The sequence below is a fragment of the Xenopus laevis genome, chromosome 3L (assembly GCF_017654675.1).
Source record: "Xenopus laevis strain J_2021 chromosome 3L, Xenopus_laevis_v10.1, whole genome shotgun sequence".
Taxonomy (NCBI): domain Eukaryota; kingdom Metazoa; phylum Chordata; class Amphibia; order Anura; family Pipidae; genus Xenopus; species Xenopus laevis.
The window spans coordinates 61,227,631-61,299,719 of NC_054375.1; positions in this window are offsets into that span (position 1 = coordinate 61,227,631).

A 72,089-nucleotide genomic window follows, 5' to 3' on the forward strand; every position below is an offset into this window, starting at 1 on the left:
TATTTTTTGCAAGATTGGGTTTGAGATAAGAGAGGCTGAAAGCAGTAGTACTCGGCCCCTACAGGAAGTAGAATCCTTCTTCATATGAGGAAGTGGAGTGTTTTTCTCAGGTCATTCATCTACTTATATATACTCATGTGTGGTACTACTTACCATTCAGTTACAATTACAATAGATAAAGAACTCACGACTGAGCTTTTGAATTCTCATTTTCTGAAACACTCTATTTTTTGTTGTTAAGGTGGTTTGAAGGTTTTTTATTTCAACTGGGAGGAACTTGAAATAGCTTAAGAAACACATTTGATATTTAACATGTTATGAAGCAAGCTAAGAACCATGACTTTAGTACTTATTTCAAGGTAACACTCTCTTACCCCACTAGAAAATAGGGCTCCACAATTCCAGAACTATGGACTCTAGTGCATAAGTGATCATCATTATCATCATGAAATCAATGTCTTGGTTTCTATTTCCATGACAACATAAATTCCATAACAGCATAAATTTATATAAGCAAAAATACAGGAAGATATGTTCAGATCAAAAATTTTAAGCACCAAAATAATTGCACACTATTAAAGTACAGTATTTATTTCTCATATGATTTGGAATTGCTTGAGAGAGTTACAATCTCATGGATTTTAGACACACGGTGCACACTGCTTGCATTTCATTCTTTCCCAAAACAATGTAAATACAGTGAATTTAAATTCACAAACACATTTCTTAAAAAAGATATTTACAAAAAAGGAGAGCTACATATTGCAAATAGAACGGCTCAAGTAGAGAATACCAACATAAAACTAATTATATGTTTAGCAGAAAACTTTACCAAATTGCATCCCAGGAGCAAAAGATCTAATAAGATTCCACTAACCAGCCCTTCAGAGATGTAATGTATTATTCTGCCCAAGGTGCAACTATAATTAAATTGTGTCTGTGCAGAAAAGCTTAAATAAACTCTCCACGGATTGGAAAGAACATCACGTTTCCCTCACAGTGCTATATCCATAAATTATACTTATCAATGTACTTTCCTATTATAACAGCCTACTTTATACCAACAGTATATCTTCAATATCATGTTATAATTCAAAATTGCAGTATTTCAAAAATGGAAAACTTTGAACAATTCTAAAAAAAATGCACATGAATGACAGAATTGCATTTGACTGGTTTGGGTTAAAAAAAACAGCAGAAGTAGCAATTAAGTTCCCAAATGAAAGGGAATGCCCTTAAGAAATTCAATAACTTAAATAAAAGCTATGGCATTAATAAAGTTCTTTTAACAAGGAAAATGTTTCAGTACTGTATGTGTGTACTTACTGTGTCAACTACATATATTTATTTTAACATTTTATTTACAGTATGTTGCACCAAGATATTACGCATTACTTTAAAGAAAATATTAATCACTCACAGCAGTCCCTGCCTCGGTGGATTTTATAAAGTAATTTTCCAGTAGAAAAGTACTAAAGTCAGTTTTTATCATTACAGTTGTTTTTAACTGGAAGTAAGTAAAAAAAAACTGTACAAAATCCACCCAAAAACTGTGTTAAGTAAAGCCAAGAGCTGTGTATCAGAAAAGCTAACCATTATGGCACCACACATTATAGAAAATAAAGAAGAAAAAAAAGATCTCCGATTGAAACAATCACCCATTGTATGATTTCAAATAACTAGACAAACTAGGAAAAAATCTAAGAATCCTAAATTAAATGCAGTTAGACTATAAATGCAACATCAGAAGACTTTTTTTCTAGTAGAAATTCAATTAGCATTGATATGGCCAGTCAGCATAACGATGAGTCTCTTTTCATGAGTTTCCTGTACATAATGGTGAATGTTCATCTTCTGAAAGTTCTGCAGTACTACTACTACAATAGAAAATAAGCTTTCAGAATTTTACTGCTGAAAGGTCAGTGAAATAGATTAGTTTCATACTTCTGCTACTTTATAGGGTGCAGATTGATTTTCTTAAAGGTATTTCAAATATGGGGGCTACTTAGAAAAATATAAAGCAGCCATATACAGCTATTCATCAATACACATCTTGTTAGTACTTTGACCAGAACCTTATTATTAAACAAGACTCTAAAGCAAGGTTTTTCAGAATAATTGAGTTATTTATTAGACAGTGTAAAAAGACCAGAGTATAGGGAAACTATCATAATATCACACTAGCAAGTATGACTTGGAGAGCTTCAAATACCACACCTATTGGTCTGAGCTTATAATTCGCAGAGACACTTGTATGAGCAGAAAATAGGTAACAATTTGCAGTACTATTTATGACAGCACTCTTCATCTGCTACCAGTATGAAAATACATGGAATAACCAAATATCTAAATATATTTTAAAATATACAATATGTACGAAATAGCATCTATCCAAATGTACCTAAATTAGTACCTGCACCAACACTCAACGCTCCAAGGTGTTATAATATAATCGTGTATGAATATACAGCATTTACCTTTGGTATGAAATTAAGTCTAGTCAAAAAAGAAAGGTCCAGGGCAGCTATGAAAAATATGCATTGGCAGCAAACGTTCTAAATATTGAGGGATCTACATCAAGGAAATTGAGAACTCTCAATATGAACTTGTGCTGATTGGACATTTGCGTTACACCTTCAATTTATGCACTAGTCACTGCCAGATCTTCGAGTCCCTAATACAGATTGAAGATTCTATAAATTGTGCATCTCTTTTTCCTTTTAAATGAGTGGTGTTCCATCTGTGCCAGATGCTGACACCATGTTGTGCTGCAGAACAAAAATGGTGAAAAGTTTTTTTCTTTTTACAATATAATTTACCTTTAGTTAGTGCTAAGACATTACAAATTAGCAAAGAAAAAATTAAAAATCTATTTTTTTTTTAATTTGGCCTATTCGACCATCGAATAGGCCAAATTCAACTTCGATTCGAATTGAGAATAGTTTGAATATTCGACCATTCGATAATCTAAGTACTGTCTCTTTAAAAAACTTCGACACTTCGCCACCTTAAACCTGTTGAATTGCTATGTTAGCCTATGGGGACCTCCTAGAACATATAGCCAACATTTGGCTAAGGTTTTAGAAGTCAAAGTAAAATCGTTCGATTCGAAGTACAGTACATGTTAAAAAACCTTCGGCTTCGACTTCGAATGTCGAACTAACCTATCCGATGGTTGAATTTCGAAAGTTTTTTGAACTTTGAAAATTTGACCCTTGATAAATCTTCCCCAGAATGTGTAGTAGGAAAAAAGAAGAGAATAGAATGAAATAAAAAGCCCCAAACCTAACAGAATATTCAACCAAGATGCTTTAATACCTTTACTTATCACATTCCATTTTTCTACTCAGGTAGTGTCGGAGAAACAGGCCTCAATCAATTATGTATATATTTAATGTGCTTTATGCGTTTTCACTTGCTTTGAGCTGACTTCTCCATAATTACCTCCCAGACTCTAAGGGATTGAATTTAAAGATAATTTTGACATGTACAGTAATTGCTTACATTTAATTTGGCTTAAGGGAATTTACACAGAAAATGTATAATGGTTTCTTTGTCTTATCTTAAATTGAACATTCTCATATGGGAATTAAGACAACATATAATTGTACTGATTTAAATTCATCTTAAGGGTGGTGGCAGACGGGGAGACTAGTCAGCCAGCAACAAATGTTTGCTTCTGCGGGCGACTAATCTCCCCAAAATGCCTTCCCAACCGACAAGAATACAAATCACTTTGGATTTTCGAAGTCATGCGAAGTTTCCTTATGAGGCAACTTCGGGCGACTTCAGAAATCCAAAGCTATTCGTATGCCATCCAGCCGGGGACTTGTAGTCTTGCCGGAGGGGAAAGAATTTCAGGGGGATTAGTCGCCGCAGAAGCAAAGATTTGCTTCCTGATGACCAATCTCCCTTTCTGCCGCCACCCTTATAAGAGAAGAGATGAGATTGGGGGCCACCTAAACATGTCTATGTTTGTCCATCTAGAAAGTATTTTTCTTGTAGTTACTGAGAATACTTTAATAAACCATTATTTTAAATTGACTGTAAATATATTACAGTCTTGTTGTCTGCAACTTCACTTGAAATGAAGATTATAATATTATCTGCTGCTATTTTATCAGTGCAATAAACATTATGCTGTGTGTTTCATTCTTGAATATTTCTGTACATCACATATCAGTGTAAGAAATGAAGATTATAATATTATCTGCTGCTATTTTATCAGTGCAATAAACATTATGCTGTGTGTTTCATTCTTGAATATTTCTGTACATCACATATCAGTGTAAGAAATAGCACAATCTTTAGGAGGGTTGGCATGTTTAATGTTGCAGCTTCATCCAACATTTGCAATTAAAATAAGTGGACATATGCTCAACCTCAACACAGCAAAACCACCTTTAAACTTTAAGAGATAGTCGCAAGCTTGACTTTGGGCACCGTTTAATAGCTTGTTGGCATAGCTGTTCAAGTCAAGTATATTGCCCAATCACTATATCACTATATCCCTACACAACAATATACAAGGTACACATGTCTGAAAATTGAAAATGTTTGGAAACATTCATGGAGCAGCTTTGATTTTATTTGGACCCCTAGTATTTTATGTAGTGGCACTATAATTTGGTTGAGCTATCATGCATATTTTCTGCCAGTTTGAGCAGTATGTATTTATATATATGAATATATCTATTCAAGGTTTTACAGCAAGGGCACTTTGTACTTCTTTTGGCTTTTAGTCAATATTGTTTTTGCACAGAGTATACTTACAAATGCGGGGTCAACAATATAATAAAGCAATATAACAAATACTTGACTTTAACACAACTCACTCCACATTTTTTGTCCCTAATAAAGATTTTTGTTAGAGCACTGAGTAGAGGGCTGAGAATAACACTCGAAAGCAGAATACTGTAGTTCAAAAAAGGTGAATAAGAATAGCTATATATATATAGCTCACAGCAGCTTATTTCTTTAAACTATAGTAACATTTCTGAAGCACGCACACCAGTTTTACCAGTGCAGTGCAGCAGTATATTTTATTTACTTTGAAATACTTTGGTGTTACTGTTCCTTCTATGTGGGTCCCCAAAAAAATACTACTGGAATTAGAAAATTAGGAAAGGTTTTTAGTAGATTTAAATGGATTTTACAATTCTGCAAAGTGCTCCTGCTACAAATATGTGAAATAATAGCCCTATTCTGACCCTCTGACCATTGCAATTTGCTGTCATTCAAAAATAAGGCAAGCATGCAATATTCTAGGAAAAGAGCTTAGCATTTTGTGACAATAAATACCGGTATCTTTGTGCAGTTACTAGATTCTTGCTTGCTTTATAAAAAGTCCCTTCACAATCCAGACAGTATTTAGTTCATTATACCTTACCTTCAAATCTACAGAATGGAATTCAGAGTCAGTGTCTTACAGTACAGCAAGAAACTTCTTTTTGATCTTATATAACATACACATTTTCCAGATTTTGTTTCACAAATACAATCATTGGATTACTTTAAAAGGCATGGGGTTATAATTATGTATACATACCATTGGGTTTTATAAGCAAAAAGGGAAAGTTTCAAATGTTTTTTTTCTTTGTTCAAAATGATCTTTTTCAAACCCATATCCTTGTTGAGTTGGAACAATCTGACATATCTGAACAATCACGGTATTCCAAAACTATTTTCTGCAGTGATTTATATTTTTCTTTTTTCCTAGTGGGGTTTCCTCTATTTAAAGATAAAAGCTTCTTGTTTTGCTGAATGCATCCAGATTTAGAAAAAATCACATCTAATTTGAGCAGCTATTCTCTTGAGTGGCAAGAGTTTAGAAAGTAGCTCTTAGCTTGTTTATTCATTATACTAGTCAGATAAAACCTTTCAGAATACAGAAGCACACTTTACAATTGTTCTGGGAGTTGAGTAGATGGGAAAATGGCAAATGGATTGCCATGCATCTAACAAATCAAGCAAACATTTCTAAGTTATGTTTTAGTCAATTATAGAACAATACAGGCACCAAGAAAGCAAGAAGATTATGTTCTGCATTGATTTTTCCCCAGAAACTACAACACATGCAAAGTCCAAAACAAAAAAAAAGAATATTTATTGCTGCCAAAGTACTGTATGTAAACATTTACACAGTTGTGTTAGCTATCCACAGTTTTGTCTGCATGCATAAATGGGTGTTAGATATCTGTTTTTATTTTTATACTTATTAGTGATGCAAATGTTTCACATTGTGCAGTCCATCTGGTAAATCATTAGCAATTAAAAGAATAATCAATATCTGTCACAAATGAAAATGTAAACTGTTTTCTTTTTGTTTTCTTTGTTAGTTTTATACAAGCAATTTCCCATGTCTTTTATTAAGATAAATATCATAAACATGTATTTATAAAGTGCTGTAAATGTAACTTTTTTTTTTACTTAAAAATACATATAACATACAAATATGTATTGGCAGAGGGAAAGAGGGTCGCGCTCATCAATAATTACAACCGGAATCTAAAAACAATCAGGGGTGCAAGACAGAAGGGGTGGGGTGGACAATATAAGACGTCAGCAAAGTGGGAGGGGGTTATTTGTTAAAGGTTGAGTTGTGTTTTCTCAAACAATCGAGTTTTTCAAGGTTAGTTTCACAAAAAAAAGTTCCTCAAAGCTGCTAAAAATCGGAATCCAAAAATACTCCAGCTAAAACCTATCGAATTCATGTAAAAGACAATGGCAGAGGTCCCTTTTTACCATTTGAAGATGCCTTTTTTTGCCTTCATCATTTTCAGGTGGTTTGCACTCAAAAACTTGATAAATTCAAGGTATTCAAAGTTTTTTATTCTATAATCTCGATAAATTCAAGGTATTCGAGTTTTTTCCCCAATTGCATTCAATCAAGTTTTTTACATTCGGATTTTTCATAAATAAGCAAACATTTGAGTTTGTTTAAATTGCGAGTTTATTCGAGGTAGAAAAAAACTCACAAACCTCACAAACTTGACCTATAATAAATAACCCCTGAGTATTGCACTTGCAAGTGGCAGAGGCTTAGATTGTTTAACAAAGAAATGCCAAGTTACAAGGCAGAAGGCTTGTCTAAAGCAATGTGTTTTAGAGATAGCTTTAAGTCTGAAAAAGTGACAGAAAGCCTGATAAAACATGGAAGGGAATTCCAGAGAAGGTGTTGTGTAATGAGTGTTAAGTGTAATGAGCAGTTTTTAGGTTCAGAGATTGGTAAGGCAATCAATAGAAAGTTGAAGTACACAACACGTGACGTGTTAACAGAATGAATTACAGTTTTTGTGGAATCTTGTCTGATAAAAGGTAATGTTTAAAACATATCCTGTAGGTGAAAGTGGAACAATTTAGTTATTGATTGTATATGAGGAGTGAAGGACAAGGCAAAGTCAAAGATAGCCTCAAGGCACCAGCCTGGGTTGAAGGTGCAATAGCTGAGATTTCTTAGAGAGAAAAGGCTGTGATTCTAGGTCTTGTGCATCGCGACCTGGGAGAAGTAAGCTCACTGAGGTCAGTAGTGATTGTGGTGTAATATTTACTGTTAGCTAAATGAGTTAAGATATGATGAAGATGTTACAATAGAGTCAAAAGAAGAAGCAGAGATATATGAACTATTTAAGTTTTGTGGGTCACAGAATGTACATGCATGGGGAGGAGTGGAGCATTAGAGTGTTAGAGTGGAAATTAGAGTGGAAATTAAGTGGAAATTAAGCAGAATCTAGGAAATATAACACCAAGTGAGTTGTCACTGGAGTGAGTGGGAAAACCAGAGTTCAGCGATAAACCAAACATGATAAAGAGAGTGTAGCTTAAGAACAGAAGAGGCATTTTAATAGGTATGTTAAAGTCACCATGATTCATTAATGGGACATCAAAGAAAAGTAAACATTAAAGCAAAGTCTGAAGTCAGTCCAAAAGGTAAATATTTGACTATACGGGACAAAAAATTAGTCGAAAGAAGAAAACAATACAAATAAAATAGGTCAAAAAGGTTTAAATGTACCGCTAAGAGAAATAAGGTCCACCACACCTTCTACCCTGCCTGCTGCTCTAGGACCCTAACTATCCCTGTCAATAACATAAGGCAGCAGTTGAGGCAGCATTTGACTAAAAATTGCAGATTTCCATTACCCAGGTTAAAGGAATTTGAAACAGCATTTGTAGAAAGAGGGGCTTTCCGGAGGGCATAAGAGTGAGGAGCAGGGGCTTTGGGAATATAAACAAGGTTTAAGTAATTTAGTTACATGGTTGGGATGGTGAACATGGTCATGACAGAAGCACAAGTGTTTGCATTTATAGTTTAGTTTCTCTGTAAACTGTTCCTGAGCTCATGTGTTGTAATGGCATGGATGTGCCTGTCTGGTGCTCTACAACAATGTCACTGAGTCGGTTGGTGAGGCCAGCAATTACATACTGCATGCCTTGTAGATGAGAATGCCCATTGGAGTGAAATTTAAATCTTTAAAGCTCATTAAGACTGATATTGATTGACAGTTTGTTCTACCATAATCACTCTGCCCATGGTAGGTGCTTGCTTGAGCTATCTGGTATTGACCTTTGCTTGCCTGGCTGACTGACCTTGCCTGACCAATGGATATTGGACTGTATTAACCCGTGTCTGTTTTGCAGCCAGCCTTTTCCTTTGTCCCTACTCCGCACACCAAGACCACTGGCTCCTGGTGGTTTTGTGAGTACAATTAGGCCACTGTTCTTGACATTTTCACTCTTCTTCCTGATTATACTCTTATTTATTTATGATACAGTTATACAGTTGGCCTTGGTTGTTATAGATTACAGGTTCTATAAAAGTGGATTTGCCAAACATAGATAATTCAGGATTGTGGAAATTACAGTCTAAGTAATTAATGAATTGTGGGGAGATGCTGAAAACATAACTACAACAAATACAGGATATGGCATTGTAATTAATGGTGTTTCTCTGCAACATGTTGCCTGTCCATACACAAAAAAAACTCTCTATGCCTTAATTCTACTAAATAACACTTACAGGATGTTTGAAAAAATAATATTGTTTAGCTCAACATTTAGTTATAAGGTAAAAGGTACTCTCTTATTAGGGAAACTACAAGTCAGTCAAAAATGAAGAATTGCTTGATTAGAGGATACACGGTGGAAAATGGCACTGCCAGTTCTAAGAGCTTTTTAAATAATGAATTTCTGCATAATAGATTCCATACCGAAAAAAAATCCCCCCCCCCAAAGTGTTATGCAGAAAAACAGAGCATTTTGATAGAAATAATAAATAAATAATTAAAATGTGTTTAGACTTGAAAGCCTCAAAGTGTAAAATATTGACTTACTTTTAAAGTATCTCCATATAAACTAACAAGCTAAAGTGATTTATTGCAACATATTTATCCTTGCAAGCGCACAGACAAATAAATATGAAAGAAAAGTAAACAAGCACTCTCGTTTTATGGCATCTGTTTAAAAATATATAGCCTGCATTTCATTAGCTTTAAAGCATATTAATGTGGAAATATTTATTTATCAAATACATTTAGTACCATATAAAATTGCTAGCTGCAGTCAAAGTAAACGTTATTTTATATAATAAAAGTTCTATGAAGATTTCTTGCTGATATCTGAAGTGGTACATTAGCAGTTTACTCTTGCTTTATAGCCAAAAAACACAATTAAAATTGATTCCGGAGGAAAAAAAGCCTAACCTAACTAAGTTCACTGCGAGAAGGTTGATGGATCACACACTTCAGGTCAGGTTTAAAATAAGGCTTCTCTGAAATCGTATTCCATTATTGACTTTTAGTACACCCTGAAGAGATGCATCAAAACATATAGCTAGTCATTTATCAAAGCTAATAAATGAAAAATCTGTATTATGTTTTAAATGATTTAACTGTTATATGGCATCACCACAAGCCTGGAACAAACATGCATGTGAATAGCATATAGAAATATTTCATTTTGACAAGGCTATAAAATCAAGTAGCTCCCATTTTGCAAGGAGCCATGAATGATTTAGGTTTGAGCTGATGTTACAGATATATTTTTAGCAGTGGCTCATATTTGTGTATTAACTGTAGATGTGCATGCAATATCATGCAAAGACAGACCAATGTGTATTAAATAGTATTAAACAGGGAGGCTGTTAACTTAAATAAGCCTGTAAAACATGCCGGAATGCCTGGTTACATCCATAAGAACATCTTGACAGGTTTTAGATGGCTAGGAGGAATGAGCAAATTATTTCACCTGAAACAGATTTGCAACAAAATTTGCATTTTTGCTGGTGGTGGAAAAGTATCATATCATAAATAAATGCCTACTGACTTTAATGCATTTGGTACAGAAAAAGTAAATAAAAACATTGGTGAAAACCCACCTATTGACTCAAATGTGGTGAGATTTTGAAGACATTTTATTTATCATCACCATTTGGCAAATTTGTGCTTCTTAAATTTGATATATTGAGAAAATTCTAAAATCTAACCCGAACACATTTAATGTTTTTGCTGCAATTTTTATGAAAGCAAAATTTTTATAAACTTTGAATACTGATACATTTGCTCATGAGGGTGTATGGCATAACGTGGAACTTGGCTTGCAGGGAGCATGTTTTCTTACGCATGATGCAGCATTTTCCCCAGAATGCCAACCTGATCATACCACTTAAGAAAGTTAATCTCAAAGGGATTTTGTCATACATTTATGATGCAGATTGTAGTACTCAATTACACTGTACATTAAAAATAATAAATTCTACCATTTAAAATATTATTCTTGAACCAATAAATGTATTTTTTTAGCTGTAATATTGGGGTATAGGCTGCTATATCAGGTCATTGGGCCTGATCCTGTGCTTTCAGAAAGATCCAACACTGCACAGTGGAACTGCTTTCTGGTAAGCTATTGTTCCTCCTACTCAATGTAACTGGAATAGTCATGGACTTGGTGTTTTGCTTTTAAGTGCTATTCTCCTATCTGGGAGCATTTTTAGTAGGGATGCACAGAATCCACTATTTTGGATTCGGCCGAACCCCCGAATCCTTCACGAAGGATTCGGCCGAATACCAAACCGAATCCAAATTCTAATTTGCATATGCAAATTAGGGGTGGGAAGGGATACATTTTTTACTTCTTTGTTTTGTGACAAAAAGTCATGTGATTGCATATGCAAATTAGGATTCGGATTCGGTTTGGTATTTGGCCTATCCGAATCCTGCTGAAAAAGGCCGAATCCTGGCCGAATCCCAAACCGAATCCTGGATTCGGTGCATCCCTAATTTTTAGCAATACAGGTGTCATTCGCCACTTTTGGTTTATGCTTGTCTGCTAACTGCTCTTGACTTTCAGCTTGTCTCAAGGACTATTTTTTTTTTTGTCTGCCCCCATTTTCAATTGCCTGCAGAGGTACATTTTTTCTTTATTAAACATAATAGTTACTCAGTACATTGGCTCCTGTCAGTTTCATTACCAACTGAAGCCATGCAGAGTCAGTTAACCGAGGTCAAAACCAAGAGATCAGATAATGAGAAACAAGGACAGGAGTAGAACACAATTGCAGGAAAAGTGTCAGAAACAGATTAGAGGAACCAGAGAAAATCAAGATCAGGAACAGAATCAACACAACACAAGACTATGAAAAGACAGAATGGCCAATGATCCAGTCTGGGAAGTGGGCTTACATAGTCCTTTAATGAGCAATAGCCTTGATAGAGTTTGTGTGAGGGAAGATTGACACAAGGCGACATTACAGAAGTCATACCAACAGTACACTGCCTCCTGTGGTTTAAGCAGGATGAGCAGTGACAAAAATACCACATGTCCCTGGTTTGAACCCAGGGAGTTCCTGACAGATGAATTTTGAAAAAAAAAATTTCCTGTGACAGAATCCATTTAATCATAATCTTAATTTATTTCTTTGTTATGATGAACTGTAAGCAATAGATGATAGTGTAGCAAGGTATAGGGAATACCATTTCCTATTTTAACATTCCACAAAAGGAGATCTGCACATAGCACATTCATTTTGATAAGATGACAGTGGAAGCACTTGACTGGCGTGCACAGAGCCTTGGCTTTATCATAAATGAACACCTGTGTAATTATCAGGCATGTCATCTTAGATCGAATAAAGCAGCATCAGTGCGCAACTTCAATAATGCTCTTGGGGCTGAATGGAATCAAATTGCAACAATAATGCTCCAACATCTAGTGAAAATCCATGCCACCAAAGTAAAGACACAACTGTAAAGCAGCTACTTTATATCAAAACCCTGGTTTTCAGAATAGTTTTGAGCATTCAAAAATAAATATATATTTAATATAAACAAATTCAAATATGAACTGTAAGGGGGTTATATACTTAACCTCAACTTTTTCTGATCAAGGTTTTTTTGCCAAAAACTCAAAACGTAAATTTTTCAAGATTTAGGGGCACATTTACTAAGGGTCTAATAACCCTCGAAATAAAATCCTTCGACTTCAAATATCGAAGTCAAAGGATTTACTGAAAATACTTTGATCAATCGATCGAAGGAAAAATCATTCGATCGAATGATGAAATCCTTCTAATCGAACGATTCGAAGGATTTTAATCCATCGATCGAAGGATTAAGCTTAGAAAACTTATGGGGAAGGTCCCCATAGGCTAACATTGTAGCTCAGTAGGTAGGTAGGTAGTGGCAAAGTAGGTAGTCTAAGTTTTTTTTAAAGAGACAGTACTTTGACTATCGAATGGTCGAATAATCAAACGATTTTTTACTTCAAATCATTCGAATCGAAGTCATAGTCGAAGGTCAAAGTAGCCTATTCGATGGTCGAAGTACCCAAAAAAAAAAACTTTGAAATTCAAAGTTTTTTTACTTCGAATCCTTCATTCGAGCTTAGTAAATGTGCCCCTTATTATTCCTCGATACTGATATAAGTCAGAAAATATTCCATCTCAAACCTGTCAAGGTCCTGTATAAGTCAATGGAAGAGACACCTAACCCAATTCAAAGTTATCATGGCCTGCCATGGGTTTAGTCTGAAAATCTGACTTTTTCGGGGAAAAATCAAAAAAAAATCAAGCTTTTCAGGAGAGTTTTTTACATATCCAATGAAATCAAGTTGATTTATTAATAAATATGTCAACATCAGGGATAGGAGTTTGGTCAAACTTTTTTTATTGGGAAAATCAGATAAATTCAGATTTTAGTAAATAATCCCCGAAGTGAACATAAATTAGCACGCTGATACACTTTGGTACATTTTACTTGCTTAAAATTGAAAGAAAGGACCTAAAGTGGTACTGCTAAAAGTGTAGTTATACAGCATAGTACTGAAGACTAATATCTAATTTACAGTTTTGTAGTAGGAAGAATTTAACAAAAATATTTATTATCAATTATTAAGCTAGGGTTTCCAACACAATATTCAACTGGAATCAGGCATATCTCCCTTAAGGTGGCAATACACCTTCCAGACCAAGTTGGCAACATATTAGCCTGTGTATAGGGCCTGCCCAGCCCCATATCACCTACTTCAAGGTGAGAATATTGGTGAATGATCTGCTCATTTGGCAACCTTTTTACATGTATGGCCAACTTAACTCCTACCATAACATAATCAGGGCTGAAGAAAGAAAAATCTTTGGGGCTCCTATCATTTGAATGCACGGTTTCCAGCTTATTCTAAATCATCACATCTCAATTACAGTCATGGAGAAAACATTCACATCCCCCCCACACATCCTACAACTATCAAATTATTTAGTAAAGATCTCTTTATAGCTATTGCTACACTTTCAAGAAGAAATATAACTTTGCCAGGGTTGGATGTGGATATATTTTTTGAGGTGTGAATATACTGTACTTATTGAGATATACACATCATAAATCAGCCAACTGAAGATTCACAGCCAACTGAGATTGCCACAGTCTGCTAGAGTGAGATTCCGTCACTCTCCATTCATTTCTATGGGATTTTTAAAAGAGTATTTATCAATGGGTAAAAGTGAAAACTCACCCTTAAAATATGATGAATATGGTAAATATACCCCTTAGTGTTCATGGTCAAGTTCTTTCTTCTTAAAAAGTGCCACAAATACCTAGAATAATCAACCAAAAAGAACAATGTATTGGTCACTATCAGGACCCAGCATGTAACATACTTTATTGATATGTGGCTGAGTGTTAACATTATTATTTTATTCCATACATTTGCAAAGAACTAGTAATCATTTATTGGCCAGGCAAAGAGCATGGCAATTGTTACTTTGTTACCACAGCACCTTTTTACCTTAATTTATCCAAACAAACGAATGCTCTGATGACAATACTGGTAGTGTGATATACATACACACCAATTCCTCAAATTATATTCTCACTTAGGTCTTGAGGGAGAAAACGAATGTGATAAAAATTAAAACAAGGCCAGAGCAATAATTGCATTTCTGATCAGCACATTTCAATGAATGCCATTATTTAAATCAAGTAGTTCTGGAAAGTGATACACTCAGTTTGCTCTCAGCAGCACAGGTCATATTTACTGAACTTGAAACTGATCTGTTCTTATGGCAAGGTCCCTGCATGGATCACTTTGACAGCATAACCTCTTGAGCACATGCAACTACTGGAAAAGTTACAAAAAAGAAATAAATAAACGTGTGATTGTAATGCCCTTGAATGATGGCACACAATGCATTAATTGTATACAGCATATAAAAAAAATCACAGGTAGGTTCTTCCTATTAAGTATTTCCTTTATCAATAGATTTATTTTATGCAGTTGTTCCCATTAAACATTTTCTACTTTTTTACTTTGTGGGGAACTTCAAGCGTTATTTCTGTTATTAAGGAACAATATGTGATTGTGTCGTTTTGTTTTGAGAAGATTTTTCTTGCTTGCGCTATACTTGTGATGGCGTGGTACTCCAAATTATTGAAATGTTCATTATCGTAAAAACGGTGCTATAATAGATTCTATACTGTGTTAGCAAAGCTTTCTCTGTTAATGGTTTTACATTGCTGTATTCAATTGACCTTGAATATTTCATGACATTCTATTATGTCTGTAATGATGCAGAAACATGAATTGGATTTCTTTGGTTTGGGATACTCCTACTGAATTAATTTTAAACATATGGTTAAAGAACTTTTTTTCCTTTATTTTGCTTCCTTTAACTTATGATCTTATTCTAGCTCTACCACCTTGTTTAAAGAGTTTTTTTTATTCTGTTCAAGCCATATTATCTGCATAGCTAATGCCAAACTACAGTACCCACAACATTTGCATTTGGAATGTACCCTATTGTGTTTTTTTTAATTCAATGTATATTGTGAAAAAGGTTGGGAAAGACGGGGGAAAATCAGCTAAAAAGGCACATTCATGCACGAAATTAAACAATAACTGGAAATATGTTTATATACAGACATGTCATATTGATAGACTTCATAGACTTCATAGACTAGTTTCATAATGTGTACACTTTTTTATATGATCAGATTTTCATAAAAAAATACTAAACAAAATGATCAGGAGAACGAGGAAAACTTGCCTTTATGTACAGTAGGTAATCATTCTTTACTTCTGCATGCAATGCTTCTATTCTACTGGTTAAGATAGTTCTTCTATTGATTAATACAGGGAAACCAATTTATCAAAAATCACATTTTTGAGTTTTTTCAATTGAAAACTTGAAAATCTTGTGCGCATTTATTTATTCAAATATTCAATTGCATAGAAACATGTAAAACTCAAGGCTAATACAACTCCCATTGAGTTCTAAATGAACTTAGATGCTGAATGTTTATATTTGAGTTTTCAAGTTTTTTGCACTTAATAAATCTCTAATTAAAATCGAAATTCTTATTGAATGTTGATAAATCTTCCCCATGGTGTGCACATTTTTTTAGTTGTTGGTCAAATCATCAGTAAGACCAAAAAAAGGGCTTTACATGCATTTACATTTAATAGACTATTACTCTGTATTGGTAAAATTGTGCATTTGTTCCATAAACACTATTTTAGTTTATATAAATAAACAGCTGTGAGCCCATGGGGCAGGCATTCAAGTTGAAATAGATGTTGCATGTTGTATAGAATACAATGGTTTTAGTTCCACAGAGTTATAGATTGGACATATGTTGGCAAGAAATTGTTTAATTGTTTCTGTTGGACGAGCAGATGTAAAAAAATTATATATATATATATATATATATATATATATATATATATATATATATATATATATATTTATATATATAAAAGCAGCATACAGTATCTACAGAACATCATTAGTTGATCGAAATCCACAGGTGTACATTACTGAATTTGTTGGAGTATTAGTAGGTAGATCAGTAAATAATTAACACAAGACTGTTTCAATAATTCTTTTATAAGAGATTTTTAGCTTATTGAAAATATTATTATCTTTTAACTTAACTTAACTTAGCTTTAACTTTTTTATCATCTAAAAAGGATGAAAGTTCCTAAAAACAGGCTGCGTCTATTCAAGTCTAATAACAGATTGTTCTGTTTGACAAGCAAATTACAACTCCTACACTCAATCGAGTCTGTACAAACAAGGTTTAAGCAGCATATATAGAGGTTTTGAATATTCAAGTCTTTTTTTTCAAATCTTATCGTTTTTATGAATTCTTTGCAACAAATTGCACATGGTTATCCTATTAAACTGAATATATAAATTGAAGATGAATAGTATTTTTAGTAAAGCCTCAGTGGCATGGGTTCACATTATCAGCAAAAGCTTGCTATGACAATTTTATTATGCAAGGAATGACAATTTTTAGGTGTAGTTGTTGATTTTAAATGTCCAACTTAACACAGTTCCCTGTATCTTCCCAGTATCAGAAGAAAATACCAGGTATTGTTAATAAAATGCCTTCTGTAGAGTGAATGTATTCACATGCCTCCTGCATGGCTCTTCTAGCGCTCTCTGCACTAGCAACGTGGACCACCCCCTACCCCCTCCGGCACGACATGGACCGCTCGACCCCCTCTGGCGCTGAAAAGGTGAGTGCTGTGGGGAGGGGTGGGGGTCAGCAAAAGGAAGGCCGACTCAGGAGGCAAAATTTCCAGGATTGCACTGGACCAGACTATACAGGTCTGAGAGATTTCTGTGAAAGGTACTTGACTTCATCAATGCAAAATGTTGTCTTTTCTGGTGTAGATAAACAAAACCAGATTATTGTGAGGTTGAATACAATTGCTGCCTCTTATAATGACTGCAGATCAAAAAGGCTATATTCATTACATTGCTTTACAAAAGCAGAAATAACTGTTGTTGTGTACAGAGGCAGACTGTTTCAGTTATTGTATTCCAGCTCCTCTAATGTGGCTATTCCACTTCAGAGAAACTGCAAGTTCAAAAGGGATCATATTTGCAAAACTTAGGTTCCTTTAACTGTTTACACCCAGTAACAGAAAATCATGCTCTTGCTACTGTGGTCAGTGCATTATGCACAAAGCATTTGTCAGGAACTCGCTGGGTTCAAACCAGGGACCTTTTATATACAGGTTTGAGCCATAGAAGGCAGTGTGGTGTCAGCCTGACCCTTACAGAATATCATCTGTGATGTTGATTCCCTGTAAGTATTCCTTGATTCATGACCTTGGCCTGTTTTCAGGCTCTGTATGTTTGATGCTGCCCTTGACCTTAGGGCTGTCATATGGACTTGATTCTTGCTGCCAGCCCTGGCCCTCGGTCTGTTTCAAGGACTTGTTTTTTTCTGCTACTTACATGTTTTTTTCAGAGGTCTGTGTGTTTTTCTGCTTTTTGTTAATTAAACCTGTTACCAGTAGTGATGAGCAAATCTGTCCCATGTTGCTTCGCCGAAAAATTAGCAAAACTGAGGAAAAATTTAATGCATTTAAGTGAAACGGCATCAAAATTTTATTTACAAGCGACAATTTTTTACTCGCTCAACAGTTTTTTCTAACTGTAAATGGATTAAAGTCAATGGATGTTTTTTCTTGTGGCAACTTTTTTGTCCATATTTATTACATATGGATAAAAAAGGAATTTTGTTGAGAATCCATGGCTGGCAAAAAAAAAATGTACTCATCACTGGTGGTGTCAAGTCAAGTATTTGTTGTAATACTTTATTATATTGTTGCCCCAGCTTTGTTAGGATACTCTGTGCAAGAGCAATTTTGACTTAGTGCCTAAAGGCATTACAAGGTGCCCTTGCTGTAAAACCTTAAATAGTTATAGTAGTCTTATATATTATAAATACATACTGCTCAAACTGGCACAAAATATGCATGATAGCTCAGATTTTTGCCTCCATTTTGCGGAGAAAATTCACAGATGGCAAAGTACATAATTTCGCCGCAAATTCATTCCTAGCGCAAACATTTGTTCATCGCTAGTTACCAGCAAAGGTGCAAACATTGCATTCAGGTTGATTCATAAAGAGAACAACCCTATGTATTCTGTATCACTATGCATTTTACTCTATGTTGCATCCTGGAATGCTGGGAAAAAATGGCACAATATCACAGAAAAATGGAAGCCGTGCTGTGTGCAGTTGTAGCATCTTTTAGATACAGAACCACCTTCATTAAACTTGATCTAGAAATCTGTTTACATTTTTCAATGCTTCTCAAGTAAACAGATTAGAGGTATGCTATCATAGAAACACCAAAAGCACAAAAAACAATAAATTAACAAAGGATGCAAAAAGAAAAAAAAGAATACAGTACTGCGTGAACTTGGTCTAATATTTATTAAATATTTATTAAAAGTACACAGCACAGGTTTAATACAATACACAATGTAATGAATATTTTTTTTTTTCTCATATCAGGTCCTTAAACTCAGTTGCTTCTGCTTCCTCTATCATTTTCTGACTGAATGTTGCAGCATTGTAACTGGTGTCATGAAACAGCTCTTTTCTGTAAATAAAATGTAACGTGAGCAATAAAGGAGAACAACTCAAGGCTGGTAGGCCTATGATATAATAGGAAGCAAAAATCGCAGTTATCTACCATACAAAGGAGGTAGCTAAGCTTAAACTGCTATTCATTGCTTTTTGGCCATGTTTTGTATTTAGTTTCAAAGATACTCAGAATGTACCTTTTCTGTGATCTGTTACTAATAGTAACATCCTTAGACCTTCTTTCATTTGGTAGTATAAAGTGATGTCAGAAGGCCACAGTATTCAATTTTATCTTCTGTGTTCTCTTTTGAAAATACTGTTTTCATTGTTATGTGGTGTTTTGTATGTATTCATAAATGTATCTGAGAGGTCAGAACAATCCTGCTACATTTCTCAAAATGCCATACTTTCCTTCAACAACTAAAAGGGAAAAGAAATATTGTTTTTCCTTTCTTTGTGATGGATAATTACTTTTAAACATTCAAAGAGCTAGTGGGTCTGTAGTTTTAGAACATTACACCTTCAACAATTCCACTGTAAAATGAAAAAGTTTGAATATACAAGATAGTTTAAAATAATGTTTTAAATCCAAAGCAAAAAAAACACTTTAATCCAAAAAAAAACCATTATTATTATTAACAGATGAGAACAAAAACAAATTTATATTTACCAGTTGAAAGTTAGTACAGGTATGGGCTCCTTTATTTGGAAACCCATTATCCAGAAAACTCCAAATTACCAATAATTTAAATAATGTTTTCCTTTTTATTTGTAATATCAAAACTGTGTCTTGTATTTAATCCAACTAAGATACAGTGTATTGAATCCTTATTAGAGACAAAACAATCCTAATGGGTTTATTTAATGTTTAAAATATTTTTTAGTAGACTTGAGGTATGGAGAGCCAAATCACAGAAATACCCCTTTTCCAGAAAACCCCCAGGTCCCAAACATTCTGGATAACAGGTCCCATATCTATATACATTAGGAGGACTATTTATGATTGATTGGGCCTAATGTTTTTATTTGATACAAAGGCCTGTGTGGAAAACTGACAAGGTCTTTCATGCCAAAACCCAGTGTTAGTTACGAAACTCATGCAGGGTTTCCTTTAAGATTGCTTGAGCCAAAAACCTTCATAAATAGGCTCCAAATTCCTTCGCAAGTCAGTATTTTGTGGTAAATGTATAGTATGTATATAGATTTATTTTATGATTTACACAATGGGATTATAACTAATTTCAGAAGAAAATTCTGAAAAGAAGTGACTCCAAGACCTTATTGCGCCTTCTTTATCAGCTATAGCTTAAACACCATATACCCTACTAACTATTTCTCGCTCTCTCTTTCTCTCTCTTAGAACACACGTTTAATTCCTAATTTTTTCACCTATATGGCACATCTAGGAGATCCTAAAGGATGATAATGCCTATTGCCATTATCTTAAAATGTCTTTCATCAGTTGAACCAGTAATTTTCCAGATCACGTGTTCAAGTCTCCAGGGTGGTCCTCCCTGATGTAAGTTTGATGATGTTACTACTTATATCTCGGGGTGGGTCACACAACTTCATGCTTGCTTTGTGGACTGCCAACCATTGTTGGAGAACCACACAGACATTTCAGAGTTTGAAGATAAACTGTTACTGATTTCACTGGATTTCCAGTTATATCATGTATAAACTATGGAAGCACATACATTTAGATAGAGGAATAGAACTTTTGAAGCAACATAGGTGGTTCTTTATGGTAAGGGTAATGAGGTTGTTGAATGCCCTGCCAGGTGATGTAGTGAGACCTAATTCTATTAATGCCTTTAGGAGGAGTGTTTTGGACAAGAATTATATCCAAAGCTACAATATTGTAATATATATATGATATATATGAATATATGAAAAATGTTGAGTAAGTGACAATTTCATGGTATTCATATTAGTACCACGTTTTTTTAATTTGTGCTTTTTATAATAGTATTTTTTAATAAATGAGGAAACATTTGTGCTTTTTTAAAAAGTGAATTTAGTCATGGTAGAAAAAAACACAAAAATGACACTAATACAAATTTAGAAATTTTAATAAACAAGACCCCATGGGGCCGATTTACTTTTGAATTTCTATTTTTTTTAAGAATCGTATTTTTCTTTAAAACTTTAAAAATCTGAGATCTATTAAGTGTAACATCCACCTAAAGAAGTCAATGTGAGCCCTTTTTTAATGGACTTTTTTTTTAGCTATTCAGACTTCTAGAGTGTTCAGTTTTTATTGTGCTAGTAATTGTCTGAAAAAAATCAAGGTTTTCAACACTTTTAGCACATTGTTTAGCATTTTTTTCTTTCATACTTTTTCTATTCAGATCTTTAATGGGGATTTTAAAAACCTTTAATACAACTAAAGTTAAACCTTTAATAAATGGAACTCCAAATGTTTCATAAAGAAAATCTACCTAAAGTGAAAAGGCACAAAAATTCACTTGCATTTATTGGAAAATGGAAATTCAGCTGACACTTTAAGGCTGCAGCACATCAGCCAACAGCTGATGGGAACAGACAGTGTAAGAGAGATGAAAGACTATATACAGTGGCGTAACTATAGAGGAAGCAGACCCCGCACCCTGGCCATGGAGTCAGCTTCTTCTACAGCCGATCACTGTAGATTTACACACCGACTATGCTTAATCGACAGGGAGAGCTGGGGAAGCTGGTCCCTGAGCAAGCGTGCATGCGTTTGAGTGGATTGGGAGAGCGGGGGAGAGCTGGGCATAGCCGTGTTAGTCCAGTTGGCGCTGGCCCGGAGTTGTTGTTAAGCCATTGACTGGATAATGTAGCTTTTAAAATTAGCAAATATGTATGTTTCTCTAATGTAATCTGCAGTGTACAATATGAAAGTGCTCAAAACCAGTATTAAAAAAGATGTTAAAAACAAGTTTACTTGTAATTAATTTTTTAGACACAACACAGTGTAAGTCAGCAATGATAAATAACCAGTGCAGTTTCATTATGTGGAAAGTAGAAAAACATCCTTTTAGGTTTATACCTAGCAGTTAATATAGATCAGTTACGGAGATAGATGACTGGACAGATTCCAAGAGAGCATGTCTGGATCCTATTTTCTTATAGTCAATTAATTTGCATGTCTTGTTTCTTGTTAACTGCAATATTTAATTGTATGCTCAAGCTTATTAATATATCTACCACTGTTTTATTGTTTATAATGTTACCTTGTTCTGGTATACATTGTTCTATAATACATTTAGCAAACAAAAAAAAACAAATATCCATAAAGTTCTCGATATGGAAATATCATTACAAATCTTTATAGCGAGTCAACATGAGTTCAAAAGGAGTTATTAGTTTACTCAAAAAGTATAAAATAAGTATTGTGTTTAAAGAGCGTTTACAAAATAAAATCTATGCTGTGATAATACTATAAACATTGCAGTCCTGTAAAATAAATGGATCTTAGTATGTCAGTTTACAGAGTTTTGTAAGGATATATTAGGTCATATTTAATAAAGAAATCATGGGGAGGCACATTTATCAAGGGTCAAATTTCAAATTCATATGAGTTTTTTAAAACTCTCTTTTTGAATTTGAAATTGGACTTGGGGAAATTTATTACTACAGTAAAATCTAATTTTAAAAACTCAGACAAATTTAAACGGCCCGAAAACTTGAATCAAATTCGATTAGAATTAGATCAAACTTGATTAGATTCTCAAAAAAAATTGAATGTGAGGAAGGTTCCAAACTGGTCACTGGACCTCTCCCATTGACTTATACAGGAATTCGGCAGGTTTTAGGTGGCGACTGGCGAATAGTTGAATTCAAATTCTTAAAGGGCCAGAATATGATAAATCTCGAAAGTTAAATTAAATTTTTTTAAAAAAAAACTCGAATTGAGTTTAGATAATTCCATAGTTGAATTTGACAGTTTTGACCATAAAAAAACAAATTCAAATTTTCAATTCGGCCCTTAATAAATCTGCCCCTAAGTGTAGAGATGTTTCCTATTTTACTTTCAGTAGCAAAGTTAACATCTTTCTAATGTTGTCCATTAAAACCAATATTTGTTGAAAACATAAATAAAAAATACATGCAAATACAATGTGAAAGTCAGAACTGACAATTGATAAATGAAACATTTCCTACAACTGCTGGGGTTGGGGTTATAACTCCCAGTGCTTATTTTATTTATGATGGGGTACAAGAAATAAAGAATCTACTTCCTGATGTGTGGTAAGGTGAACGTAATAAAAAAAAGTGAGAGTGTCTCAGGAAAACTCCACAGAAGGTTTAAAGAAAGTAGTGTGAGGGTCAAGATACCCTTAGGACAATGGCCCATGATATAATCTTGAGCAATTCATATGCCATGGTTTTAAGTAACTCAACAATGTGATGTCAAAGCACCCAGAACAGCACCCATTGACTGATATAAGAATTACCTGACAAGTACTTGCATCAGTGTCTGGACTACTTAAATAATTAAGGGGGAATGTAATTAAAAATCGCAAGTGATGTTTAAAATGGTGTATTGGTGAATGTTAGGCCAGCTGGCAATGTAAAATCATTCGCTAGCCAATATAATTTATTGCAAAGCAAAGGTTAGAGTTAACCTGCTCTGGAGTTTTGTTATGTTGTTGCAGCATATGCTTTGCATATTTTGGGTGCTCATTTATTCAGCCCTAGCCTTAGTCTTACTATACTGCTTATAACTCATGGTGGGTTCCAACTGTATCCCAGCCCTGAACATGTATCATAATGCTTATCTTAGACATCAACTCTCTTGCTTAATGTAGGATGGGTGACCTTTGACAGCTGACATCTAACTGCTTGAGGGGCATTACTTTAATAAAAAGAGTCCCTTTAAAAAACATAGAAAACAAGATCTACAACATGACACAACCTGAAAACTGCCCTGGGGTTGTGGAGTTGTGCCTTGTTGTTCTGTGGAATACCTTTATTAATATAAGGGGGGTGTAAAGTCAAAACAAAGTCTGCTCCATTATTTAAAAATATAATAAGTACAGGTGTATGGGGCCTGTTATCCAGAATGCTCGGGACCTGGGGTTTTCCGGAAAACAATCTTTCCGTAATTTGGACCTTCATACCTTAAGTCAAGAAAACTCTAGACCGTAAGTCTATAAAATCATGTAAACATTAAATAAACCCAATAGGCTGGTTTTGCTTCCAATAATGATTAATTATCTTGGTTGGGATGAAGTACAAGCTACTGTTTTATTATTACTGATAATAAGGAAATCATTTCTAAAAATGTGGATTATTTGGATAAAATGGAGTCTATAGGAGATGGCCATTCCGTAATTTGGAGCTTTCTGGATGACAGGTTTTCAGATAATGGATCCCATACCTGTATAGGTACTCTCTTTCAAATGAATACACTACAATACTACACATTACTGACCTATTGTATGGGCTTCTAATTTGCATGGCTGCTACGTTTAAAAAGTGCAATAAGTTAGACTAACCATTAGAGCTGCTTTTAGATGCACATTTTTCAGCTACATTTAATATTCTTTCAGCAACTGTGGGTTAATCAAACACACATATACTATACATGGTATAAAATGAAATGAGGGCAATTTTAATTCCATATAGCTATTCATTGCCTTTGTCATTTTAATACATACAGCAGAAGTAAAATATAATCATAACTGGAAAATTTATACATTGATATGTGAAATTATTATTTATAAAACTATAATGTAAAGGGTAAAAATGAGATTTCAAAATAATTCAATTTGTGGAAATTTCTGTATTATTGTAGATATTGCCTTGGGGAGAAAAATGCTCTTAATCACACAATGCAGTCAATATGGAAAGAAAGATAGCACTTCAGTGTTCGATGAGAAAGAATAGTGAGTTTGGCAGCAAGTGGAAAAACTCTTTGTCAATGCAGACAAGCTGTGTGGCAGTCCATCAGCAGACTTCCCTTGGGCTATGATTAAATGAAAAATTCAAGCTCATTGTGACAACAGAAATTTGACACATTGTACAGTGACAGTGAAAAATGATTCTTTTTGTTTACATTTTGGGCACTTTTATACAGCGTTAAAGAAACAAAATCAGCAACTGACACTTTCATCAGTCTGCTGCCAAAACATTGCATTTAATGTGTAAACAGGTTTACTCTTGGTTCTATTGTCTATGAATCTGTTGTTTCTGGAGTAACTCAAAGTACTCAAATGAGGGAACTCAGTTCGACAGACAAAAATACTGACTTACAGTAACTATTGATTTAGAAATTAAACTTTGTCTTTGGCCTTCATTTGTAGGTTTGCTTCAGCTATGACTCATGTCATAATATGTACGTGGTATTATTCTTTTTTATATTTATGGAGTTTTTTAAGAGAAAAAAAACCTGATGCCATTTTCTTTAGCTGATGATATGACGTATGACATCCCAAGCCAATAAGGATTTGATGGTATTAGTTACATATACAATTATAAACCCTGGTTCATTTCACAGTGGTATAATGCTGTATGTCGTACTGACCCTGAGAAATTAACAGTTGTTGAGTTATGAAGCTCTAATCCTAGGATGCCTGCAGCACTGCCCATTAAATAAACCAAAGCTGACATGTTTCACCTAAATCAGTTAATTGCACATAAGTCTGTTTTTCTACAGACTATCAAGAGATGGTTTGTATGAAGAGTACATAATAAAGCCCACTAACATTAGACATGAGTGAGGAATAGCATTGTAGACAGAGCTGCTATGCATTAAAGTTCTTGCCCCAAAATGCCTATTGTATGTTTGGATTTTATACCTAGACATCATTTATTGTATTGTACCAAACCTATTTGCATAGGGTATTGGCAAAAAGGCCTTGTTAATTTGTTATCATAACATAGTGTATATGCACGAGTGCAGAATCACTATTGGGCTGGCCATGAGCCATTAAGAAGAATGGATCAGAATCATATCAGAGCTTTTAAATAACTTTGTGTGGGTGGAAAACTAAGAGAAATAGAGACCAGACCCCTTCAGTAATGTTAAGGCATGGTATGGTCTCAGAAACCATCTATCTATTAACTGTATATTTTGAGCTGCCTTCAGTCAGCTCTGTTGCATAATGGAGACAGAAATAGTAAAGGCCGACTGTTCTTATCCCTTAAATATCTGCTTGTGTTATAGTTACGCAAAAATTCACAAAATGGCGAAAAAATTTGCAAAACAGCAAAAGATTTGCAAAACTCATTCAAGTCAATGGGCATCAAAATATTTTTTAACTCCTTTCTTAGGGTTTCCTTATTCTACTTACTAGATTGATCTATTTTTCAATGTCTTTCTCTTCTCAAGAATCGATGCTCTAAAATAATCCTACATCAGAAATTTGCATTGCATACTATTAAAGATATTTGTTAAAAAAATCCCTTGAAATTCACAATGTAATGTAATGATTGAGTTGATGAGAATGGAAAAAAGAACAGGTTTTAAAGCTAAATCTCATTTCATTCATTATTCCAGGGTAGACTATTTATTGATCCATCTCTATTTATTTGTAATTTGCTGGCAGTGATTGAGTTAGACTCTAAATCTCAAGGCAGTTTACAAGCTATAAGGAAGCAGCATTGGTTTGCAAAGTACAGGTATAGGTTAGGTTATAATTCTAACTCTAATTTAGTCTGATATGTGACAAACTGTAGAACTTGCAGGGGTCCTTATAAAGGAGACAGAGTTTTGTAAATAGCACCCTAAAGTCAAAATAACTGATGTAGTAACTGTAGTAACTGTTACTAGAATGTTCTCTGTTGCCAAATCAATTGATGCACACACAATACAATCTACCTACACCTTGTTTGTGTTATTCCCTTTCATGAGAGAAAATTGTGTAACATGCTGGGAGGCAGAATGAAGATAGGATTGTAATTTGGAGCTATTAATTCTCCATAGCAAATCATATTCCAGCCGTGCTTCACTTCTAGTCTCTTTCAAAATATTACAGGGGAAAGAAAAGCAAGGCGATATACAAAATGATGGACTCATGACTACTTCATCTTTAAAATGTAGCTTTTATTGTAGAAGAATGCAATACATTTATGAGGCTCTTTGTGTAATGTATTATTGCTCTAAATTGATAAAGAGGATACTGATTTAGGCATCTTTCTAGTTCCTTAGAAAGCATTAACAGTTGTCCAGTGTTTGATTATTTATTAAGGAGGGGAAACCTATGCCTGCAACTTAGGCGATTCTCTCTCATCCAGTATATACTGTATACCATAATGTTATAACCATAATGTTATAGAATCAGTGCTGTACAACTTCTGTGATACCGAGGGCTGGAATTTTTATGGCCTAAGTGGTGAAGGGCAGATAATGTAAGCCAGTGTCGACCACTCCCTTTTTAAAACCACACCCACTTTAAACAACACCCATGTTACCACAAGAACTTTTAAGACCATGTCCACATTAATGGTGGTAGAACACCAAAAAAACAAATGGCTGGGTAGGACAGGCACAGACAGAACAGTCAGGGAAGCTTATAAAGACTATGCAATGACTGAACCACTCTAAGATGAACAGTTCATACCATATTAAATACAGTGACAAAATGCCAGTGCTGTGCCTACAGTCTTGTTTGACGTGTGAACAGATGAACAATGTGGGTGCTTACAGACTGAATAAGAGGTATGAACAATACAGGGTCTTACAATGTGAATAACACAAGTCTTTTCAGGTAGGAACAAGGCTGCTGGAAAAGTACACCCTGTGTTGTTTTCAAGATCTTTCACTGTTTGTGCAAAATGATGATGATGATGATATTGGAATAGGGAGCTACTTGCCATCAAGTTTGCTTTACATAGTTACATAGTTAAGTTGGGTTGAAAAAAGACCAAAGTCCATAAAGTATACCAATGTCTATAATTTTAGTATCACAATAGCCTTGGATAATATGCTTGTCCAAGAAATCCTCCAAACCCCTGTAAAAAAGCATTAACAGCAGTGGTGGAAATACTGGGAGTGAAGAAGGTGCAGCTGTACCAGGGTCTGTGCCCCTGCACCCCCAAAGGGGCCCGCATCCCCGAAGAGAAGCTACTTGGATTTGAGTGCGTTCTCTGTGGCGCATTGCACTAATGGCAGTGCCGGCCTGAGTGTATCAAAGAAGGAATTTGCCAAACACAAAAGGCTAGTGAAGCGGGGATATCCCCTGCACGTTTATTTAGTCATATGATGTAACGTTTCGGGGGCGTGCCCCTCCCTCAGACATGACCGGCCTGCACCAAGAAAGTAGCCAGGAGTAAAGGGCTGGAATAGCCCAAAACGTCGCTCTGCTAATGGCATGAATAAATAATTGATTCACATATCTGAGTGCTGCTGGATTTATTGCTTTACTGTGGATATATTCCTTGGCAGAGAGGAACACAGCTGTGCACCCAACGCTTCAAAAGGCGATTCAGTGTAAGTGTGGCACCTTTACTGATTTGACTATATGGAACGCATACAGAACACATTTTAGGAAATGGTCTGGGGAAATTGTTGTCCTGCATGTGCTGTTCTAAGCCAGAGAAATGTGACATGGCAAGCTTTTCCACTCACCCATTCTTAAAGCAGACCTCACACCTTGCTCCTCCCTCCTCAGCCATCAGCTCTTGCTCCTCATTCCGCCCTCCTCAGCCATCTGTCCTGGGTTTGAGTCTGAAGGGGTGGCCTCTGGTGCGGTGATCCTCTTTATGGATAAAAAGGTCCCCTGCTATTTGTCTATAATGTCCTCTAATGTACTTGTAAAGTGTAATCATGTCCCCTCATAACTGTCTTTTTCCCAGAGAAAACAACCCCAACCTTGACAGTCTACCCTCATAATTTGTCTTCCATCCCTTTAGCCACTTTAGTTGCTCATCTCTGCACTCTCTCCAGCTCATTTATATATCTTCAAAAATGCTGTGCCGTATTTTTTACAATCAACACATTTTAATTTTAAAATGTTTATATTTCAAAATGTTTTAGATTACATTGCACTGTACAGTAATTAGTGGTGGAAAATAATAATCATAATAAAATTTTAACATGCACTACTGCACATTTAACATTTATTAAATAAAAACATCATTACTAACGTTAGTAACTGATTTGCCAGTGCATTTTTTTAATTAGAAATATCCTATTTCATCTTCACTATGTGGATTTCTTTCAAATACCATGGGCCTAAAAATACCATTGCCATTCAACCGTGTAAAGTTAATAGGGTTTTTGGCGCTTGTATTGACAATTTAATATCAGTTTTGTGTAAAATATAATTTCTATTTTGAAATGATATAGTAATTAACAACGAGAAAAATAATTATGAAATTAGTACCGGTATTGGCATTTGAATTGCAGTGGTTCTTCTGTAGAAGTTGAGATATACAAAAACATGCTGCACGGTTTAGCACCTTTTGTGATATAGAGGACTGCATAGTGCCTTGTTTACAATACATTGCAGCTTCACTGGACTTTGTCCTATATAATGTTAATATGAGAAGCTTTAGATTCGACAATGTGCACTTTCCATAAATATATGGTTTTCTGTAGTAAATAAATGTTTTGACCTTGGCATCTAAAATATGCTGATTTTCGACCTGTATAAGCCTATACAAATCTCAATAAAACAATACATATTTGGTACTGACATGTTCAGGAGAAATATGTTTCTGATACTTATAAAAACATACTATTATTTTATTTGTTTGACAGGTGTTTCAAAGCCAATATCTTATAACAGAAGAGGAAAAAAATTCTCAGCAGGTTTTGAAAGCCCAAGTTGTGCTGAAAAAATAAAAGAATGTAAAATTTTCTATTATAAAGTTCTCCCCAGGAAATGCCCATGAATTGAAAGGGTGCAAATTGCTCAAAATTTAAGTGAAAAATTCTTCAGACAAAGTAGCCACTTATATGGCAAGGTCTCCCATTGAGCCAATCTTTGGTCACACCTAATGTTGATCTAATTGTTGGCCCAGGAGCCTATGAACAGATTATAGTAATCACCTATGGAGTCCAACCTGAAGCGGGAGAGGTGTGACAGGCATGAATATATAACTAAGTGGCAGCCCAGGGATAGAGGTAATAAAAAAAAAATATGCATAGACGCCAGATGTGTGTTTCACCAACTGGCTTGGCAACATAAAGAGTCATTGCTGACAGTCTTTAGTTTTTTAGTAAATAAGGAACAGATTGTTATATCTGGGAGTACATACCATTTTCATGGCTTTTCCCTAGATTTGGAGCTAAAAAATAAAAACAAAAAAACTATTTCAACACCAGTATTCCTTCCAAACCATTTAGAAATTAACTAAAGCAGGGAGTTGTGTTTTATATGCTGTTATCAGTCATCTAAATCACTCTTAACACTTCCAGACAAAAAGAGAAAAGTGATAAGACAGGAGAAACTTGGTGTCACACAAAAGCTGATTCCCTACTCTTCACTTCACTTCCAGGCACCACTTCCTGTCTGAAAAAGCAATAACAGTAAGAAGGCTCTTTTGCTGTCCTGTTTGTAACTAGTCTGATTATGGGATAGCGAGTGCTGCATCTGTAGCTGTCTATCCCCAAACAACTTAGATGAGAATTTAACTCTTGATGCTATGTAGTGGCTCACTACTCCGCCCTCTGGGACCCCTTTTGTTTGGAATTTATTATGCTGATTCGATGTTGTAGTAGTTACATGAGCAGTTTTTAACAATAACATTCTTATCTTAAATTCATCCTTGCTCTTTTGTTTCCAGGATGAGAGTTCCTTTTCAGTTTTTTTCCACTTTTGTCTTTTTGTGATAAATGGTGATGTGATAAAGTGAGCTGTTTTATAAGAAAAGAATAGTTCTATTTCTACTTATTCCAATGTCTATCTCTTATTGGCATGTTTTGTTTACAGTGAACTTGGTTATTCCTAAAGGACCACCAAAGTGTAGGGTTTCAGTGGTGTTCTGGTGAAGGAAACTGCTAAATATGAAAAACGTGGAGGGTTCAGTTCCTGCCTTTTTTGGGTGGTTTTGCTACAATAAACACCATGGATACATGGTTTGGACCACCTGCCACCAAATTTTCAGGCCCAAGTGGGCTTCAATGGTGTAGTGTTTGGGGCCTGTTTAAAAAAAGAAGTTTTAGAGCTCAATTCCATTTTATTTCCTTCATGAAGAACCACCTGCCACCAAATTTGCCTATACGAGCATACAGTGCAGTGGTTAGAGTTTAATTCCAGCATCTGTCTTTTTGGGATGTTTTGATTACAGTGACTTTTGTTTTTCCTGAAGGATCACCTGCCACCAAATATGCCTTCTTAAGCATAGAGCTTCCTCCAGCATCTCTTTCGGTTACAGTGGCTTTTGCTCATAATTAAGGGCCATCTTCCACCAAATTTACAAGCATATGGCTTCAGTGGTGTAGTGGTTACGGTGGCTTCTTCATAAGTAGAAGGTTGAGCCTTCATTTCCAGTTTCTTCTCACATATATCTTCTTGGTATGGGTTGGTTCTTTATGAGGGACCACCTGCCACCAAATTTGCCTAGTCAGGAGACTGAAGGGGGTATAATGGTGCTTGTTGCAAGTATTAAAATTCTTTTAATGGTGCAACTACATTTCTGAAAAGTAGCATTACATTCTGAATTTTGTGTGCATTGCAGCATTTTGTCTTTGAGCTGGTGCTGGCAAATGAGCCTCCCTACTTTTAAATGGCACAGTAGAATAAAACAATGCCCTTTGTAACTGCTTATTTAAACTGGTCAACTTGGATTAGAAGATACAGTATGTGATTTCTTTATATATATATATATAAGCACATAAAATATAGGGTCATTAGGAAAACAATTGCAAAGTTTCTGTATTATGACCCCTAATGATTTTAAATATACAGTAAAGTATAATATCAGACTTGTGTGCCTTGTTTTTGTGCAGAAACTGGCCTTTGCCAAAGTTAATAAATAATGTCATACTTATAGTATGTATCATTTCCCTATAAACACATTCAGTTATCTAGCAACTAAAAAATGGTCATTTTGACAATATCATAAGTGCAGAAAAATATACATAAAATCAGCAAGCATCAATAGAGTACTTAGGACTTTTTTAGATAAGCAATTTCTGCGGTTCAGATAACATTACTTTACAAACCTAGAAAGCAAACAGTGTGAAAACATTGCCTCTTACATCAAACTAAAGACTTCTGAAGTAGTTTGAATAGCTTGTTCAAACTTTAATAAGTTTTAAAATACCCAATCTTCTTTCAACATTACAACCCAAGATGAGAGAAGAATAAAGATTACTTTCTTTGATTTTAAATTAAATTGATTCTCTAGTAAATTGGATTTTATTATGCTCTGTAAGAACATATTTGATAAGCCAAGCTAGCTTGCCTTCAGTACCTTTATTAATTGATGCAGATCAGAGAAGAAGCTTTTTTTCATGCAACCTTTGAAATAACCATTTAAAATGTAAAATGCACTTTTGTGTATCATATTTGTTTTAGTGATTTAAGGGAACCTTTCCACTCTTTCTTTTGACAGAATTCTTGTTACAGAAATGCTTTAAATTATTTGTTATGAATTATATAATATGTATGTGATCAAACATTCTATAGAAGGACATACTAGAACTTGATATATAAAAGGGATCTTAAACAGTGATGGGCGGATTTGTCCCGTTTCGACTGAAAATTAGCGAATTTAGCGGGAAAAAACTCAATTCTGATGCTCACGTCAATTTTGACGCCGGTGTTAAAGTCAATGGGTGTCCTAATAATGTTGACGTGAGCCGGTTTTGACGTGGGTGGATTTTCGCAACCGCTTCGCTAATTTATTCACCAATGACGAAGCGAATTCGCATCTGGCAAATTTATTCGTCCAGCACTAATCTTGAACAAATATAATAATATAGAGGTGAAATGGAAAGGTATTGACAAAATTGTATATATATATATATATATATATATATATATATATATATATATATATATATATATATATATATATATATTAAGGTAGGTAGCACAAGGTTAGTGTGGACTATTTTTATTTGCTCTAGCAATGTATAACCTCCCTGCTGTATTGTTAGCCATCTATTTATTTGAACAGGTAGTAGCCTAGCAAGCAAATGTATAATGGAAAATAACATTTATATAAAGTCAATAAAAGTTTTCTCAGAAACTGTTATAGAAAACAAGGCAGGTATTTATGTTGAGAGCTTTTAATCAATTTAACTCAATGAAAGGTTTATTATCATTTCACTGTAACAGTCAAATGGAATTTAATTATACGAGCATACAAAACAAATCATATAGCTAAAAAGCCATTTCAACAGCTATGATGCTATGGGGCAAATTCACTAAAGAGCAATGTGGCCATCGCTAGTGAAAATTTGCCAAAAATCCAATCCACAGGGACATTACCAATTTACTAACAGGCATTGTGGAAAATTCGCTAGTGAATGAGTACATTGCTAATGAAGTTTTGCTCTTTTTGGTCAAGTGAATTTTCACTCAGGTGAACTAAAATCACATTGTTTGGGATATCTTAGTTCAACTTGAATACTCATAACCATAATTACATAACATATGTTAATATGATTAACTGAGTATTCAAGATGAACTGCAATTTTTGCTTTAAATGGGAACTGCTATATGTGTATACACACACACATACATTAAACTAGCATAAAGTCGTAGCAGATTTTAATTTTAACAAATATTTAAATATTTGTTATAATTTAATTAATTATAGTTAACTGTATGTTATACGGTCATTTAACAAACAGTTCTTGTTATAATGTTTCAGACAATGTGTTATTTCTTTAAGATAACAATTATAATTTTGTTGCAACACCATGGGCCATGCTGTTATAGCAATAACTATTCATTCTTATCCACCAATCAGAACATTGTGTGCATTTTAGTTTTCTTCAGCATCTACCTGACTCTCATTTCATGGTTGTCTGCTTGATGCTAAACTGTTTTTATGTACCAAAAGCCATTGGTATGAGGCTCCATATGCTTACAGCCTTCTGCAGACGCAGATTCAACCCAATTGCAGCAATATCTTTTTGTTGCATTTAATACTCTGTAGTGCAGTGTAAGGAGCCGGTTTATCAATGCTGACATTTTTTGAAGGTAAAACTTCAGCATCTAATTTAAGCTTTTCAGGTTTTCAGATTTTTCAACTGATTTTCTGAGTTTATAGACCCATTGAAAATAATGAGTATAATAAAAATTTGATATATTCAAATATATATGTAAGTAGAAGTCGCACTCACAGGTCTTTGCAGGAACAAATGAATTTTATTAACAATGCCCTCTTTTTGAGAAAGGCTGTGGAAACGTTAGTTGTGCCTTTGAGGGCATTGTTAATAAAATTTGTTTGTTCCTGCTAAGACCTGTGAGTGCGACTTCTACTTACAGATATCACTTTACTATTTTACTACTTTACTATTTTGTGGCGAGGCAGAATATACTGAACTATTGTGAGTGCCTGTAAGCTGTCTTCTATATTTATATATATATATATATATATATATATATATATATATATATATATATATATATATATATATATATATATATATATATATAATACACAAGGGCCATGTGAATATCTACGAATCACTTGATGACAGACCAACGCCATTTGGAAGTGTTAAAGAAATATTCAGAAAAATTATTTAAATGTCAAATAAGCAAGAAAGAAAAGAAAGCCTAAATTGTGTTAATTAGTGGCAATTATATACGTATCTGTAATATGCAAGTGCCATAAAAATATCTAATAATCACTTGATGACAGACTGACGTGGTTTGGAAGAGCGAAGAGCTAAGACAAATTAAAAAAAAATGCTAAAATGTCAAATGAAAGACAAAATCTGAAAACTGTCTTTTCAAAAGACAATATCACAAAATCAGAGATAGATCAGAGATACATTTTTGAGAAAAATCTTTGAGAAATCTGGGTGGTGTCAAGCCTATTCCCCAAGAGAACTCTCGCTGATTTCTTCTACCATTACAGGTTCATCTAACTTCTAAGACTATAAACGTCTCAGCCTTTCTTGATTCCGGATCTGCAGGGAACTTCATGGACGCTGCCTTCGCCAAGCTTCTGAGTATTCCTCTGTTCCCTCTAGCTAATCCCCTGAGGGTCTTGGTGATTGATGATAGACTGCTAACATCCAAGATAATTTCTGAAACAACAGGATAACTTCCACTGATGGTCGGATCCTTACACCGTGAAAAGTTTTAGTTTCTCATGATAAACTATCCATTGGCTCCTGTAGTGCTAGGTTTACCCTGGCACCATCTGCATAACCCCTCTATTGACTGGTGAGCTAATCAGATATCCTGTTTGAGTTCCCTCTGCCAAAGAAACTGCTTGCCTGCTAATCCCATTCACGGAGTGTCCCTCGATGCAGGGGATCTTCAGTCTTTGCCTGCTGTTTACAATGACTTTTCTGATATCTTTTGCAAGAAGTCTGCAGAGATTCTTCCCCGTCACAGCTCCTATGACTGCCCCATCGATCTTTTTCCTGGTCATACCTACCCACTGGCTCCTACCGCGACTTCCGCGATGAAGGAATACATTCGAGATAACCTCCAACGGGGATTCATTCTACCCTTTTTCTCCTGCGGGGGGCAGGAGTCTTCTTCATAGAGAAGAAGGATGGTGGTTTACGTCCCTGTATTGATTACAGGGGCCGTAACAAGATCACGGTTAACAACTGATATCATCTGCCTCTCAACTCCGAGCACTTTAATCAACTCAGAGGGGCAAAGATCTTCGAGGAACATACAATTTAATATGCATTTGAAATGGGGACGAATGGAAGATGGTGTTCAACACCACAGATGGGCATTATGAATACCTTGTAATGCACTTTGGCCTCTGCAATGCCATGGCAGTCTTCCAAGAATTTGTGAACGACATCTGCACAGATTGTCTGGGGCAATCCGTAGTCGTGTACTTAGATGACATCTTAATCTTCTCCAAAGACTTGGAAAACACCCTTTTTGCCAAGCCGGAGAAGTGTGTGTTTGAGGTGTCCAAAATTTCTTTTTGGGTTACATTATATCTCAAGAAGGATTCGAGATGGATCCTTCTAAAGTCTTGGCTATCCAGGATTAGTGATGGGGGAATTTATTCACCAGGAGCGAATTTGCGCGATTCGCCATGGCGAATAAATACGCAAAATGGCCATGAAATTCGTCTGCGTCAAAAAAAATGGATGCCGGCATCAAAAACGTTGTCAACCCTTCATTATTGAAGTAGATGCTTCTGATGTCGGGGTTGGAGCCATTCTCTCTCAGAGACAAATCGCAGATGGGAAACTACATCCATGCCAAGCAGAATTACGGCGTTGTCCATCGTGAACTTCTGGCAATTAAACTTGCACTTGATGAGTGGTGACATTTTTTAGAAGGAGCACCCCATCCCATTATTATTTATACCGATCACAAAATCTTAGAATTCATTCAAACTCTCAAGAGACTGAATCCTTATCAAGCTCGGTGGGTCATCTTCTTTACTCGATTCAATTTCGTTATCACATACCACCCTGGCTCCAGAAATCGGAAGGCAGATGCTCTATCCAGAAGTATTATTGCTGAGGGTCATCTCAGTGAAGACCAAGAACCAATTGTTCCCCGCACCAAAATTATCGCTTCTTTATTTCCTCAATTGGCCAGCCAGATTTTACCGGTCCTCTGCTCCTGCTGAGACCCCATAGGTATGGTATACGTGCCACCCGAGCTCCGTATTCCCATTCTCCAGCAAAGTCACTGTTCCAAGCAGGCCAGACATCCGGGTACCAAGAAGACCTTAGAGCTGGTCAGTTGACTTGCCTGGTGGCCGACTCTTCAGAAGGATGTAAAAGACTTTGTGCCAGCCTGTGCCATTTGTGCCTCTTCTAAGTCCAGTCATTCTCGTCCATGTGGTCTATTGCAACATCTACCCATCCCTTCCTATCCTTGGACTCACTTAGCAATGGATTTTATTGTCAAACTCCAACCTTCTAAGTGGAACACCATTATATGGGTAGTTATTGACCGCTTCAGTAAGATGGCACACTTCATCACTCTTTCCACTGCTGTAGAGCTCTCTCAGTTGTTTATTCAATACATCTTCCAACTTCATGGCTTTCCAGTGCCTCACCTTGTTCTGTCACTGTAGATGATCAACAGGAATACAAGTTAGAGAAGGTTTTGGACTCAAGAATCCCCAGAGAGTCTCTACAATTCCCGATCCAATGGAAAGGTTTCTGTTGCAAGGAGTGTACCTGGATAAAACATACTGATGTCCACGCTCCCCGATTAGTATGGGAATTCTACAAACAATTTCCAAAGACACCAAGATGTAGTGGTCCAGTGGCCCCCCTGGTGGCGGGGATACTGTCAGGAGCACTACATTATGGATCGCTCCACATCCAAGATGACTGTGCCCAGCGACACATACTGATGTCATTGTGCCGCACTGGGCATGTTACGTTAGCAGGCCGGGAACGGCTTGGAAATTTGAAATAAGAGGGGTCATGGGTTCAATGCCCGATTATTGGAATTGCTGTTGGTATCTAGAGGATGGTAAGAAGGTACTGTAAATACAGAGATGATCCTGAAATTTGCCCCATTAGACTCTTAATTTGTTTACTAAAATTAATTGATCCACAATTTTATCTTATTTATCAGTAAAATAACTATTCAAGCTATTTTTTGTGTACTTTGACTAGGGATTAGTCCAAATTTGATTCGAATTTGAAAAAAATTATTGAATATAATTTGAATATCGAAATTTATCATGTCATGTACAATAGCTATATAAATAAAACAATGAAATCCTAAATAATCACTTTTTTTGCATTCCATTTATCAAAATAATTTTGTATATTTATATGAAAATCAATTTCAGAAATTACTCTTAAGATGAATTTGTTAAATACCAGAGTCAAACAAAATATGATTACAGTCAGTAAAAAGTCATTCAAAAGACCAAACATATCTTCATTAAATTCACTTTAAATTATTTATGTTACATTCTTGTAATGAGAAGTGATATATTTAATTCTAAATTAAAAAGTAATTCAATCAGTTAACTGAGCAGGTTACATTTAATTTTAGAGAATGGGAAGTGTACAAAAAGCAATACGAATAGCTAATTGAAAAATAGAAAAATATGTCTAATTAAGGGTAAATTATGTTAAGGTAATGTGTTTCATGTAAACCATTTAAATTGCCTTAATGATGGTAAGCAAGGTATGAATTCAATTCCATTAACTAACTTGAGAGTGTTTAGAACCTGTAGTCTCATGTGAAACAATAGTCTAGTTAATTTCACATTTTCCCAACATTTTCACGTTTTAATGAAATATTGAAATTTTATGTTGACAGAGAGATGCTACTCTGAGGAAGAAATTATAATGAATATTAAAAGTATCTATAAATATTCTTAGAAACTGTAACATAAGGATGGACAGGAATTGGAGTGTTGGATCTGTGTAACTGCTCAGGGCACCAGAGCATACAAAAATAACCCTACATATTATACACAAGAGTCAAGAATATCTGTATTAAATCCTTATAAACAATGCTTATTGATGCCAAAATTTATAGCCTGTACTATAATAATAAAATAATTAATAATGATAATGAAATAGGAATTTTTTATCAGAAGCCCCCTTAGCCATGGGTTTGGGGGTGGCGCCCGGACCAGGAAAATGCACTGATTTTGGCTTCTTCTCCTGTTTTCACACAAGTGGACTGGACTTTTGGGTTTTCTTCCACGGTAGGGCCTGGATCTTATGCATCAAGCAACTGAGTGCTTATACTTATGAACTTATAGAAATAGTTATAGTTTATGTAATATCTATAATCATCCACGGAAACTGCCCAAACACTGCCCTAACACGACTAACTAATGACTTTCTAATAGCAAAATCCAACAACCACTTCTCACAACTAATACCTTACTTCTTGATCTCTCGGCTGCATTTGACACTGTGGATCATCCTCTCCTCCTCCAGTCCCTCCATTTGCTTGGCCTTCATGACATGTCCCTTTCCTATTTCTCTTCTTACCTCTTAGGGATGGGCGAATTTGACCCGTTTCGTTTCGGCAAAAATTTGCCACCGGCGAAATGTCGCAGACGGGCATTAAAGTCTATGGGCATCAAAAAAATTTTTGGCGCGTGTCTTTTATTTTTTTTGACGCGCAACGCCATACAAGTCTATGGGTGTCAATTCCGCGGAGACACAGGGCAAAAAAATTCGCCCATCCCTACATCACCAATTGTTCTTTCAGTGTCTATAACAATACCATCCTATCCCCTACCTGTTTCTGTTGGGGTTCCTCAGGGGCTCTGTCCTGGGCCCCTTATTATTTTCTAAAGTAGATAGCAGCACTCCCATATAGCATTAAAATCGCCTTTATTTCAAGATATTCATCTGGCACAGCAATGTTTCGGACCACCTGGTCCTTTTTCAAGCTGACAAAGTTAAAAACTGCATAATTGGACTTCCTTAAATATCCACATTAACAATGCCACCTAGTGGTTACAATGTATCATAACGTTACATAAGTATCAATCATTACATCATTCAGTACACAATTTAGTTACAATTACATTATATTTATTTGTAGCATATTAGCCTACTTAGCTTTTGTTGCTTCAATGATATGATATCTAGTAGTCACTAGGAGATAAGCAAAGTGATGTGTCATATTAAAAAAACTTAAAATTCATAAAATTGCCATATTCATATCAAAAGATTTTCAGTTCAGGCAGCAAGGATTCAGAAGTATAGCGCACCCAGGAACACAAAAGGTAGAACCTATAATTGGGCAAGGGAGTCTTTGACGTCTATTTAAAAACTTTTTGTGCCAAAACAGACACACTGACATCACGCATCACATCCTGATGTTGCACATTGACGTAGCACACATCTCATGACCCCATCCGTCATGATGCCACAGACGTTTTGACGCTAATGCGGCAAAACATAACGACGTGATGTGCCCAGCCCATGGGTGCCACCATCTTGCCTGTGGTGCCGAAGAGGAAAGGAGCGCCATTGGGCTTTCCTTACAGTGGAGGATCCAGCACTTTGGCCATGTAACTTCAGTCTTTAGCGTAGCATGTGCATCACTGCACAGACAATGCATCCGCATAATGGACTCCTGGACTCCTTCTAACAAAATACTTACATCAAAGAGGGAAAGGAGCGGATTGTATGCTGGTAATCTAATTATCTGCCTCACACGGACCAAACATGGAGAAGCTTCAGTTTCCCCTGTTTAGCTCAAGAAATAACAAAATATTTGGATTTTTAAGGATTAAAAGTATGTTCAGCAAAAGTCCTATTTATTGATCTCTGATCTCATGTTGAACAACATGGTATTCCGCCTCTTTAAACAACACAGGGATTTATCATAAATATATTCCTATATATAGAGCTGGCCAAATGGGCCATAGTCTTTCCTGATCTGTTTCTCTGTGTGCACATGTGTACGTATTTTGTATATGTTGCACACTATATATATTAAAGGGGTGGTTCACCTTTAAGGTAACTTTTATTATGTTATAGAACGGCCAACTTTTCAATTGGTTTTCATTACTTATTTTTTATAGTTTTATAATTACTTGCCTTTTATTTTTGCAGTTTTCAAATGGGCTTTACTGACTCCCTCCTAAAAGAAATGCTCTGTAAGACTACAAATGTATTGTTATTGTTACTTTTTATTACTGGTCCTTCTATTCAGACCCTCTCCTATTTATATTCCAGTCTCTTATTCAAATCAATGCATGGTTAGGGTAATTTGGATCCTAGTTACCAGATTGCTTAAGATGCAAATTGAAAAGTTGCTGAATAAAAAGCTAAATAACTCAAAAACCTTCAATAATAAAAAATGAAAAAAAAAATGCAAATATGCAAAATGCAAATTGTCTCAGAATATCTAAATCATGCTAAAAGTTATATCAAAGGTGAACAATCCCTTTAACGTTTGTATTTTTCTCCCCTAATAGTAAAAACAAATGTAAAAAAGACACAAAAAACACTAATACAAATGTTGGCCTCCTAAAAGTTTCTCCTTTTCCAATTGTAAAAGGAAAAGGAGAAAATGTATTTTGTGGTCACACCCTCATTGCACCCCCGCCTAATGGTTTTAAAAAATAGTGGTGAGCACAACTTTCCCTTGTTTGTTATATTTTATACAGGAGCAGTGACCAGCTCCATGTTGTAGCTCCCACCCTTCCCAGCTATAGTCAGGTGATCCCACTGGTGTCTAATAAAAGGGCAGCCAAGTATGGAGGTTTACTTTGAAAGCAGCAAGTTAAGTTGCAGGTAATACCTAGTCCCTTTGTAAAATGTATAATGAAGCAATAGAATTCTTAATGAATCAGATAAAATTGAGCATAGGACTGGCCAGATATGGGATGACTTTGACGTAGTTGGCCAGCTTAAATATATTGCAATATATGGACAAACAATCCCGTTTTGTTTAAAGGGTAAGGCATTTTTTAGTAGCAGTATGCACAAAATGTCGCTGTCTTAAATATATTGATAATGGGTTGAGTGCAGAGGACTCTTGTATTTGACTATATGTATTTTGTGGTCACAGCCTCATTGCACCCCCGCCTAATGGTTTTAAAAAATAGTGGTGAGCACAACTTTCCCTTGTTTGTTATGATAAATACACCCCATCATGTAATACAGAGAGGGGTTTATTTATTAAAATTAGATTTTATCTAATTTTTTAAACTAAGAAAGCTCAACCAAAGAACCATCCACGATTTTACCTTTTTTATCATTAAAATAAACCAAAAAAAATTGGATCATGGAAAGAGCGAAAACCCACATCGTACAATTATTTCTGACTTTACTCAAAAATCGTACAATAATTTCTGACTTTACTACCAAATCGCTTGATTTGTTTTCATGGCGACCAATTGGCTGATGATTCAGTGTGATGAGAATTACCAATGAAACTTATCAACTTGATCCCTGAGTAAGCAAATTGGGAAACATTCTGCATGTAAATGATTTATTCCCTGTTCCTCACAGGATGGAAAATGTGATAAACCATATTCTGTGAGTTTTTTATTAACCCGAAATTATGAGCTTTGACCAAAAAATAAAAGCTAATGTCGGGGGAGGACTAAGCCCTCTGACTGAAACCAATGCCAAAGTCAAGAGACACTTATCCCAAGAAATGCTACCATGCAGGGAGATGCCAGCTAGAAAAATATGAATGGAGGTGAATAGTTAGGACCACCATATGCGACTTACCTTGACATGGGGTTTACTTTACATGGCTTACCAATTTTATAATCTTAACTTTCCAACTCAAACCCCTGTTAATGAAAATCCATGCATTTACATAGATACTAAATCATTACTAAATGTGCATTGCTTATTTCCCTCTCTTTTGTTTGCTTGTAGCTAATTTAGCCAGATCAGTCACACTTCCATTGCATTTATATATTTTTACTGGACTGCTTTTACAACCCCCCTTTTTTGTAGAGTTGAAAAGCAGTGCAGTATGTTTAAAAGCAACCATGTTTTTTTTCAGGGCAGGGGAGAAACAGATAATGCCAAGGTTCCCATCTGATTCTCTAGTAGGAACCAGGAACTCCAAAACATAGAGTGACTGAACCTATTATGCATGTAACTGTTCTGGGTATAGTTGAATTAATCTCTGCCAAAAGAGTAAACAGCTGGCATACCAGGGAGAACTGCAACCCCTAACCAGCAATCATCCAGCAACAAAAATGTTAAAGATTAATAGGCGATAGGCAAACTCCATCTCCAATCTTGCCTGACCACATTGCCCCTACCGTGAATAATTTCATTCTTTTAGATGGAGAACTGCATCTCCCTTATTTTGCTAAAAAGGTAGAATTGGTAAAATGGCATTGGATTGATGTGCTGGTACAGGCATATACAGGCATGAAAATAGTATAGCTGACAGTTACAACTGTTGATATATAGTACATGTGGCTGTAATTAGTAGTATAAAGCAAGTCACATCAGATTTAAATGGATAAGCTACATGTCTAGAGAGTTCAGATCACACCAGTCCTCCAAAGCAGGAGATTATTTTTACACATGTGGTCAATAGGAATTTAGAGGGAACATTCCTATGTAGTACAATGTACTGACGATCTCAGCAGTCGCCTTGGATGGTTGAAACTGGATTGATATACAGTACCGGTAGTTTACACTGGTTACATAATTTTGCACATTTATGTGTCCATATTTTCTTACTGTCAATGAAGGGGCATTGTAGTAGGGATAGTCCAACAAGGGCACATATTTGTTGTTTTCATACATGAGTTATGACATGTACTTAATCAAAGTACTGTGTACAAAGTACGGTGTGGACCTGTAAAGAGCATGTTTAGGAGTATTCAATATGTTTCTGGTCACTCACCTTTAGATATGTAGCTCTTGAATACACACATTTTACCTTTCTTTATTGCTATTGGCCAGTCTATAAATGTCTGTTTCTGTTACAGAGTACTCTGTTGTAAATGCTGGAACTTCACAAACACTAAAAATTAGCAATACTTACATTTTCCCTTCTTTACTGGTTTCATTCAACAATGCAGCCTTATGTTATCTGTATTTGTGATACAAGAGAGTGAAATATCCATAATGCACATCTTTGGTAACTGTTATTTTTTTCTAGACTTTATTTAATGGAGTTTGAGTTCTTTTATAATGAACTTGATTATTTTGGCCCACATTTTTACAGAAAGAGAACATGATTTAAAGTAAGAGCAATTAATTTTCATAAATGATGACTGAAACTTGAATTAATTTCTGAATTCATTGTTCCAATTGAGTAAATATATTTCACAGAGGGTTTACAGCAATTAATGCTGTATAATGTAAAACTAATCTCTTTTTCTGCAATGTTTTGTTCCAAAATGGCTCTAGAAATTTGTGGTCTGTGAATGCCATAACAATAACTCCGAACAATTATTATTTGATTTGTAATAAATGGTCTTCTCTGAAATATCACAAATACATCATATCTGCATTTCTAAAAATTAATAGAACACATCAGCCCGAGTGCTGAAATTGTAATTGGAAGAGATTACTTAAAGGAAGGGAGGGATTCTTTCAGATGAGGAGCTGCTACTGTGCACAAAGACTAGAAGGGGTGATGCAGGAACAGGATCAGTGTGACAACCGAGAAGATACCAGGAAACTTGAAAAGAGGCTGGCACAAGCCTGGATCCATGAAGAAGTAAAGCCAGAGTCAGATTGTAAAAGGATTAAAAAAGCTTACGTTTTATTTTCCATAATTAAGAACCACGGCCTGATGCTTATCGTGTCTACCAGGGACAGAAACGTGTTAGGCCGTGGTTCTTAATTATGGAAAATAAAATGTAAGCTTTTTTAATCCTTTAACAATCTGACTCCGGCTTTACTACTTCGTGGGTCCAGGCTTGTGCGAGCCTCTTTTCAAGTATCTGCTCCCCTTGCTGAAGTTCTGGGGCGTGTGCACCCGAGCCCACCGTATAGAGCGATAAGCTCATTCAATGCATCTAAACTTAGCATATACTGGTTACATATTTGTATAGTTTGACAATGGGGAAGTGCCAAGAGCAGACTGAAGAATAGGTGACTGAACAAAGAAACAGGAAAAGACAATGCAGGCAAGACTGCAACAGAGCAGGAAGAGGACTGGAGCGTGATGGTGCAGGCAAAGATTGGAAGAGAGCAGGTGGCAGACTGGAGCAGAATGAGAGCAGGTCAGAGTGCAGGATAAGAGCAGGAACAAGACTGGAGCAGGAGTGAAAGCAGGACTAGGTGCAAGGAACAGGTTGGAAAGAAGGCAAGGTGGAGACAGACAAAAGTAGCCAGAGCAAGGAAACTAAGAGCCAGGGGCTTGTCACGGTGCTCAGAAGCAAAACCAATGCTCAGGCACCCACCATGAGGAAGACTGGACTTTTATAGGGCAAAGTCAGTTCTGATTGACCTCAGGTTGCTGGGGTAATGTGACAGACCCAGGTAGCAGATGTAATGGAGATGGCAACACATGGGCTGCTCTTCTGGCCAGTGGATGGGGAGAGCAGTCAACAACCAGGAGCTACTGGGTTCAAGCCCCAGAAGAGGCCAAAAGTAATAACACAGACAACTTTGTTTTGAAAAAGTTATTCGGGGCATCTGGTATACCCTAATCTCAGTGCAAGTATGGAATCTTTTGTCCAAAAACCCAATAGGGCTATGGCAGACCAGGAGATTAGTTGGCCCCTCCATTTTAAATAAAGTCCCTACATAAAGAAAAAAACAGCTCCTGAACTTCCCAGATAAAGTTCCCATAACTGTATCTATTTGATTTCTGTGAATTAGAAGCAGATAAAAAAGTTATCTATTTTGTCTGAGGTATAGTCACATTCACTCACATATATGTTATGGGTATGTCATTAGGTAAAACAGCCAAAAGGGCTTTGCTTCGTTCTACTCATTATAAAGTCAAGTTACACTGTTGTTCATATTTGTTATTAGGTTTGATTCTGCCCACCTTCTTTACTACAAGACTTTAGGAAAAGGATAGTGAACCTTCATCACCACCAAGTTGTTAGGAAACAACCCTGCCCTTCCCGATGATTATTGTTGTGACCCCCAGCTTGGTGCTTCTCTTCTTTAAAAAATGCACTCAAAGCACATACTGCATGTAGAGTGTTTTGCAGCCATCTTCTTCTCTTCAGTGTCCTCATATGTAGCACATGCACAGTACAGAAATCTTTGGAGCATTTTTGAACTGTGCTAAGAAGGTGCTAAGAAGAGAAGTACCTTTTCTTTCCTTGTTCCTTGTTCTTTAAAGTGGGAAATCATCAATGTTAATGTTACTATTCTCCCATCTGAATATTCTTTTCCCTAAATGAATCAAATTCTTTGCCTAGATGCTGTATTTTTCAGCATTTCAATAAACTGGCCCCAAGTCAGTGTATTAAGGCTGATTGCTAAAACAGTTTGCCATAGTGAAAATTGACTTAATTATTACAAAAACAGTACAATTTCAATTAATATATGTTTATAAAGTTTGTTATTTTGAAGCTTTGTACGGATTATTCTCACTGTGGCATTCAGCATCTATAATAAAACGTGAGATGAGATCTTTGGAGCTACAGGGAGCAAAAAGGTCAGATTTAGAGAGGGTCCAAATTTTCTTTAAATGGACTGACTGGCAAAAAGAAACATTCTAATAAAGGCAATGTTAAGGAATAAAATATTAAATTAAACAGAGAGGAATGTTTCACCTTCGGCTATAAGGAATTAAATGGAATCTCCAGAAATATAGAATGTTTAGCAAAATGGAATGTTTTGGGTATAGCAACACTCAAATAGATGCAACTTTTAGGGAAAAGGAATGCTAATTTAATTCTTGCATGTGTTGGGCCACTGGCTCTAGAGGACCTGGGAAAAGTTGTACTATTTACATAAGCATTTTTTTTTCTCTTTATCGGACTTTGATTAAGTCTAGGATTCAGCATTAGGACCCCTAATTCTGAACAGAAATATTTATCAAATTAGAATTACTACTGTATACTACTGTACAAATTGCACTGTTATAATGGGAATCAAGGGGGTAGTAAAAAATACATGAAGACCCAGCGTTTAAACCCCTGTATTAAACCTCTATTTATCTGAGCATTTCATCTCTGGCAACTAATCCATTTAGCTGTGTATTCCATGTGACTAAACATTCTGATTAGGTCAACACCCCACTTAAGTAAACATTCAGGATTACATAATATTCCGTTTCAGTTGACATTCTATTTTGCAAAGATTTTCATTCAGCTGAACATAAAATTAAACTAAACATTCTGAATCTCTGAAATTTACTTTTCATAAAACATACCATTATATGAATCCCCCTGTGTTCTTCCTAATTGATTGATTCAGTACAAAGTATGATATTCTCGTTTTTTTATAATTGACCCATAATTCCACCTAAATGTCTACTTAAAAGATGTCAGAATATATTAAGAGGTATTATTTTGTGGGCACTGATGAGTGGGGTAGACTGCTTTATTGTTCCAGCTACCAAACAATCAGGCTTCTGCTTTAGAAGTGGGCATAATCTCTTTATTCAAGATGCTAACCAGCTATAAAAAATCCACAGGCTCCATGCATGAGAACATCGATGCATGCGTTTCAAGTAGCTATGAAGTTTTATTACCAGCATTCCTTTCAGGACTTCTTTATGGAGCAACAATCACCTCCCACATGTTTAGTTTTTAATGGATGTAGAAGCTTGAACTGCAGCAAGTGTTAAGCATTTGGGGGATCTGGTCCACCAGGGAAGTTGAAGTTGTTTCTGCAGCAACTGCTGGAGTTTGGCTGTGTTCATATGTGTTTTTCAAATACTGTAAGTCACACACCCCTTACTCTTACTCTAGAATACTCCAGAACATACTGTATTTAAGGTTTCAAAATCTGGCAAAGCCCTTATGCTGCATTTTCTTCTACCAAGATAGGTTTGAATCAGTCTTGCTCTTTAAGGTAAAAATGACAGTGTTAACTATCTTAACTTGAAGCAGGTTACCGAAAAGACCTATGTTTTCAGCTCCCTAACTTAACATCAGAGTAAGAGAAAGGTATATCCACATATATTTCCCAAATGGAATATACCTGGCTGGGAAAGAATGGGTTTTTTCACGCCTTCTGGGACTTCTACCAAATCCAACAATTTTGGTCTAGAATTTTGGGCCTTTTTAAAGTTGAACTTGGCCTTCACAGTGTGTGCTCTGTAAGGCACATTTATTAAGAGTTGAATTTAGAATTCATGTGAGTTTTTTTAAAACTCCTTTAAATTCGATTGAATTCGAAATGCAATTAGTGAAATTTATTTATAAAACTGAATTGTGAAAACTCGAATCGAATTAGATCTGAATTAGATCAAAAAAACTTGAATGTCAAAAAGGCTGCAGACATCTCCAATTTGCTCACCGGATCTCTCCCATTGACTTATACAGCAATTCGGCAGGTGGCAAATAGTTGAATTCTTAAAGTGCCAGCATATGATAAATCAAATTTTTAAAAAAAACTCGAATCGAGTTTGGATAATTCCCTAGTCGAATTTGACAATTTTGACCATAAAAAAAAATCTGCCCCTAAATGTCTGTCTACTAGGCTTCATAGAAAGTATCTTGTTAATGCCATATAACATTGCAGATTGTGCCTTCTGCAGCTCTATCTCTTCCGTAAAAACAATTCTGATGACCTGGAAGTCTACAGACCACAAAAGCTCTCAGTTTTGGGCAGGAGCGGATTTCTCCTCACGGCGCCCGGAGGCCAGTGTTCTCCTGCGCCCCATCCCCCCCGTAGAATTGTGCACATGCGCATCTTTTTGCACTGGAGCACTAATCGTCTATATCACTTAGTGCTCCAGAACATCGCAAACTACCGCCGCGGCTGGGCGGCATGCCGCCCCTTAATTTATGCCGCCCTAGGCCCGGGCCTATGCGGCTTCGCCGCAAGTGCGGGCATGATTTTGGGAAGAAATGTATATCCTTCCCAATCAAAAGATTGTATACAAAACAAGGGGATATCTAAATTAATTAATTAATTAATTAATTAATTCTTAATAAGGTCTAAAAACCATAATAACTGTGGCTGAGTTCATAGAATGGCATTCATTCAATGGCATTGTTTTCAAATTTTCCTTTTATTGTTTTATAACAAAATTTAAAAGCTTCTTTCTTCTCTGTTCGTATGCTACATTTGTATCTATTATCAGAATCGGGAATCTCTCTCTACTTTCTAGCCTTTCTCTTTGTCTCTCCATTGTCTTCTTTTGTCTCTAAACTGAATAGAAACATTCCCTTTTCACTATAACTTCTAGTTATTCCTAAGAATCAAGTAAAATAAATTTAGAGATGTTTAGAGAAGAGACGTTTAGTGATGTTTGGCATTCTGGGAACTTTAAACTGACACTGATTTAGGTTCAACCGAGGCACGTAAAACCTCTTATACCTAACAGCTCCTATACTGTAATTTTATCAGTAACCTTTAATATATTGGTTCAAGGCTGTATTCATGGAGGCCTTCTCTTGGAGACACTCAAAGTGCAGCTATCCAACTGTTCAATTGTTGATAATGTATGCCAAACTAGAATATATAACGCATCTATATTACAAAGACTGAAAATCATAATGATATTAGAAGTCAACTGAAATGTCTGTGGTCTTAAATATTATTGGATGTGGACTAACTTTTATAATGTATAGCTAAAATCCTCTATATTAAAATATAGCGATAATCAGTATTTCTGCGTTTAATGATCTATAGTACAAAATTATATAATTATATAAATGTAAATTTGATGTACATTTTTATTAAACTGTGGGCTACAAACAACATATTAATGTCTATAAATTCCTCCCATTAACTAAATCAAGCATCTAATTGGTGTCACAATGTAATTTAAGAAACATCTGTGATCTTGTATTCTAATGATTCTCTCCCGACAACTAATTACTAACATAGAAGTATATTTTAGTTTAATAATATAAAGTTTTACCTTAAAAGTTGAACATTTGAATAAATGACCTTAACCTCTGCTGCATTTTAATATTCATCATCGAGACTACATTTACATGATTAAATGTGTGTAGTCTTTGCAATAGATGTTGTTTAAAATGAAAGTTGGCACTTTTTTAACTTTCAACCACAGACTATTTTTTTCCGCTGAAGACTTTTCAAAATTGAATATAAATAAAGATTAAAAGTAAGTAGTGATGAGCAATAGTTTTGCTGTGAAAATGACGCCCATAGACTCCAATGGGTAAAAAAAATTATTGCATGTCAAAAAATAATTCTTTTTTCTACAAATTTTCACCGCTTCATGAATTATCACCGAAGCAAAACAGTTCAGATTCGCCCATCACTAAAGTAAGTCATCCCGTTCTATGTGACATTTAAAAAGGTATAATGTCATTCTTCTCTTTCATTTTCTATATAAGCTTTTATATGGTGTTTACAAAACTGTAAAGGAGAGGGAACAATGTATTCTAAAGAGTTAGTATGGTGCAGTTACTACAAGAGCCTATGATTAAGTTCTGGATAGCACAAAAGGAATAAGGCCATTTGTACCATACATGATTTAACAATAAAGAGCCAATTTACTAAGATTCTAATTTATTTTTATTTATGAATTGTATTTTTTCTCTAAACATTTGTTTTTTTTTTAAATCAGGATTTATTAAGTGTAAAAACCACAAAAAACTCTAATTCAAAACTTCAAGTAAAAGCAGTCGAGGTCCCATAGAAGTCAATGGGAGCTACACTGATCCTATTGGACCTTTTTTTAGGAGGTTTTTTTTGTTGTTGCTAGTAATTGTCTGAAAAACTCAAATTATTAGAGGTTTTAGAGATATTCATCTTTTTTTTCAGATCAGTCAGTGTTTTTATTTTCAAAATTAGACCTTTAATAAATGGACCTCTAAATTGCATGTTTTTGTAAAATTGATTTTGATTTCTTACTCTGTTTTGTTTATGTAAATTTTTGTCCAAATCTCTGTTGTGAAGGTTAGGGGAGAACAGCGTTATGAGACAAGCTGGAATAAGGGGAAAAGGTTGAAGATTATATCTGTAACTCTCAGAGGTCAAAAACTGAAATAATCAGACTCAGAGGCAAGGCTAGAACTAGCGGCGGGCAGAGTATTCACGTGCCTAGGGTGCAAATCTGGGGGGGGCACTTTCCCTGCCATCTACCCTTAGTCCAGTCCCCTTTCCTTGTCAATTTGCGATTGCCGGGCATGCATCGATGCATCACATGCTTCGATGCGTGCATACGTCAATAAGCGCATGTGCCAATTGGCACATGCATGCACCGAGTCAGCCAGGTTGCCTAGGGCGCACTACCAAGCCAAAATCAGTAGTATAGACACTACTAGAATCCCTATTTTTACAATTTTAGAAACATATTTATTGAAAACATATAGCAAAATACACACAAGCATATATATATATATATATATATATATATATATATATATATGTATATATATATATGTATATATATATATATATATATATATATATATATTTATATATATATATATATATATATATATATATATATATATATATATATATACAATTCAAATCAAGTAAGCTCCATAATATCGTTATTATCATTTTCCACAGTCTCCTGTCCTTTTGTGCACATTTTTTATATATAAAAATATATATTTCCTGACTGATCTTTATATTTTACAATAAATGGTACATTACTTATATAAATATATGTAACATTTCCTAAAGACCTTATTGCAAATGGAAAGTGTGTTTTAAGCATATTGTCATTGTTTTGAAACAGGAAAGGTATATATTGCTATAAGGAGAAACAATGTGTGTGCAGTTGAATGCCAGCTGGCCATAAATTTTAGATGGCATCATAAAATATATTTTATGAACATACTGCCTTTGTAATAAGTCAACTCTCCAGAGTGCACTAGAGTAATGAGCAATAGTCTGTGATGTTTTCTCATCTTTTGTGGGCACAAAACATCTGCTCTAGTCAAGACTCAGAGAGAGTGTGTACACATTATGTGCAGATATACTGCGTTGTCAAATATAATTACTAATGGCTGCTTTATGATATGACCAAAGCCCTATTTGAAATTAAAAAAAACATATTTAATAACATAAGGAAACATCCAAGGATTCATGATTACCATTAGTATTCTAAATACTGTTATCTTACCAGACTAGTTGGACAAAAGCAAATGTGTCTAAACGTATATGGCATTGTACAGAAAAATAATAACCAAAAACAATTTGACCAATAGTTGACCAGAAGTTTCCTGTCTTTTGCACTCTTTAAGTATCTGTCACAACATGTGCTTATAGTGAGACAGCGTAAAAGGAGGGGGGATGATGTGGGTAGAGATCATGGGCCTCATTTACAACCAAAACTGCTATAGTGGACATGCAATAGTTGATGCAGACATTGCATGAATTGACACCATTTGTTAATGTTTCCAAAAACACTCACTACATTTACTTATAGTAATTGTGCCACCTGCTCAGAATCACACATAAGTGGATGTGGTGATGCAGAGGAACTCTGGTAGTAGCTCCAAGTCTCCCACAACTGGCTGCATCAATACGAGCATTGCATTTGCACCTAAATAATCACACAATGGGCCATGTTGGCATTAAGCACCAGAAATGACATAATCCTGAATGGGAAATTTTTCTGTTCAATTGCAGTCAAATTTTGCGGTCAGACACAACTGCAATTGCACTGGAATTATGTGGGGAAACACATTACATTCTGGGTGAAAACATGAGCGAATTGTGTCTGAAGTTGTACTTTATACACTGCACCGTGTAATGACCATTCATGTCATGTAAAGGCCTAACCAGAAAACACCATATGTCAGGTCACAAAGCATTCATGAAACCCATACTTGTTATGTCACTCACTAAAACATTGTTTTTCAGTTCAAGACTCCACTTTGAGGTCCAGCAGTTGGTCAGTGACCCCCCCACAGCTGATTATAAGATGATAAATCTATGAAAGCATTGCTGTAAAAGCTATTCAGTCATAATATCAAAATTATTTAGGGCAGTAAATCAATGTTTACCCCAGATATTACCCTAACTGACTTTCATGACAGAAAAATTATTTAAGGGAGTATATAGACACTCTACTCAAATGGACTTCAGCTTCACCTATTGAGGAAAAGCATCTAGTGGTTCCATTAATGTCAGGATGGCCCCCCAAAGGTGAAATGAGCAGTAGCAGTGCAGCTCTACCTGTAAGCCATTTTGGGGAGAACAAATATACATAAACAAAATTATACCCAGCACTTTCCATCATAAAGGGGTGGAGATTTTCGGGTGTGCAAGCTGCTCATGCAGTAATCATTCTTCTATTGAATTTCTCTATAGGAAAATATAAGTTACTCTGTGAATGATGATGCCCCTTTTTTGTCATGTGAACCTAAGAGTGAAGAAAGGAAAGAAAGAATAATAATTGCCAATAAGTAAATAAAGTTAGTAATCAACTACTTGGAGGAATAAACGTTTTTTTTATCCCACACAGTAGTCATTCCACAATGGAGTTAGAGCATAAGGGTGAAAACTGAAAGTAGAACCTGATAAATAGGAGGAATGACAAGACCTAAATTAGAAAAAATAAAGCGCAGACCTAATTTTAAGAGAAATATAACATAATTTGATGAATATTATTACAGTTGTAAATAATATGATGAAAGGAAAGGGAAAAATATTTAGAACTAATTAAGTGCTCAGTTAGTAATACATACTGGGAATATTCATATAAGTTAATATCTAGGTAGTATTGGAAGCCCAAGGTATTGAAAAAAACATGCTTGATCACAAGTGATATTTGCTGGAGGTGCCCAAGGTACATTGGTGAATCTCTGGTATTTTTGCCCCATATTATTATTTCCGAATTTTTGGAACGCTATTCTTAAAATAAATGGAGAGGTTATACGAGCTTCAATAGCATTGGACCTTGCTTGTTTTTTATTATTTCATGGTATAAAAAAAATTGATGGGAATAGGAGAAATATCCTAATTCAGTTATTACTAGCAGCCAAATCTCTCATTCCTATATATTGGAGAGATAAAACCCACCAATGGTGGAAAGATGGGTCTCTGTTGTCACTGAGATATATCAGATGGAGGAATTTACAGCGTTAGTTAATAAAAACCCTTATGAGGGTTTAAATGTTGAAAAACAACACTTTTTTAATACCTCCCCTTGCTGTGCAGCAGTATTTTTTTTACTATACTCATAGGGTTCTTGCACATTTAGTAATATTATATCAAGAAAGTAACCATGCAGGAGATTCTTGCAGAAAAAGCTCTTCACTTCAAGGCCAAAAGGTACAGATTTTGTGAAAATGCACAAGCACAAGCAATTTCAATAGCACTTTTTAATAACTTGTGAAGAGTTTGGTAGTTTATTTCTCAGGCAATCCCCACATCTGGGCACACTGATTATGCTCAAACTCAAAAGATAGATTTATTTGTATGGTGCACCAAACTGCAGATTTAGCAATACTGCAAATCAGACAGGTCCGGACAGAGAATTCTGCTCTTCACACTTTGTTATAAAATTTTATACCCAGATCAAAACATCATCAACATTTTAGATTACATATTTTACTTGAAACAATCTTATTGCCCATCTTATTTTCATTTTATGCCATTGGATTTTATTATCAAGCATCATTTGTTACGAAGCAGATTTTTATGCATTAGCTTGTCTAGACTTCTCCTTTTTATTATATAAGTTATTGTCTGAATTCTAGGGGCTTTTTTATGTCCCAAGCAAAACAATTTCAGTTCCTATAACATATTATACACTAGCAAGCAAGGACTTTAAGCTTAACCCTTTACTAAACAACTTTGTCAGCTTGACCTGATTTAGAGGCCCAGTTAGAATATTCAATCTTAACAGTTGATATATGTTGTCCATTTTGATCTTATATGGTTGGATGATCTCCCTAAATATAATGTATACACTAAAATGTAACTGTTTTTTTTTCCCCATGGAGATCCTCGGCGAAGCCACCAACAACAATTGTACTTTTTTTTTTTTTAAAGGTAAGTTTTATTCCTTATTTTAAACACACACATCAATCATACATACAACAAATAAGTACACTCGCAGACTAAACTGTAGAAGTTAGGCAGGAAGAAAACATGGCACAGGCTATCACCAAGCATAACACAATACAGTTATTGAGATGTTGAGATGGACACTATCAAACTCTGGTGAACTTTACATCTGAAGGCTAGGTTGGGACCCTCGAGGATAGGTAACAATTGTACTTTTACATGCGCAGCTGATATTTAACTTTAGTCTTGCAACTGAAACAACATTTCAGGATTTTCTTGTTACTTTTACAATTTTACTTTGTCGTAAAAAGCTTCCTCTATTTCTTCCATTTTAACCTAATGCTAGGCAATTTGATTTTCTGCTACCACAGTAATTATATTTTTCACTGCTCATATTTATGACCCAAAAGCCTGAAGCAACTCCTAAACCTGGTAATCAATCTGAGAAACAAATAAACCAGCACTTCAGTCATGCACATTATATGGAGTTGCAAGTGCAATTTTAACACTTCACACTTTAATATTTCTGAAAGGTTTAAGGAGAAGGAGGATCAAATTGTTTAAGAGCAAGCATTTATCAAGCAGCCAGCCTTCGCTAAAAGCAGCATGGCTTTAACAATTCTTTATATTTACTCTCAGAACCACCTTTTAAACATATATAAATACATTTATAATGCACTGTTTAAAAAATGACTTGGAGGAGAAAGAAGAAAGCATCGAATTATGAAATGACATTCATTCCTATAAAACTATGTTTATATTCCCCTGCAGAAACAGAATAAATTATTCAAGGGTGTAATGGGAAAAGATTTATAATTGAAAAGGTCAACTGCAACTGCGTAAGCATTACTGACTTACATCTGGTGTGTTAGTATTTGTATTAGTGAGGTTATTTTAGACTTTTTAGATTTTAGAGTTTTAAAATGTTGCTGTATTATCAAGAATTGTACTTACAAATATTTGTTTTTTTCATGCCAAAGTGCATTTTCTGTGTTTTTATACAAATAAAAGCATTTTTTGTAAGTCACATTTATTCTCTTTTTTAAGTTATTTTATTTAATTGACATCATCATATGAGAATATTGAAAAGAATGCTTGCAGATCAGGCTTCCGCCAATGTCTTGTATATAAAATATCCTCTTCCAAAGAAATCTACTGACTTCTCTATGAAGTGTGATGATCTAATTATAAATTGCTTGATGTTTTCTAAAAATACAGATATAAAAGTGCTGTTCAGGAAAAAAAACATTGTTTAATTCAGTGAAAATTATATGAAACCAAGGAGGAAATTAGAGAAGTTTTAGTATTCATTGTTGATTAAATCAATACTATGTGTGCTAGACTGTAGCACTCAGCTTGCTTTAACCATTAATAATGTGTTTGGGAATAGTGATAAGCAAATCGCTACTGTTTTGATAAGTGGAAAAATTTGCAACGGCAAACAGCCATGAAATGCATTGATGTCATTGAATAGATGATTAGATCAATAACTTTGTACTGGATAAACTTTTCTGAGCCCCTAGAGCAGTTGTTTTCAAATTGTGCAGCTTGGTTGAGAATTGAAGTCTGTTTCTTACATAGCATTATTCAGTGAGGAGAAAAATGACATGAGCACTGTGTCAAGCAATAAATTGTATTGTTTTATTTATTTGCCAGGGACCCCTTCCCTGTAGTCAGCTGAAACATTTGGTCCTATAATAAAGATCCCAAAAGACTCTCAGCATTAAAGCAATATCTAAGCAGATATTAATGTTAATTTAAAACTCAAAATCCAGACACCACCTTGTACAAGAAGTCTACAAAATGAAGTAATGCTTCAGAGAATGTACAGGTATGCTTATCAGTTTATTTAGTCCACAGAAGACAAATAATTCCTTCTAGCAATAATCCAATAACCACCAACTCCAAAAAGAGAGGGTGGCAGAGAAAATAGGCATTAATATAGACAAAAATACATACTTTGTCGCACTTCAAAGCCAAAACAGGAAAAAGAAAAACCCATTATTGCACCTCCCCACTCTATACTCAAGGTGAATTCTAGACAGGGCAGAAAGAACGTTGATTTAAATGTTACTTTTAATGGGCAGAAAGAATGTTGAATAAAAATCTTTATGCTTTAAAAACTCATTAATCAACCACATGACAAATTAAAAAATGTAAGGATAACATGGGGATAATTTAATGTAACCCTTAATTTAGGGTTGAGTATTTGCTTCCATGAGTATTTGCAAAAATTTACATTAATATATATATATATATAATATATTTTTATCCCCTATAATTTCCTCTAGTGAGATAGGGACAGAACTGTGCTTACTTGATGCTATATATTCTAATATGTATTGCTAATTTCTACACTGCTGCCTTTGCTCTTGAGAGAGACAAATTTGAGCCCTTCTTTAATTCCTATGGGATCCCCTCAAAGGAGAACTAAACCCTAACAATGATCGTGGCAAAAATCCAATATTCTATATACTGAACTTATTGCACCAGCCTAAAGTTTCAGCATCTCAATAGCAGCAATGATCCAGGACTTCATACTTGTCACAGGGGGTCACCATCTTGGAAAGTGTCTGCAATACTCTGTTGAAAAGCTAAGGGCTGTCTCACATTATCAAGCAGAAAATGAGGTTGTCCTGTAATATAAGTTGATACTACAAGGTTGGGAATTAAATTCTGATGCTAGTTTTACTGGTTTCTGTGCTGCCATGTATTACTTACTAATCAGCCTTATATTGTGACATTTATATTCTATTTTTACTGTATAATGTGAGCTGGTTCCTAAACTCAGTAACTGACAGCAGCACAGAGCATGTGCAGTGAATCAGCAGAAAAGAAGATAGGGAGCTACTGGAGACACAGATCTTCACTGCTAAAGGGTTGTGGTTGCCTTGGGCTGGTACAGAAGTCAATTTCAAAGGATTTTTAAGATTGTACGATCGTACTATGATTGTACTATAATCGTACGATCGTACTTCGAATCGCTAAATTTTGTCCTAATGAATGGCATTATGAGCAACAATCAGCATGGCTTTATGAAGGATAGGTCATGTCAGACGAATTTGATTGCATTTTATGATGTGGTAAGTAAGATTCTGGACAGTGGGGGGGCAGTAGATCTATTTGGATTTTGCCAAAGCGTTTGATACTGTGCCCCACAAACGACTGCTTTCTAAACTAAGGTCTGTTGGGCTTAATGAAGTCGTTTGCACATGGATAGGAAACTGGCTACAGGATCGGGTACAGAGGGTGGTTGTTAATGGGACATTCTCTACTTGGAGTAAGGTTCTTAGTGGGGTCCCCCAGGGCACAGTATTGGGTCCACTTTTATTTAACTTGTTCATTAATGACTTAGGGGAGGGTGTTGTAAGTAATGTATCAGTGTTTGCAGATGACACAAAATTATCCAGCCCAATTAATTCCATCCAGGATGTGGCATCCTTGCAACAGGATCTTGACAAACTGGCAATCTGGGCAGCTAAGTGGCAAATGAGATTCAATGTTGATAAATGTAAAGTCATGCACCTGGGATGTAAAAATATCCAAGCCACTTATACCCTTAATGGGACTGCACTAGGCAAATCCATTATGGAAAAGGACCTTGGAGTCCTTGTAGATGATAAACTTGGCTGTAGCAAGCAATGCCAGTCAGCAGCATCAAGCATAAGGTCTTGAGCTGTATTAAAAGGGGCATAGAGTCACGGGAGGAGGGGGTCATTCTTCCACTGTATAGAGCACTTGTAAGGCCCCATCTAGAATATGCCGTACAGTTTTGGTCTCCATCACTCAAACAGGACATTATTTTATTAGAGAGGGTACAGAGAAGAGCAACTAAGCTGGTAAAAGGTATGGAAAATCTTAGCTATGAGGAAAGACTGGCCAAATTGGGGATGTTCACGCTGGAGAAGAGGCGCTTAAGGGGTGATATGATGACTACAGGTATGTATAAATATTTAAGGGGATCATATAATAATCTCTCTAATGCTTTATTTACCAGTAGGTCTTTCCAGCTGACATGAGGTCACCCATTCCGATTAGAAGAAAAGAGGTTCAGCCTAAATATTCGGAAGGGATTTGTACAGGCTGATACATTAGATGGTTTTAAGAAGGGGTTGGATAGCTTTTTAGCAAGTGAGGGAATACAGGGTTATGGGAAATAGCTCATAGTCCAAGTTGATCCAGGGACTAGTCCGATTGCCATTTTGGAGTCAGGTTTTCCCCCTCTAAGGCAAATTGGAGAGGCTTCAGATGGGTTTTTTTTGCCTTCCTCTGGATCAACTGGCAGATAGGTAGTTAATAAAAAAAAAAAGGTTGAACTCGATGGACATGTGTCTTTTTTCAACCTTACTTACTATGTTACTATGTTAATATGTTACAACTCTCTTTGAAGGTCAGAAGGACAGTCCCACAACTGTCTTGCAGTTGTCTATACACTTGTCCTAGTTATATGACTACACTCTTCCTGTATAACTAATTAACTGTTGAGCCAAATACTGGAATTGCTATTCTAAAGAGGTCTTAGAAATGTCTAAAATTAGCATATTAATGTACATTGTAGTACTCAGAGAATCACTCTGAGTAAATTTACTTCAATTAATTATTTGGGTTTAGATCACCGTAAAGTTCTGCTCATATTAGCAACAGCATCTTCCATTAAAAATATTACTAGGACTATAAAATAATATATCACTATGATAATACTTTGCAATTATAACTGAAATGTTATTAATTTATTTTATGCCGTAAGTTATATTGGTATATACCTAGTAGCATCTAGAATATGCCGTACAGTTTTGGTCTCCATCACTCAAACAGGACATTATTGTATTAGAGAGGGTACAGAGAAGGGCAACTAAGCTGGTAAAAGGTATTGAAAATCTTAGCTATGAGGAAAGACTGGCCAAATTGGGGATGTTCACGCTGGAGAAGAGGCGCTTAAGGGGTGATATGATGACTATGTATAAATATATAAGGGGATAATATAATAATCTCTCTAATGCTTTATTTACCAGTAGGTCTTTCCAGCTGACACGAGGTCACCCATTCCGATTAGAAGAAAAGAGGTTCCGCCTAAATATTCGGAAGGGGTTTTTTACAGTGAGAGCTGTGAAGATGTGGAATTCTCTCCCTGAATCAGTTGTACAGGCTGATACATTAGATAGCTTTAAGAAGGGGTTGGATGGCTTTTTAGCAAGTAAGGGAATACAGGGTTATGGGAAATAGCTCATAGTCCAAGTTGATCCAGGGACTAGTCCGATTGCCATTTTGGAGTCAGGAAGGAATTTTTCCCCCTCTAAGGCAAATTGGAGAGGCTTCAGATGGGTTTTTTTGCCTTCCTCTGGATCAACTGGCAGATAGGTAGTTAATAAACAAAAAAAAAAAAAAAAAGGTTGAACTCGATGGACATGTGTCTTTTTTTCAACCTTACTTACTATGTTACTATGTTACTATGTTACTATGAATGATTCGAAACGATTTAATCGTACGATCGGACGATTTTACAAAAAAATCCTTCGACTTCTCAAAAGCCAAATACTGGCTATAGGTTCTAGGAGGTCCCCATAGGCTAACATAGCAATTCAGGAGGTTTAAGGTGGCGAAGTTTTTTAAAGAGACAGTACTTCGATTATCGAATGGTTGAATCAAAGACTAATTCGAATTTGGACTATTCGATGGTCGAAGTACCCAAAAATTACTTCGAAATTCAACGTTTTTAAATTCGAATATTCACTTCGAATTCACTTCGACCTTTAGTAAATGTGCCCCATAATGTACAACATTTCTAGCCTACTTCTTACTTGTTCTTCTTTAAGTTTTTTAATTTGTCATGTGGTTGATTAATGAGTTTTTAATGTATACCATTGCAAGTTAAATTTTATTAATGTTCATTCTGCCCTCTCTGGAATTTACCAAGAGGACACAGTGGGGAGGTGAAATAATAGATTTATTTTTTTCCTGTTTTTGACATTGAATGATTTTTAGCTAATTTTAATTTATGCTACACACCACTAGTGGTGCTCCTATGTATGTAGGAGGTACTCTCAATTATTTCTATTTCCAGGATGCTTCAAAGGCCTATCTATGTGGGGGAAATCTGGAGCAGTTGCATTGGCCAAGGGGAAGTCCAGATAAATGATGGATAAAGACATTTCTGAAGTTAACCATATCTATATACATCAGTGGTCCCCAACCAGTAGCTCGTGAGCAACATGTTGCTCTCCAACCCCTTGGATGTTGCTCCCGGTGGCCTCAAAGCAGGTGATTATTTTTGAATTCCAGGCTTGGAGGCAAGTTTTGGTTGCATAAAAAACATGTGTACTGCCAAACAGAGTCTCCTGTGGGTTTGCAGTCAATACAGGAGCTACCAATCAGCCAATCACAACCCTTATTTGAAATCCTGATAGACATTTTATTGCTTGTGTTGCTCCCCAACTCTTTTTACATTTAAATATGGCTCACAGGTAAGAAAGGTTGGGGACCCCTGATATACATGAACACCACTAACAAAAGAGCAATCACAGATGCATATATATATATATAGCCACAATCTATGTGCCCTCCACATGAATCTACTTTGCACATACCGTTAAGACAGTTCCCTAAATGCCACACCACAGGAAATGGTAAAGACCTTTGTGAATTGCTATGCTAAACTTTATGAATCTTAGGTTACATACACTGTCATAGATTGGGTTTTTGTCCTAGGAGCTGGTATATGTTGGTGGACTTGGGGAATCTTGATCAAGCAGTCTTCGTAAGTTTGTTCATAAATTTCCAGACTCCATATCAGCTGAAACAAATCCTCCCTACTCCAGGCAAACCTGGGTCCTTTTTCTAATACTCTCCCTAAAACATATCTAATAGCAGTGGACTCTTTTTTGCACCTGAGAACACAGATCCACCTAGATTTTCAAAAGTCCATTCCCCATAACTACTGTACCATATTGAATTCTGTAAACACCACTCTCGTTATCAAGTTCAAACTACCTTCTTTTCAATGGGGGTCATTTGTATGGGAGATGGCCTTTCTGTAATTCCTGGATAACAGGTTTCTGGATTACAGGTTTCCCGATAATGGTTCTCATACCTGTACTGTAACATTTCCAAATGTTTATACAAAATAATTAATGTAGAACTTTTAAAGTTCTGTTTTGAAGGAAAATCACCTAGAATAGTTTAGCTATGTGGTGCCATAGGAAATTATTGCTTATTCTTTATTAGGGACAAAGTCCTACAATTTAAGTCATTATACAAATATAAATTACATTAATAAGAATAAGGCATATGGCTACAGCCCAGAGGTGAGGCATCACAGATGTGATTTGGAGGCAAATTTCCTATATCTAAACTGCCATTGCTTAGCTGTGGCCGAGTTTTGGTCTGCAGTAACTAATCTCCTATTAGAAAAACTGACACAGCCCAACATCACACCTCAAATTTGTGTTCTTGGCATGAGTGATAATTTAGCAACTAAAGATGTTGCTAGTATCAGATTTTATACTTTATTAATACTGGTGTAAGGTGCAGTAACACCCTCAAATGCTTATTGACAGAGCACTACAGCATGATTATGCACCTCTTAGTCTTTTGCACCCAGAGTCTCTGTAAATGACCCACTTTATTACTGTGCTTGGTATTGATAACATGAATCAATCATGAACCATGAATCAGTGAATATAATTCTTATCAGGCTTTTGATAAACAAAAATAATTCATATTACAGGCATCAACTAGATTCACTATAAGAAATACACCTAGACTAAAATGCCACCATGCCATCTAAGTTCTAGTTCAGCAACATATGAGTGGAGCAAAACTGCTTTGAAAGGTATACAGATGAAGCCACTTGGATTTGTGAGTTAAATGCGTCATGACTCAGAGTTAATTGAAGAAACTGTGTTATCTAAAGTTATCTTAACTCATTTAATGCATTTAACCTTTTCATTAGCATACCAAAGCACCATTGTTCACAATGGTGAATGCTTTAATTAGATGGGATGTTGTGACACAGTTTTCTGTGTTAAATGAGATAAATGGGATATCTGTGTTTAGTTATTCTGTGTCAAACAGACAAACCAAAGTGGCTGCATCTGTATGTCCCCTTAAAGTTTATTGCTCTGTGTATCTTCAAGAGATTATCTTACTTTCATACTGACTGAGAACCAAGTGAGAGTCTAACATGAGCTGGTTAACCACATATGGCTATCATTTTCTTAGTATTAGTGACTGGCCCCCAGAGCCGGGCCAGACCAGGCAGGCACCCTAGGCATCCTGGCCAGTCGCGGCACCAGCTGAGCGCGCATGCACGAATTGCTCTCACACGCATGTGCAAATTAGTGCTCTCGCACGCATGCGTGAATTAGCAGAAGCGCAAGAAGATGATGAAATCGCACACATAGTCGGGGAGAGACAGGACCAGACATGGGGTAAGTGACAGAGCAGGTACGTGCCTGATGCCCCCCCCCAGCTTTGCGCCCTAGGCACGTGCCTACTCTGCCTACCATGAGTTCCGGCCCTGACTGGTCCCGCCATTTGTTTCCTTACAAATATAGTACAATTCTAAGAAGACATACTGTATATACAGTAACTGTGTAAATACTGATCTATTTCTGCTTGATTTTCATTTTAAAATGTAAAATAAATTCCATGGATTTCCTAGTTCTTGTATTTCTCTGCTTTACAAAATATCTCCAAATGGGAACACAATTAATCATAACTTTTTTGGTATTATTATACTTTTAACAGTCTGAAATGAAGATACCCTGAGGGCCAACAGTAGGAATGCAAAACCATTCTGTGAATTCAATACGTATGTGTGACTTTCTACCAATTTATTTAAAACTTGAACATTATAATTGCTTTTTAATTTAATGAATGAAATGTCTAATCCTAGACAGTGTAATACAATGGATATTTTGTTAAATGAGAAGTAATTATTCTTCATTATATAGGCAAACCATCTTATAGTGTAAATGAACTTTAACAAATAGTCTCTTTACACAGCAGGCATACCTTTCAAAATTGTTAAGAATGAGAAATGATATTGTCTTCTATTAAACGCAGCACAATGGGAATATAAAAACCTATACATATCAATGAATATTTCATGCAAACATACCTTTCTTATTTTTAAATCTAACATGAAATAATAATAATAAGTAATAAGTAAAATAGTATAAAAAATATTAGTTTTGAAAAGATATGAGGGTGCATTCATTTACCTTGACATGGTGTGCAAAGTGTAATTTTGTTTTTTTCCCACAATGCACAGGTTGTCCCCAGAATTTCCCCAGAATTATAGTGACATTGATCGAGTTGCTGGATTTAAATCAGACGCAATTGTGCTGAGTCTGACACAACAATGCTACATCTGGCACTACTGCGGCTGATCTGTAAAACTAACAGCAACTGCACGTGTGCTTTATCAAAAAAAATGCAGCTGCACCAAATATTTTCATAGTCTATCTGGAGTCAGTACCTTTGTTCGTTTCAGGTTCAAATTACTGGCTGCGGATGGCAGACCATTTATTGCAGCTGACCGGGTAGGGGGCCTAAATCTGGTGACTCCTAAAAAAAAAAAAAACTGAATTGACATGGATGGTTTCAGTATCATTTATGAAATGCCTGTACGCAGTATGTTTATGATATGAACACAGCCCATAAATTCACTCAAGATATCTGTCTGGCTTTGTATAATTTTTTTCCCAACAAAATAGCAATGACCTATGTTCTGTATGACAGTATTTAATCATGGAAAATAGATGTGAGCTAATAATAAGTATATGTGTTGTCACACATATGCAAAGATGAATAGGGGGAAATTGCTGCATGCAGATACATACAGACATACAGATTCAAAGCCGGAATTGCTGCCAAATGTGCATCTACTAGATATTGACTTGAAACCTATGCAATCAGTCATTTATTTCTCATTTTAACTTCATTTCAATCGCTTTTCAGAGATTTGTTTCCACTTTGACATGAAAGTCTATTTTTGCAGATCAGTGTTACAAAAATAAGATGAAAGTCCCTGTGATTCCCTGTTCTACTGAAATAAAACATAAACACTGCCAAGAAGGTAAGTAAGTTTTATTGGCATTGTATTTGCAAAACAGGTTATCTTCACGTAATTTTGTGAAACGTAAATTTTTTTTGTGTAGAATTTAAGATTAAAGGTGGCCATAGACATGCAGATTTACCTGCAATATCGAACTAACGGTTCGCTGCCATCTCCCCATCTGCCACTAACCATTCAGATTAAATAAAGTAGTTAAAGAACAGATCAGATAATGTTCTGCCCTGACAGCAATCGTACAAAAGTTTATGTCTGACAAAAAATCGTCAGATCGCAATATATGCATTGCCGGCAGCCGAAAACCTGAAAACAACTGAACGACCGATCGCCATGGCACGAAAAATGTCGGGACACACAGGGTCCGAGACATACACGGTCCGAAAATTGTACGAATCAAAGATTTGTATGATTATATCTGCAAGTCTATGGCCAGCTTAAGCTTAAATGCTTAAAAGTGTGGATGATAAGTCAAACTATTTTTTTTAAAAATTGCATAATATTGGAAATATCTGCATATCTCTGGTATTGTAATGACTAGAATTTACATATCAATGCATACTTTAACTCTCAAAAACATTGGCAGTCACATAACAAAAAAATGATTGTATAAAGAATTAATTATACTAATATATTCTGTTTTTCTCTTCTCTTTTTCTGACAGGTAAATTGCCCCTTCCTTCTGCATTTTTATATTCCATGCCCAATCAAATTGACAGCTCTTGTAAAGTGACTATTTAACTTCATTATTATTCGATAATAAACTAGTACATAATGCCAGTCAAGCATTATGATTTTGTTCTTTCCCGCTGTGCTTAAAAACAAGTAGAAATGCAGTAATTGACCTTGTTGTTCATTGAATTGTACATTACTTTGTGTCCTACTGTTTTCTGTTGCCTCTCACTTCCCTATGTGATTCTTGAAAGGTATGACCTTTGCAGTGGATATTATTTTTCAGAAGAGAATAAGATGTTTGAGGTCAGGCAAATTTTACATGCAATTGGCACAATTGTATACAAGTCAAACATATGTAGCATTGAAAGTTAAACAAAACACAATAAAGATACAAAGCCCGTATGTAAAACTTAAAGCTCTTCAGTTGTCACAAAAGGATTTTGTTTGCTAACCATCCTTTATATATTATGAAACTTGAATGTAAAAAACTTGAATTCAGGGTGAAAAACCTGCATACTCAAATTAATCCAGTTTTCTGCGGAAAAAAACTCAAATTGCTCAAATCAATTAAATTTTCGAGTGAAACCCATTGAAAAAAACCTGACATTCATTAAGGCTATTAACATCTTCAAATGGTTCAAGGGACCTCTGCCATTGACTTTTACATGACCTCAACAGGTTTTAGTAAGAACTTTTCAGATTTAAGCTATGTCCAGCTTCAGGGACAGGGTATAATAAAACTTGAAAAATTTGAGTTTTTTTAAACTCAAATTTTTGGGTGAAAAAAACCCTCAAATTTTGCCACATGGAAATTTGCCGCAAATTCTCACCTGGCAAATTTATTCGCCCATCACTATTCCATACTGGTACACACATCAGTAGCTGCATAAATACATACTGATGGCAAAGTAATCCTATGTTTTCTAATTTACGAAAAAACTTGAATGTAAAAAACTCGAATCGGTAAATTCAGGGTGAAAAACCTGAATACTCAAACTAATCCAGTTTTCTGCAGAAAAAACCTCAAATTGTTCAAATCAATTGAATTTTCGAGTGAAACCCATTGAAAAAAAACTGACATTCATTAAGGCTATTAACATCTTCAAATGGTTTAAGGGACCTCTGCCATTGACTTTTACATGACCTCAACAGGTTTTAGTAAGAACTTTTCTGATTCAAGCTATTTTCAGCTTCAGGGTATAAAAACACTTGAAAAATTTGAGTTTTTTTAATTTAATTTTGGCACATCACTATTCCATACTGGTGCACACATTACATCAGTAGCTGCATAAATACATTCTGTTTGCAAAGCAATCCTATGTTTTCTAATTATGAAAAAACTTGAAAGTAAAAACTCAAATTAGTACATTTGGGGTGAAAAAACACATAAAATCTCAAATAACTTGAGTTAATCAAGTTTTTGAGCGAAACCAATCAAAAAAGGGACCTCAGCCATTGGCTGCTACATGACCTTGACAGCTTTAAGGTATAATAAATCTTGAAAAATGTTTAAAAGAGTTTTTTAACCCAAAAATTCGAGCTTTTACTAAAAAAAAAATACCCTCATAAACTTGAATTTTTCTGGTAAAAATCAACTATACCTTTAAACCTTTGTCTGCCAAGCAGCTAAGCCATACCTGGTACATGCTTGCAGAAATCTCTGGTTCTCTCTGCATCTGTGACTTTAGCCACCTCTAAAGTGTTAGCAGCATTGACAGCCCACTGGGCAATAAAGCTGGGGGCTGTCATGTCGGTCCTGCAACAGGATTGTTGCAGGGCCGACGTAAAATCAGCAGAGGATCGAGCATCTGCTGCACTGCCCTGCTTCCTTCTGCTTACCTCCTTCATCTGCGATGCCCACGCACTACCTGCAGACTCTGCAGACACACTGCTCCAGGATCCCTCCATCCATTAGATCATCCAAGAATGACCTTTATTTACACACTTAAATTTTTTGCATATTTTATTTTGCACACTTATATACACACTTACACTTTGTCAGTTTTCAGTTTTTTTCTATACTATTACTTTTTCATTTAACCATGGCTCTAGCATCCGTCCACGTACCCCCTCCCTATGAGTACTGTGCTCCCCAGTGCTCACCAGAAAGTGGTTGGGCAGAATGCCGCTCCTAATATTTTGTCGGCCTCTGTGGCCTTGCCATAAATCCATGCCTGTTTGCCCCCCCAAATAATGCAAATGTGTTGATTTTGCAGCACCTGAAATGACAGACCATATGGGGGGTCTTCATTTTGGGGTCCCTATATGCCAATGTGCTTAGATAAACCTATACATATTGAACATAAAACTGTCCAGAGGAGCCCAGCTTTCATATTTGGGGTGATTTATATTGATACATAATAGTATTTGGGAAATAAAATGTTGCAGGGTGGAAGTTTTTTAGGTGATTTTCACCAAAATCATAAATTTTAGGAAAGGTTTACGGCTTGGTGCTTTGGAGTAGAAATAGATGCATACCCAATTTGGATTCGGGGGGATGTGTACTTTCCAGAAATATATGGTTTTCTCGGGTGAATAAACTTTTTTTTCTACCCCGACTCCCCAAAAATGATGTAAATGTGTGATTTTGCAGTATCTGGAATTACAGAACTGATAGCTCAAATGGGGTGTCTACATTTTTGGGTCCCCTATATGCTACATGCTTAGGTACACCTATACATATTGGGCATCAAACTGTTCAGTTGACTCCTGACAATAATAATTTAGGGTGTTTGACATTGGTACCTAATAATGTGTGGGAGATACGCAATGCTGTAGATGGAAGCTTTTCAAAAAAATTCACCAAATAATATAAAAAATTATAACTTTAGGAAAAAATTGCAACTTGGTAGTTTGGCGTACATAGATATATTTACCTATTTTTGATTTGTCAGAATCTGCTCTTTCTAATTTTGCGTATTTTTCTGTTAGTGGAATGCTCGGCCTTGAAATCAGAAGTATTCCGTTTTGTGGAGCACTGCTTTAGAAATTTGGTAGTGTACTGCTGGAGATTTTGAGAAATCTCCATAAAACTATATATATTTGGTATTGCTGCATGCAGGAAACATAGAACTTTCCAAATCGGCTGTGTGTTCGTGTACATAAAATAAATTATGTTTCTAATCTAAGGGGCAGATTTATCAAGGGTCGAATTTCGAAGTACAAAAAACTTTGAATTCGAATATCGAATTTGAAGTTTTTTCACCAAATTTGGCAATCCTACGATCGAACGATTAAATCGTTCGAATCGAGCGATTTTAGCATACGATTTTTATTCGATGTGTAAAGACATTAAAGAAGTTTGTAGAAGGTCCCCATAGGCTAACATAGCACTTCGACAGGTTTAATTTCGCGAAATATTGAAGTCGATTTTTTTTAAATAGACAGTACTTCGATTATTGAATGTTAGAATATTCGAACGATTTTTACTTCAAATCTAAGTCGAAGTAAATTTGAAGTCGTAGTATCCTATTCGATGGTCGAAGTATCCAAAAAATTACTTAGAATTTCGAATTTTTTTACTTAGAAAATTCCCTCGTGTAACATGATTTTTTTTTCATTTTCAAGTGAAATTACACCAACATTCTAGCATAATTTGAAAGCTCAGGTTGTCCTGAAAACTAAAAGGTAAACTAAAAGACCCCCCCCCCCAGGAAAGGCCCTTAAAGTGAAAGAGTTCAAAATGTCTAAAAACGTCTTGGCAGTAGATGTTCGCATTTAGGGCAGATGGGCAGGCAGGAAAGGGGTTAATAATCAGCCCCTTAATGTTAAATTTTAACAGACTTGTGTTTTGGAGATCCAATTTATTAATAGTATCCTTATTCTGGAAATCCCCTGGTTCCAAGTATTTTGGATAATAGATCTCATATATGCACAAAAAACAAAAGATGGCACAGCTAGGATTTAGAAAAAAGAAAAGAAATTATTGACCAAAGGTTTCAACCCCTCACAAGGCCCTTCAGTAGCGTGTTAGTGGAATCAGATTCTTTGTGTAAACAGATAATTTAACCCCCACTGGTGCCAAAACAGTTGCTAAGCAACAGAGTTTAGTAACACTACCATAAAGATATTTCAATAATAGAGATCCAAGGTAAGCATAGGTCAATAAGGGAATATCCCACTGCCAGGCAAAACATCGGCAGCTTTCCAAGAACTACAAGCTAACAGTGTACAGAGCTTACATAACAATACACTTACACTGCCAACAAAACGACATAATCAGTGTATGCATTTTCTTTGTATAACCATAAGCGCATCAATAACTGGAATAATTTAGCAAGTTGTGAGAAGAGAGCAGAAAGACAACTTTGCAGAATATTAGAAAGCTATTTGGAAGTGGGCAAACATTAATATAGGTTAACAAAATGAAAAATAGAATGTAAATTTTGCCAATCCTGGCAAAAATGATAATAGTTGGAAAATAAATCCACACTTTGTATCGCTCACTGTGATAACCCTGTCCCCATGCCACTTCAGAGGCTCCTCAAAGCTTTAAAAACCACCCCATCCCCCGTGCTCAAAGGAAAATTATACCCCCAAAATGGATAATTAACCAATAAATAGTTCAGATCATATTAAGTGGCATATTAAATAATGTTACTAAACTTGAATATATATTTAAGTAAATATTGCCCTTTTTACATCTTTTCCCTTGAGCCACCATTTTATGATATTTTCTGTGCTGCCTCAGAGATCACCTGACTAGAAATATTGAAACTCTAACGATAACAGGAAGAAGTGTGGGAGTAAAAGACAGAACTTTGTTCATTAATTGGCTTGTGTGGCCTAACATGTACAGTATATGTGCCCTTGTTTTGTTTGTGTGCACTGTGAATTTTATGATCCCAGGGGATGACCCTTAGTATTTAAAATAGCAATTTTCTATTCAGACTTACCCATTAGCACATAATAAAAAGTATATTTTTATGAAAATGGTTTATTTAGATGAAGTAGGGCTTTACAAATGAGTAGTGAGGGGACGAAATTCGTTAAACGGGCGAAAAATTTGAGAAACATTCGTTTTGACGCCGGCGACAATTCACGGGGGTGTCAAAATTGACACCAACGACAATTCCAATACTGGCGACATTTGAAGCTCATTAAGGTCAATGGGCACCCATTTAATTGTCACCGGTGTCAAAACTGTTGCCAAAAAAATTATTTGACGTTGAACAATTTCACGCATTTATTCACTGTGAATTCGCACCTGGCTAATAAATTTGCCCATCATTACATATGAGCTGTATTAGGCAATATGTTTTATAGAGATTTACATTGTTCAGAAGGTATAGTTTTCATTTGTGACAAACATTATAGAAAGGAATGAGAATGTACTGATATGTAATAGGTCCAGGAAAGGAAAATCATGGTGAGTATGATATAATTTACATTTTAACCAAGGCTATTCCACATCTTCACTTACAGGTATGTAGCAATAGCTTTTTGGGTAGGAACTAAGCTCTAACAGACTCCTGGATACTCCGGCAATAACCTTGCTGAAACTTCCCAATGATAAACTATTTGTCATCATACCAACAACTCCAGGGGCAGGACCTAGTACATGAGACCTCTCAAAGTATGATCAGAGCTTAAATCCATCCTAGAGAGGAAACAAAAGACATAAAGCAAAGAAATACTGCTAGGATCCAGGCCTAGACAAAGGAACTCACACCGACCTGACCATCTCACATTCCTATGGTAAGAAGTAGGCAGTGCCTGACAGATAATGGGAACCAACCCCCAGCATTCAATATGAAAAGGCATCACAAAGATGTGAAGTGCAGGTGAAAGATATCGGATCATAAATCCTAGACTGACAAAGCACAATATCCATTGCAGCAAAATGGAAAACATCAACCATAACCTCCTTAAGGGAAATTTGTCAGAAATAGAATTGCACTTATTAATAATACGGTTCCAAATTTCCTAAGAGTGTGGACTATGTGGGAACTAACTCCAGCTGAATAATAATTAGAACTATTTAAAAATGTACAAGTAATGAGGCAAAACAATAAAATAAGATGCATGGTTATAACAAGTTTGTTGCTATAAATGATGATGGTCAAGGTCAAGATTACCTTTGTTTAAATACAGTCTGAAACTGGTACAGATTGTCTTTAATTAGCTACTATTAAAGATCACTGTGTAGAAGGTATTGTGTAAAAGGAAGAAACAAAATACAAAATGATTGTATAACAACATATTATAGATACATTGTTTAAAACACAACTCATGTACTGTATCTTTCAATGTGCATTTCCTTTTGCAAAAACAAATAAAAATATAAGTTACAAAAAAAAAAAAAAAATCCAAGACTGACATCATAGATCAAAAACCAGCAGGCCTAATGCTATCCAAGGTTAAAAAGCAACGATATTGCTTCCAGTGCAGCATTGGAAAGCAGGAGGAAAAATAACTTTAAAACCTTAAGGGAGGCTCCTTCTGATTTGGCATAGGGACAGGGATATCCTTGTGTATGATAATATGCAGCAAAAGTCTTTAATTATCTTATCACCAATGGAGATTTTCCTGAATCCATGTTTTTTTCCTGCAAAACAAAATGCATGGGGAAATTCTTATAACGTATTTGGTGCAAAAAAACAAAGGGAAACAATTTCATTTAATTTTCATTTTATTACTCGTTTCTCCATGTAAAAAACCTGTAGAACACTATAGAAATCCTTTACTAGTCACCAGTTATGTTGGCCCAGGAGAACATAGAAAAAGCTTTCATACATAGCCTGCACTGCATTGTATGGAGGCAACAATTGTAAAACATTGGACAGTGGCCTCAGTGGGATTTCTTTCGTAGAAAAATACTATTGTTTTCTCAGTCTAGAGTGCAGGCTCTGTTAGTCTGCACCTCCAGTGGGGAAAACAATTGGTGCACTTTAAT